The sequence below is a fragment of the Ovis canadensis genome, chromosome 3 (genome assembly GCF_042477335.2).
Source record: "Ovis canadensis isolate MfBH-ARS-UI-01 breed Bighorn chromosome 3, ARS-UI_OviCan_v2, whole genome shotgun sequence".
In the NCBI taxonomy this organism is placed as follows: Eukaryota; Metazoa; Chordata; class Mammalia; order Artiodactyla; family Bovidae; genus Ovis; species Ovis canadensis.
Genome location: NC_091247.1, coordinates 230,935,212 through 230,996,159, shown reverse-complemented (window position 1 = coordinate 230,996,159; position 60,948 = coordinate 230,935,212). Strand labels below are relative to the sequence as shown.

The 60,948-nt window shown below is 59.9% G+C and overlaps 1 protein-coding gene across 7 annotated transcripts; it reads left to right on the top strand.

Moving 5' to 3' along the window:
- Positions 1 to 3,256: 3,256 nt before the first annotated feature.
- BRD1 (bromodomain containing 1) lies at positions 3,257 to 37,850 on the top strand. Of its 7 annotated transcripts, XR_011255369.1 has the most exons (14): positions 3,505 to 3,587; positions 6,471 to 7,848; positions 17,598 to 17,754; positions 22,041 to 22,172; positions 22,842 to 22,970; positions 23,206 to 23,518; positions 24,917 to 25,177; positions 29,311 to 29,603; positions 29,686 to 29,790; positions 34,504 to 34,639; positions 34,986 to 35,113; positions 35,325 to 35,434; positions 35,827 to 35,981; positions 36,453 to 37,850. XR_011255369.1 is itself a non-coding variant. In XM_069581782.1 (13 exons), exons 2-13 carry the CDS (start codon positions 6,485 to 6,487, stop codon positions 36,634 to 36,636), a joined length of 3,549 nt encoding a protein of 1,182 aa, XP_069437883.1. In that variant the 5' UTR covers positions 3,475 to 3,587; positions 6,471 to 6,484; the 3' UTR covers positions 36,637 to 37,850. The 7 variants fall into 7 exon arrangements, 6 of the variants coding, with proteins under 6 accessions (XP_069437884.1, XP_069437883.1, XP_069437882.1 ...); XM_069581782.1 differs by having other exon boundaries at positions 3,475 to 3,587; positions 29,311 to 29,790; XM_069581781.1 differs by lacking the exon at positions 29,311 to 29,603.
- Positions 37,851 to 60,948: the final 23,098 nt, after the last annotated feature.

The following is a 60,948-nucleotide window of genomic DNA, read 5'->3' as shown; positions in this document are numbered from 1 at the left end:
GGAGCAGACCAGCCATGCCGCTGAATCTCTCCCAAGTAGCAGATTCCTGAGTGAAAGGAGTGATCGCTGTGGTTTGAAGCTGCCCAGTTTGGGGGTGGTTTGTTATGTGGCAATGGCTAACTGCTGCACACACCCGGTTTCTTTGAAGAATGCCACATTGTTTACAAGATAATTGTACCACCTGGAGCTCTGGCCAGCAGGGTTTGTGCTCATTCGGTGTGGTTCTAGTTTGTATTTCCAAAATCGCCAGTGAGGTTACTGGCTTCTTCCACGTTCTTCTCTGAAAGAAGACTGATGGCAGACGTGCCCATCATTCTTTCGGCTTGTCTTTCTCTAATGGGTTTGGACAGCTCTTTGTTGTGGATACGAATCAGTTGCAAGGTGTTTGTGTTGCAAATATCTTCTAGTTTTCAGTTCTTCATTCTCCTTATGGGTCTTCTGAGGAACAAAAGTCGCATGATACATGCTTTCCACCTTTTTATTTTCAATCTTGGTGATGTTTTTGGGGTGTGTTTCCCATAAGTAGTATTTAAGTGTGTCAACATTCTAATTAGAGAGTCTCTGTGTTTTAACAGATGATTTTAATTCCATCGTGTCTCTGATTACTCAGGTGTTTGAATTCATTCCTGTCGTCCAATTTTGTGTTCATTTATCATGTATTTATCTTTTTTCTCTTTTCTGCTTTTTGTTGGCACAATTTTTTTCACTTCAGTTTTCTCCTGGCTGTTTTGAAATCTACAAGTCCTATTTCCATTTTTCTCATGGAAACTTTGGAAATTTTAGGCTTTTCTTCTTTTGATTCTAAAATTTTCTTCTTGTTGCTCAGTTGCTAAGTCATGTCCAACTCTTTGTGGTCCCATGGACTGCAGCACACCAGGCTTCCCTGTCCTTCACTGTCTCCTGGAGTTTGCTTAAACTCATGTCCATGGAGTCAGTGATGCCATCCAACCATCTCATCCTCTGTCATCCCCTTCTCCTCCTGCCCTCAATCTTTCCCAGCATCAGGGTCTTTTCCAATGAGTTGCCTCTTTGAATCAGGTGGCCGAAGTACTGGAGCTTCAGCTTCAGCATCAGCATCAGTCCTTCCAGCGAGCACTCAGCGTTTGTGATACAAGAGCTGTTGGGTGCTCCTCCTTCCTGCTCCTCCCTCCTCTTTCCATAGGCCGTGTTCATCTAATGTGGGACTTTCTCTCAAGTTGTTGGATTCTCCCTGAACAGTCTAAGCTAGTTTCTTTGTGGCATCAAGGTCTCATACTTGGATTCATTTTCTAGGGCCTGTCTTTCAGTCCTTTTTGAGAGACTTGGTGTACGGATGAAGACACCTTTGTTTTGCCGTTTCACTTGAATGCTGGTTCCACTGTGCACGGAATTTTAGGTTCGGTTCTCTGAGAATGTTGACAGGTTCACCCCTTTGCCAACTGACAATCAGGTTCCATCTGATTAAAGAAAACCCTTCCCGACTGAAGGCCTCTGAGCTATTCTCTTCATCCCTGGAATTCCGGAAGGCCACTAGGACACGCCTTCCCTCCTCCTGGCATCCCCCTGGTGGTGGAGAAGCCATCCTCCTAGGCTGTCTCCAGCTTCCTGCTGGTACCCGGCTTGCCTGAGGTGGACAAGGGTGCTCATCCTCCACTGCTGCCCCCACACATCTGGACCCAGGCAGTGACATTTGCGAGAGAGGGGCCATGCGCGCGGCTCCTGCATCTGGTGTCCACTGCTGCTCCCACACATCTGGACCCAGGCAGCGACATTTGCGAGAGAGGGGCCATGCGTGCGGCTCCTGCATCTGGTGCAAATGTGGTCGGGCCCACTGCTGGGTCTGCCTCACCTCGGCCCAAGGATAAGTCTGGAGGTTGGACTTTGCTCAGGAACTCGATCTCTGGGTGGCCTTGCCTGCAGCCCTTAACCGCCCGCCAAGCCTTCGCTTTTCAACCTGAGCAGTGGCTGCACAAATTCTGGTCAGCAAAAGGCCCGGCCAGCACCCCTGTGTGGACAGGGCCAGCCTGCTGCCAATAAGGTGTTTGCCTGAAGAGCCTAAGCGTTGGCCCTGCCCTGCCTGCCCACATGGAGGAAGGTCTCCCGGGACTCCGAAGAACCCAGGCTCTGCCCTGGGAGCGTGTTTCTTCTCCTACACTGGGGCCTCCCTGGCTGCCACAGACTGGGGGCCATCTGCCGCTTGTCCCCAGGCAGGGCTGGGCTCCCTCATGGCCAAATCCTCAGGGAAACAGCCAAGCCTCTCCCTCCTCCCAAAACACTTGGGGACTCAATCTCGAGAGGAAAACTATCATGAAACCACTGAATTTTGGAGTTCAAGCCAAGGCCACAGTGGAAGCTGCCAGTGGAGACTGCGGCTAACAACCCTCAGGCCTCTGAACTAGTGCTGCTCAGGCCCCTTGTGTTCTACCTGGATCCTACAGAGGCCGTTCCCACCGCAGGCCCCCCACTCTCGGTTCCTCAGGGCTCCCGGGCTGCTTGCCCCTGTCAGTACTGGCACGCCCTGGTCTCCAGCGAGGCCTGGCCAGCCAGCGCAGGGCCCTCCAGGCTGCCGGCGGCTGTCTGCCTGGCCCAGCCCGTGTCCATCTGGCGCTCACTCTGGGCTCCCCCCGTCCTGCGGCCCCCCTCTAGATTCCCCCCAACACTCAGCGGGGCCTGCTCCATCCAGTGCTTCTGACTCCTGGACCGGCCCCCTTCATCCCCTTCCCACTCCCCTCCCAGGCTCCCCTCCAGCACCCTCTCAGATGCCCCCAGTCCTGTGTCCGCGACTCCCTCGCCCGCCCAGCGCCCCCCTCTCCTGAAGCCCGCGCCCCTTAGATGCCCCCGGCCGGTGTCCGGTGCCCCGTCGCCCGCCCGGCGCCCCCTCTCCTGAAGCCCGCGCCACTCAGATGGCCCCGGCCCGTGTGCGGTGCCCCGTCGCCCGCCCGGCGCCCCCTCAGATGCCCCCGGCCCGTGTGCGGCCCCCGTCGCCCGCCCGGCGCCCCCTCAGATGCCCCCGGCCCGTGTGCGGCCCCCGTCGCCCGCCCGGCGCCCCCTCAGATGCCCCCGGCCCGTGTGCGGTGCCCCGTCGCCCGCCCGGCGCCCCCTCTCCTGAAGCCCGCGCCCCTCGGGCGCCCCCGGCCCCAGCGCCGGCGCGCGGCCCTGCCCTCCGTCCCCTCCCCCGGCGGCGGCCGCGCGTCATGGCGGCGGCGGGCGGGGCGCGTCTCGCACGCAGCGCGCCGGGCGGAGCGCTCGCCGCATTGTTTGCTTCGCTGGGGAGCGAGCGGGCGAGCGAGCCGGCCCTGGCGTCCGAGCAGCCCCGCGCCAGCGCCCCGCCGCCCCGCCGCCGCCGCCGCCGCCGCCCGCCGCCCGCCGGCCGGGCTCCCGCGCCGGGCCTCCGCTCGGCCCCGCCGCCCGCGCGAGCCGCCGCCCGCGAGCCCGCGGCCGCCGCGCCGAGCCGGGCCGGGCCGCCGCCGCCAGGAGCCCGCGCCCAGAGCGGCGGCGGGCCGGGCCTGCGCGGCCGTTGGCGGAGGAGCCGCGGGCGCCATTAGCGCCGCCTCGGCCGCGCCGGCCCCCGCGCCCGCCGCCCGGCTCCCGCGGCCGCGGCCCCGAAGGTGAGTGCGCCGGGCGGGCCGGGGCCGCCGCCTCGCCCGCGGGCCACCGCCGCCGCCGGCCTCTCGGTGCTGGGGCCGCCGCCATGTTTGGGGCCGCCGCGGCGACGCATTGTCCGCGGGCGGCGGGGCCGGGGGAGGCCGCGGTGTGGGGGCGGCGGCGGCGGCGGGGCGGCCGGGGCCGGCGGGCGGGAGGCCGGCCTGGAGAGGCGGGGAGGGAGGGCGGCCCGGAGGCCCGGTCGGGAAGCCGGGGGGCCGGGGAGGGAGGCCGGGAGGCTTGGGAGCTCGACAGGGAGGGAGGCGAGGCCGGCGGGCGGGAGGCTGGACGGGGAGGGAGGCCGGCCGGGTTGAGAGGCCGGGGGGCCGGCGGGGAGGTCGGCCTGGCGAGGCGGGGAGGCCTGGGGGGCCGGTCTGGAGGCTGCAAGGCCAGGGAGGGAGGGCGGGCCGGGTTGAGAGGCTGAGCGGCCGGCAGGGAGGGAGGCCGGCCGACGGGGAGGCCCGGGGGTCCGGTCGGGAGGCTGCAAGGCCTGGTCGGGAGGCCGGGGGGCCGGGGAGGGAGGCCGGGCGGCTTGGGAGCTCGACAGGGAGGGAGGCGAGGCCGGCGGGCAGGAGGCTGGACGGGGAGGGAGGCCGGGCTGTGGAGGTGCCGAGGCCGCCCTGCCCGCCGCGCCTCCCGCCCGGCGAGGTGGGGGCGGCCCGGGGTCTCGGCTTCCCCGGCCGAGCGTTTGCCCGAGGGTCGCGTTATGTAACGGACGCCCTGGGCTTGTTGAGCCCGGACGGCAAACTTCCTGTTCCCGGGCCGCGCGGACCCGCGCGGCCGCCCCCTCCCGCGCCCGCGGCGGGCGGCCTCCGGGCCCCCAGGAAGAAGTGACCTGGTTGTAATTTACGGGGCACGCGCTACAGGCGGGCCCCGCTGGAGGAGCCGCCCACCGCCCGAGAAGGGTCGCGGGGGCGGCGCTGCATGCCGCCCCTGCGCGAGGGTGTTCGTGGCTTTCCTAGGGCCAGGCGGGAAAGGCGGTGTTGGAAGCTGAACCGGCCTTGGGTGCCGCGTTCCTCTCTTGTGGCCACAGGGCTTTTCAGGGGGCATTTATCAGAAGGGTCTGGAGGGTCTGTGAATGGCGTCCACGTGGGAACCTTTGTCCTGCACGGAAGCTCCAGCTGGACGGAGGTTGGAGGTTTGGAGCCTGGGGTGTAGGGGAATGGTGGCCTGGTGAGGTGGTTTGCAGAGTGACCAGCGCCTTCTTGTCCCTGTCACCATCGAGCTTTCAGATTGCAGAGCTGCAATCACCAGTAAGTGCTGTCCTTCTTGTAGCAAGTGGCCAGATACAAAGTCTCGGTCACTTCAGGAGCATGTGGGTTTTGAAGAGCCGGTTATGGTTAGTGCTGTTGGTACTGTGCTCTGGAGGAGAAAATTACACGTTTGCCTTTCCTCTGCTGAGTAACCAGCTGTGGCTTCTGCCCCACCCCAAAGGACCCCTGAGGCTGCACGGGGGGCCCTCCTGCAGGCTGGGGTGTGGACAGCAGGGGGACTTGCTCCTCTCCCCCGGAAGGGCTGGCAGGGCCAGGGCCAGTTGGGGGGCAGCTTGGCTGACTGCACCCCAGGAGTGCAGGGCTGTGGGCCCCTGGGATGTGGAGATGCAGGTGGGTTAGGGTTGGTTTGCCCACGGGCTCTCAGGCTTCCCTTTGTAGGGCATTCTTGTCAGATTTCACAGAAACATTTCTGTTTCACAAAAGAGAAGGAAAACCACAGTCGGAAGGCTCTGTCTCAAGGAATGCATCTCAGGTCGGCTGCGATTTCCTTTCAGGTGTGACAGCGCAGGCCGCTGTGTGGCACCTTTTCCTGGCCGACTCCCCAGGGCCTTGTCCGGCGGGGGGCCTTGGGCTCCACTGGGCACGAGTGTCAGCCAGTCTCGTCAGCATCACTCTGCTTCCTGTCAGTGGCGAGTGGTGGTTTGGAGTGGGGAGAGGGCACTGTCATCAGTTCCTAAGGTGTTACCCTGCTTGGCGGGTGCTGGACCAGAGTCCGGGATCGTCAGGAGAGGGAGACTGGAAGTAGAACTTGCTGGTGGCTGATGGCGGATGTCTGACAAGAGCAAGTGCTCGAAAGTCTCCATGGCCAAGGCTTTAGGCGCTTGAGCCTGTGCTGCACCCGGTAGAGAGGAGGAGCACTCTGTGGATGGCGAGGGGGTCTCTGGGTTGCCCTCACTGTGACAGGATGATGGCCCAGCACTGTGGTCAAGCCAGCAGCGAGAGGGTCCCTGAGGGGCAGGCAGGTGGCTGGAATGCGGTGGCCACTTCCGAGGCCCTGCAGGGGCTGGGTGGGGTCTCCTGGGGTGGAGCCTGCCCAGGCCAGTATGGGGCTGCCCTCATGGGTCCTGGCGCGGGCGGTGGCCTGTGCCTCAGCATGGCTGTGCAGGGTGCGTTCGTGGCGACAGTGGCGGGCTGAGGGCTCTCTCCTGAGCAGCAGCGGGGGTCAGGCAGTGGCCAGAGCCTGCAGGAGTGCAGCTCTGTGCATGTACTGTCTTGGGCTCGGGACTGTGACCCGAACTCGCGAGGGGTGTGGATCCAAGACGACCAGTGAGCTGTGGGCGTCGGCATTCTGGAGGGACTTGTCCCCGTGTGTGCCTCTGGGGGCCCTCCTGACTGCCTGCCTTCTGCTCTGGTCCTGGGAGCCCTTGGGGGGCAGTGGCCTGGTGGCAGTGGCTGGTGGCGGTTGTTGAGGTGCCTGCATGAGTCCAGGATGAGTGATTTTGGGAGCCTCGGGCAGGTTACCTGGGAGTTGTGTTTGGATTTAGTGCCAGTTGGTTCGCTCTGCGCACATGTGCTGGGTGGTTTTCACCTCTCCTGTCTTCTGCATGGCGCTCACGTGTTGTCTGTCTGTTTCAGGGAGTCAGTGCCAAATGAGGAGGAAAGGCCGAGGTCATCGCGCTGCAGCGAGGCACCCTTCCTCCCCCGGCAGCACCAAGCACTCCCCCACACGAGAGACCCTGACCTACGCTCAAGCCCAGAGGATGGTGGAGATCGAGATCGAGGGGCGCCTGCACAGGATCAGCATCTTCGACCCCCTGGAGATCATCCTGGAAGATGACCTCACCGCCCAGGAAATGAGCGAGTGCAACAGCAACAAGGAGAACAGCGAGCGGCCGCCCGTGTGCTTGAGAACTAAGCGGCACAAGAACAACCGGGTCAAGAAGAAAGGCGACGCCCCGCCTGGCGCCCACGGCGCGCCCGCCTCCGCCAGCGCCCTCCCTGAGCCCAAGGTGCGGGTGGTGGAGTACAGCCCCCCGTCGGCGCCGCGGCGGCCCCCCGTGTACTACAAGTTCGTGGAGAAGTCAGCTGAGGAGCTGGACAACGAGGTGGAGTACGACATGGACGAGGAGGACTACGCCTGGCTGGAGATCGTCAACGAGAAGCGCAGGGGCGACTGCGTGTCGGCCGTGTCGCAGAGCGTGTTCGAGTTCCTCATGGACCGCTTCGAGAAGGCCTCGCACTGCGAGAAGCAGAAGCAGGGGGAGCAGCAGTGCCTGATCGACGAGGACGCGGTGTGCTGCGTCTGCATGGACGGCGAGTGTCAGAACAGCAACGCGATCCTCTTCTGCGACATGTGCAACCTGGCGGTGCACCAGGAGTGCTACGGCGTGCCCTACATCCCCGAGGGCCAGTGGCTCTGCCGCCACTGCCTGCAGTCCCGCGCCCGGCCGGCCGACTGCGTGCTCTGCCCCAACAAGGGCGGCGCCTTCAAGAAGACGGACGACGACCGCTGGGGCCACGTGGTGTGCGCCCTGTGGATCCCCGAGGTGGGCTTCGCCAACACTGTCTTCATCGAGCCCATCGACGGCGTGCGGAACATCCCCCCCGCGCGCTGGAAGCTGACCTGCTACCTCTGCAAGCAGAAGGGCGTGGGCGCCTGCATCCAGTGCCACAAAGCCAACTGCTACACCGCCTTCCACGTGACGTGCGCCCAGCGGGCCGGCCTCTACATGAAGATGGAGCCCGTGAAGGAGCTGGCCGGCGGCGCCGCCACCTTCTCCGTCAGGAAGACCGCTTACTGTGACGTCCACACGCCCCCCGGCTGCACCCGCAGGCCTCTGAACATTTACGGGGACGTGGAGATGAAAAACGGTGTCTGTCGGAAGGAGAGCTCGGTCAAAGCGGTCAGGTCCACGTCCAAGGTCAGGAAGAAAGCCAAGAAGGCCAAGAAGACGGCCCGGGAGCCCTGCACGGCCCTGCCGCCCGTGTGTGCGCCCTACATCCCCCCGCAGAGGTGAGCGCTGCAAGGGGGCGCAGGGTCTGTGCGGGCCCGCCACGTGCCGTCTGCCCGGCCCTGACGGCCCCTCTGACGGGGGGCCTTGTTCCCGCTGCCCTTGGCGGGAGCGTGGCTGTTGTCAGAGACTCGGGTCTGAGGTGGGGCCGTGTGTGTGTGTCTGGTCTCCTCGAGGACCGGGGCCGTGTGTGTGTGTCTGGTCTCCTCGAGGCCCGGGGCCGAGCTCGCTCGGCCGCAGCCCTGCCTCGGGTGCCCAGGGGTCACTGCCCTCTCTGCCTTCCTCTCTGTGCTCACGGCAGCGTTTGGGGATCTTGTGTGGACTGAAAAAACGCACGCATTTATTTATCTGGCTGCCTCAGGTCTTAACCGCAGTGCATAGGATCCTCTGTGCTGTGTGGCCCCGAGCACGCGGGCTCCGTTGCCCTGCAGCATGTGGGGGCCCAGGTCCCCAGCCAGCGACTGTTCCTTGCACGGGGAGGCGGACTCTCGCCCGCTGGATCACCAGGGAGTCCCCTGGTGGGATGTTTGATTTGCTGAACTTGGGCAGTGTGGCCGGGTGGGGCAGACACGGTGGAGACGAGAGTGGGGCTGACGGGGACCCTGGCGGGAGACTCTGCCTGCCTTCCTGTCGGGGCACGGGCTGTCTGGTTTCCCAACCGTTTCTCTCAGATGAGCGTCGCCTGGTCAGCATGGGATTCTCTTTCTCGAGTGGTCCTGGTGGTGGGTCAGGATCCTGCCGGCCACCCCCATCTCTAGACTTGCCCCCTTCTGCTTGTCTCTCTGGCTACTGACTTGTTTTTATTTCACTGGATTTAAAAATGCTCTTGTTGGGAACACCAGGTAAGTGGCTTGGGGAATTTCTCAGCAGACCTGTGAGCACTGTGGTTTGGGAAAGCCTTAAACACAGGCTCCAGTGTTGAGGGCCCGGGGCCCTGGGACCTCCCATCAGCGGCAGAGGCAGGGAGAGCGGTTCAGGGGGCTGCGCAGGGCGGCCCATGCGGTAGGCGCAGCCAGGGACGTCCTGGCTTGTGCTAGAGGAGCAGGCACTTCCTGGGTGTTTGTTACAAGTTAGAAGTGTCCTAGGGGAGAGAAGTACGTAGATAACAGAGTCAGTAAATTCAGACAGTGAATAGAAAGCACTTACCATCCCTCTTATCTGGAGAAGACTTCTGGTAAAACCAAGTGTTTCTTTGCAAATAAGTCGGTCTGACTTTTTAAGACAGTTTCACTTGCATTTGGAGAAGGAAATGGCAACCCACTCCAGTACCCTTACCTGGAAAATCCCATGGATGGAGGAGCTTGGTATGCAAGAGTCCACGGGGTCGCAGAAAGTCGGACACGACTGAGCGAATTCACTTTGACTTCACTTGCATTTCTACGCGCGGGTTGGAAAGTATAGGATTTATATCAAGAGGTTTTGTTTAAGACCCCAAAGTTTTCAGGTTTACTAAAATCAAAGTAAATAAAAAGTTCGACTTTATAAATCGAGAAGCCAAGAGTCCAAGGTGCTGCCCTCTGTCCAGTCCCATGTGGTGCCCACTGCCCATCTGTCCTCCAGAGGGTCAGGTGCACGGCTGGGAAGCATGGGCTCCTGGGGTCGGAGGTGCTGCCTCATGGGGGCCAAGCGGAGGAGCGGCAGGCCCTTGCCCTGCCCTCCCTGGCTCAGAGCGGAGGTTAGCGATGCACCTGGGTGAGTGTGCGTGGCTGTGGGCCTTGCCGTAGTTGTCGCCCAGAGTCTGCAGAGACCCTGACGTCAGACCAGCGTGTAGGGTGTTGGGGCGGCTGGGAGGCCCAAGCTCACGACCACTGCTCTGGCCCCAGAGGGGGTCACTGGGGGCGAAACCCTGCGCTCTCCACAGCCACAGGACAGAGCTGCTGCCAGGACGGCTCAGGGGCCAGCTGCGGAGGTCTCAGAAGAGGAGGCCCCTCCCTCGGCTGAGGGGAGGGTCGGCTGAGAAGGCTGGGGGTGGTGGCGGGGACTGTGAGTGCTTCGTAGTTTGCGTGGTTTAAAAAGTTGTTTGCAAGTGAAAAAGATAGTTCAGACACACTGATTCTGAGACCGTCCTCTGCTCTCAGCAAGAGGCAGGCAGTCGGCTTAGTTTTCTCATCTTGCAGCATGTTCACACTACAAAGGCCACTTTCTTGGTGTCTAGTAACAGACCCCAGGGCAGAGGTGTGGGTGCCCTGAGCGAGCGCTCCCTCCGCGGGTAGGCCGGCTGGCTGTGTGGCTCAGCCCTGCAGCTGCTCCGCGCGCCTGGCCGCGCGGCATTGGCTCTTTGGGGAGCGCCGAGCGCGGCCCTGGCTGGGGCCCTCCTGGCCTCCCGGGCCTGCTGCTGTGAGGGCCCAGCCTGCAGCGAGCTCGGGAGCTGTGCCCGTCTGCCTGCCTGCCCCCTCTCTCCTGTTCTTCAGCTAGAGGGACTTTCTCCCCGACGTAGAAGCGGCACGTTTGAAGTTGGGGAAGACCCGAGAGGTCAGATCAGAAGGAGAGCGCGCGGGCGCTCGCCCTCTCTGCTGCCTGAGCTGGGGCCGCCGTCTGGTGAAGGGGGCCTTGTCATCGGGTGGTGCTGTCCTCCTCGGAGCCTCTGCTTCCTCACCCGCTTTCTCTGCCTTGTGCGTGAGGGCAGAGGGTGGGAGAGGCAGCCACAGGAGGACTGTCACAGGCCCGGAGAAGGGGCGTGTGGAGTTGGAGCCTCTGGGTCTCTGGGGCCATTGGGTGAGTAAAGCTCCTGCGGAGCTGCCGGTCATCTGCACTCTGGGTGCTGTGGGTGCTGCTCTGGGCATGCGGAGGGGCCGCGGCAGGTTCACGCGCTGCTGCTCGCTGTGGATGCTGCCTCACGAGCCCAGACGGGGCCCTCGCCAGGGTGGGGGCTCGGCGTCTCATCCCTAGAGGACGCGACTGAAACCCCAGGGGGGCTGGCTGGACGGCGGGGGCTCAGGGGTTGCTGGGCTCACGTGCTTAATGCTTGTTGAATGTAGCAGCGAGGAGTCTGGGCCTGAGTCTTGTTTGCCCTCTTTTCTGACAGCTAGTTCTGTCACGATCTCTAAAGTTCTGACGGGCTGTGGCCTGGGGAGACGGGGGAGCTTCGTGGCCCCACAGGTGGGAGCACTGCTCTGGGTGCCCTGTGTGTGTGGGTGCCGCCAGGCAGCCCCTAGCCGGGTCCTTGGGGAGGGGCTGTTGACAGAGCCCAGGTCGGGAGTGCGGGCTGGACCGTGGCCATGGTGCGGGGAGCCAGCTGCGAGTCTGCCCCTGCCCCACTGGGCGAGCACACAGCTGGGGGACCGTGCCGTGTGGGTGCCACGTGTCTGTGCTGACCTTCCCGTGACTTCGCTGGTTTCCCTGTACTTGAATTTGGGGTGGGGGTGTGGGGGCTGGCGGCCAGCTCCAGGCTCTGCCCCTGAGGGCCTTTGGGGGTGGGGTGGGGCCTGGGCACACGCCAGCCTATGGGTACTGAGAGTCAGTGAAGCCCAGTGTGGGGAGCCTGGCGCTTCATGGTGGCTGTGCCGCGTCTTGGGCATTTCTGAGCGCCTCTCTCGGGCTCCCGTGTGTCTGGGGCTGAAGCCAGCGCCGAGCGGGGTGCGTCCCGTGTCCCTCAGGTGTGTGGACCCCTGGCGGGCCAGGCATCCTGGGGGCGCAGAGTGGGCCCGGCGCCTAGGGTGTCTGCTGAGGACTGGGGTCTGGCAGTGCCTGCTCACGGTCCCCGTGTCTGCTTCTGCAGAGGGGGGCAGACACACGTGGACGCTTTGCTTCGCCCTGCGCTTGGGGCCTCTGCCAGGAGTGGGCCGTGGGACGGGCCCAATGCCCGTGGGGACTGGCCTCGGCATCCTGTCCCGCCTTGTTCTTTTATTAGTTTCAAGTGTTTGTTCTGAAATAACTTCGGGTTTATAAAAGGTTGCAGAAGTAGGGGGAGAGAAATCTCCCCGTCACCTCCCTTAGCCAGAGGCCCCTCTTGCTAATGGCTCACCCGTGTGCTGTCCTGAGGGCAGACCACGTGCCCCTGTGCACCTCCCAGGCGGGGGCCAGCCTCCCCAGGCGCCTTCTTGCCTGCGGCTGGGAGTCCTGCTTGGCCTCCTTGGATCAGGGTCGCCCTTAGACTGCCTGTGCCTCCCTGTGAGGACTGAAGGGCGTGCCCACCCCGTGGGGTTCTCCTCTCAGCGCTGTGGAGGGAGGTGCAGTTTTCAGAGGGTCTGCCCAGCAGGCCTGGGTGCTGAGGCGGGCATCTGCAGGCGTCAGCGTTGGTGGGGTTTCTCAGGAGAGGGGTCTCTGACCAGCTGGCTGTCACTCGCCTGCTCGGGCTCTGAGGGGCGGCGCCCGGTGCAGGCAGCTGCCTGGCTGGGGGTGGGGGGCTTCCCGCCGGGAGGCACGCACAGGCCCCCGGGGCTCCCGGCTCTGATCTGTGCAGTCGGGCAGGGGGCGCCCCAGGAACCAGCAAGGCCCAGAACTGCGCCCCTCCAGAGGCTGACTCTGGGCTTTTGGGGGCTGGCAGGGGGGCTTCTCTCATGTCCCCTGACCTCCATATCAGCTGTTCTGAAAGGGCAGGGACTGTCGTGGAGTTATAGCCAGCTGGGAAGGGAAGGTGGCTCCGCTCCCTGAGACGCCGGTGGGGCGGCCCGGGCCCTGCTCCCCCGTCTGTGGGTGTGAGGAGGGATGGGGTTTTTAAAAAACCAAGTAACGAATCCGGCTGCGCGGGCTCTGCAGTTGTGGCATCTGGGCTCGTGGCTGTGGCCTGAGGGGTCCCTGACCTTGGCCTCTGCGTGTGGAGTCTCAGCCACAGGACCGCCGGGAAGTCCCAGGGGATGGTTTTTAATGCTGTTTTCTCCCTGCTTTTCATGACTTTAATATAGAAAGTTTAACAGAAAGACACTGACAGGGATTTATCAAATGCAGCAAAAAACGTCGGCTGACACTCGTTCCTGAGAGCCCTCAGGCCCGTCAGCCCGGCCGTGGTGACACAGGCCGCTTGCCGCGCATGCGGCTGGGTCCGTCCCAGGCCTGCTTTCCCGTCCTTCGTGCCGGGGTGGCTGCTCTCCTGCCGTGGGCGTGGGCAGGCCTTGAGTGCAGCCTGTGGCCGCAGGCCCTGGCCGGCAGGGTCGGTCTCCGTGCCCTGGTTCCCCGGGCCTCCCCCTGGTTCCCTGGGGCCCTGGTCTGGCCTGTGGGAGGCTGGCCATTTGCTGTGCTCACTGCACGTCTTCCCCGCGGCGTCCCTGCTCTTGACGTCTTTAGAAGCCCTTGTCAAAGCTGGACGTTTGTGAGGCCGGAAGCGCTACCCCCGCACCCCAGCTTCGGGAGCGCTGGGCCAGCCCCCTCACCCGCCTCGTCCTTTGGGTCACTCGGAAGCACACCCCAGTCCCGTGACGTCCCCCGGGGCCTTGGCAGCGCAGCTAACAGCTCGCTTCAGAGCCCGGCCGTGCCCTGCGGCCCTGGAGTGGGTGTGTCTGGACGGCGTGTGTCTGTCTGCTCTGAAGACGCGGCGTCTGACCCTGTGGTCCTCAGCCCACACACCTGTCTTTCCTGCTGGCGGGCAGGGCCGCCACTGACTGTTCCTGCACCCCTGACCCGGAGACCGCTCTGTGGACCCCCCCGTCCCCGAGATGTCCGTCTCCTCCTGGAAGTCCGGCTCCACGCCAGCCTTCACCCTGGCCTGGGCAAGGCCCACCTTTTGCTCACTATCACCTCTCCAGTGTTTGCTGAAAGTGCACGGTTTTCTCCATAAAAATGTCCATGGAAAACTTAGTATGAGAAATAGCGTTCTCTCAAATGGGCGCGTTTGGGCGCCGTGTGGACGCAGGGTCTCTACGCTGGTGCCGCGCGTGGCAGGCTCCCTTAGGTTCTCTGTGGACGTCACGTGTGCAGTGACGGTTTGGGCGGACGTTCCCTCCGTGGGTTTCCTGTGCTTTCCCGCCGGCCTGAGTGGGTTTGGCGGGCGGGAGTGCGCAGCCCCGCCTCGGCCCCCTTCCCGGGGATCGCCTCCTGCTTCCAGGGCGCGTTTTTGCTCTGTTTCATGGCTTGTGTTTGTCACGTCTCACTTGAGTGTTCATTCCCTGAGGGCCTCGAGGTTTTCTTCTGAAAGCTTTGCAGCTATCCCTCCACCCCTGCCCCCGGCCCCGCGGCCTTGGCACTGACGGGACCTCTGGGGCGCAGACTGCTGGCCTCCCGGGTCAGGATGGCCCCGAGGCGAGGCTTCGCAGCCATGCCGTCCCTCACGTGCTGGTGTCCGAGCAGCCATTTGCCCGCTTCGTCCACGGAGCACCTCCTCCCCCAGAGACCCACAGCCACCCAGCCCCGGGGGCGTCTGTGCGGCCAGCCTGCGCGCTGTGCCTGCCTGCCTCCTATGCGCCCCCGGTCGTCCGTCAGGTTCTTGGACTTTGGAGTCGGTTTGGAGGTGGCCTGCGTGCCCCTTTCTGCCCTCCTCACTGGCATCGTCACGGGGCGCTTCCTGCCACTCGAGCGTGTCTTGTGGCCGTCTCCCTTCGCGGTTGGTGTACCCACCTGTGTGGTGAGCGCAGGCCTGGCGGGGGTCCTGGGGGGGCTGCTCGCGAGGGGCACCTCCCAGTGAGCCAGGAGTGAGTTCCAGGGCGCCAGGGCCCCGTTTCTCGTCTTTTGTCGGGGGGGCCGCAGTCTGGTCTCCGGGTGTGAGTGCTCCTTCTGGGACTTCGCTCTCTAGACCACTGGCCTCCTGCGCTCGGCCATGGACCCCGGGCCCTGGGGTGTGTCTGTGCGCGTGGCGTCTGGCCTGGCCCCACTCTCCCGCCTGGTCGGGACTCACCCAGAGGGCTGGATGCGTGTCCTCGCCTCGCCATAGTCAGCGCAGGGCTGGGTTGGCTTGATTTCCTTTTCTGATAGTGAACCTCCTCTGAAAAATGGGTTCCTTTTATTTCTTTTGGGGGTGGTAAGGAAACTTTTAAACGGCCCGTTCAGTTTCTAGGGTGATGGTTAAAGGAATGTACTTCAGCTTCTTTCTTTTCGTAATTCGGATTTGGCCAGGTACATTTTTCTACAGGCTTGTTGGGCATCTCGGTCTTCATGATACTCTTCTTTTTTTTGAATTGAGAGTTGGTTGATTGCTTTAGAAAGTGTTAGTTTCTGCTTCATTGGAAGGACTCGTGCTGAAACTCCAGTACTTTGGCCGCCTGATGCGAAGAGCTGACTCTTGGAAAAGACCCTGATGCTGGGAAAGATTGGGGGCAGGAGGAGAAGGGGGCGACAGAGGACGAGATGGTTGGATGGCATCACCGACTCAGTGGACGTGAGTTTGAGCAAACGCCGGGAGACAGTGAAGGACAGGGAAGCCTGGCTTGCTACAGCCAGTCCATGGGGTTGCAGAGAGTTGGACGTGACTTAGCAACAGAACAGTGGCAAGTTTCTGATGCGCTGCAGAGTGAGTGACATACAGTTACGCTGGTTTCACATTCTCTCCCGTTATGGTTTATTATGGGGCACTGAGTACGATTCCCTGTGCTGCACAGCAGCCACTCGTTATTTATCTGCTTTACGTCCAGTCCTCTACACGTTAACCCCAAACTCCTAGCTCATCTCTCCCCACCCCTGCCCCCTCTGGTCACTCTAAGTCTGGTCCCTGAGCCAAGCCTGCCAGTCTCTCTGTTTTGTGGATGAGTTGGTCTGTGTCGTTCAGACTGCACACGAGTGACGCAGTGTTCATCTTTGATTCAGCTCGCTCAGCGCGGCAGCCTCCAGGCCCCGTGCTGCTGCTGTGCCGCCATTTCCTGCTGATGGCTGCGTAGTATTCCCTCCCTCCCTCCCCCCTCCCTCCCTCCCCCCCTCCCCCCTCCCTCCCTCCCCCCCTCCCATCCCCCCTCCCTCCCCCCTCCCTCCCATCCCCCCTCCCTCCCCCCTCTCTCCCTCCCCCTCTCCCTCCCTCCCTCCCCCCTCTCCCTCCCCCCTCCCTCCCTCCCTCCCTCCCCCCTCCCTCCCTCCCTCCCTCCCCCCTCCCTCCCTCCCTCCCTCCCTCCTCTCCCTCCCTCCCTCCCTCCCTCCCTCCCCCTCTCCCCCTCACACACACACACACACACACACACACAGCCCATCGCTGTTGCTACTGCGCCATCCTTCCCTTTCTCGTGGCTGAGCAGCGCTGTCTCTCTCAACACCCCGCGTCCTCTCTGCCGTTCCCGGCGGCGGGCGTTTAGGTTGTCTCTCTGTCTTGGCTGCTGTGAATGGTGCTGCTTTAAAGGCACGAGGCTCACTGTCCGTTGCTCCCTGCTCCCATTCGTCTCTTCCCTGCTCTTCACAGCGAGCACGGCGCTGGGCTTGCTGAGCTTTTTGTGTGCTGCCTGGTGTCCTTCCTGGCGGCTCAGCCAGTGTCGCACGCCGAGTCCACCTTCTACCGGTGCCGCCCTTCACTGTTGCCGGAACTGCGCGTGTGTGAGAGCGCATGTCTGCGTGCGCTCCGTGTGTTAAGCTGCCTGCTCTTTGCTGGCCCTGAGTCAGGTGGCAGTCGCGGGGTGAGGGCAGACCTCAGCAGAAGGGCGCCGGCTAGGTGCCCAGGACAGACACAGCCCCTCTGCAGAGGGGGGTCTGGGGTCCCCAGCGCCTTCCGCTGGAGCCAGCACCGTGTGACTGGGCGGGCCTGTGGACGCGCTGGGTGGGGCTCGCTGTCTGCCCGGGCTGCGTGCCTGGGTGGAGCTGCCCCTCGCTGGGTTCCTCGGCCGCCAGAAGAGGCCCTGGGCAGGGCTACCCTGAGCAGCACGTGGCCTTTGGCCCCGAGGCTCGAGCTGTAGCAACTGCCTTAATGAGAAGGAGCATTGTGGGTTTGGACACAGCGGAGCCGAGGATGTCAGTACAGTTACGTATGATTTAGGAATCACACTCCTTGGAAGATGTCCTTTTAAAATTCCTTAATTTCCGCCCTGAAATGTTGATGTCCGGTGTTCTGAAAGGAAGCCGCCTGTTCCATTGGGGTTTGGTCCGCAGCCTGCATTTGTTGTCTTCAGGAGGCGTGGTTCCCAGGAGGGGCGAAGGCAGGGGCCAGAGGCCGGCCTGGGGGGTGTGAAGCCCTTTGCGTCCCCTTGTGCGTTCTTAGAATCTGTCGAGTTTTACAGTCTCTGAAACGATGGCCTTGCCACGAGGCCTGGGGGCGCTTGTGCGCACTTTTGTGGCGCGCTGACCCCGCCCTCAGCAGCTTCTGCCTCCAGTTGTCCCATTGCTTTTTGTCTTGTGGGCTCTGGGGCCCCTTGAGAGGGGCCATCCTGCAGGCCTGCTCTCACCTGGGGGAGGCTGGTGTGAGCCTGCGCAGCTCGGGGCGGGGGACACCCGGGGTCCCTGGACGCGTGACCTGAGGGCTCGGGGGGGGGGGACACCTGGAGTCCTTGGACGCGTGAGCTGAGGGCTCGGAGCGGGGGACACCCAGGGTCCCTGGACGCGTGAGCTGAGGGCTCGGAGCGGGGGACACCCAGGGTCCCTGGACGCGTGAGCTGAGGGCTCGGAGCAGGGGACACCCAGGGTCCCTGGACGCGTGAGCTGAGGGCTCGGAGCGGGGGACACCCAGGGTCCCTGGATGCGTGAGCTGAGGGCTCAGAGCAGGTGACATCTGGGGTCCCTGGACGCGTGACCTGAGTGGTGGTGGCGGGAATGCGGCCCGCGGGCAGGCGGAGCCGGGAGGCAGGTGGTGGTGGTGAGGGGGCGGGGTGTAGCCAGGGGGACGCATATGGTCTGTTGACTTCATTTCTAGTTTCCGTGATAAAGTGTCTATGTCCTGCTTCATAGCTAAACCCTGAGCTTTTCCGTGTTCTAGATTAAATAGGATTGCGAATCAGGTGGCCATTCAGCGGAAGAAGCAGTTTGTCGAGCGCGCCCACAGCTACTGGCTCCTCAAGAGGCTGTCCAGGAACGGAGCCCCGCTGCTGCGCAGACTCCAGTCCAGCCTGCAGTCCCACAGAAGCTCGCAGCAGGTACGTGGCCCGCCGGGGCGGCAGGCGGCGTTTGGCCGGGGCGGCAGGCGGAGCCTCCGTCTGAGGTGCCCCTCGGCCCCGTGGTGTGCTGTCGTTTGCTGGCCCTGCCCGCTGGGGGGTGCACGGGGGAGCCTCTGCCAGCTGAGCAGGGGGTGGGTGTGCCGGGGCCTCAGGTCAGGGACCCGTGCGCAGGAAGGGCGGCCGGGAGGGACGCGTGCCTTCCTCTCAGTAGCTGATGCAGGTTCACAGGCTGGCTGACGTTCAGAGTGCTTTTCTGAAAGGTGGGTTTAGGAAGGGAGAAGCCGTCTTTGTGAGCTGTCACAGACAAACGGGGCTTGGCCACTGCTGGAGCTGAGGGCGGGCTTCAGGGCTGAGTGGAGTCTGCTCTTCCCGTCGCCCGCGTGCAGCAGGGCTGCCTCTGCCGGTTCCCGTCGCCATTTGTGGGCCGCCCAGCCCGTTGTCCGGAAGGCTCCATGAGCCATGATGCCCAAGGGGTGCAGGGGACGCGGTGCCCCTGGGCTGGCAGGGGCTTCCCTGGCGTGGGGAACCCCCTGCTGCGTTCTGGTCGGGGCAGGCCTGCCTGGCTGGAGGCTCGGGTCCCTGGTCCCACGGCGGGCGATGGCGGCCGCCCGTTCCATCGCGTTGTCCTGAGAGCCGCTGCTTCCCCGCTCTGCGCCTTCTTCCCGCGGTTCCTGTGCGAGTCCGGGCTGTCTGCTGCCCGGCCTGGACGGAGCTCTGCCTCTTCGCCGCCTCAGGCTTGCGGTGCTGACGGCAGGTCATTCAGCATCGCGCACACGTGAATGTGCGTTTAAATAGAGAAGCTTAGATGTCTGAAGCTTGGATATCTTTCTAATGCTTTTTGAAATCCAGAGGAGTGTGACGTTTCTGGGTGACTGTGGGGTGGGCCGTGCCCCTGACCCTCCTCTGTCTCCAGGGAAGGAGGCAGCACATGGCTGTGGGGCCGCTCCTGGGATGCCGGGCGGGTCAGGTCCCCCGCCCGGCGGTCCTGGTGCCTGCAGGCACAGCTGTGCAGGCTCACCAACCCCGCCCCGCTGGGGAGGCCGAGCCCCACGCGCTAGGCCGGAGCCACCTCGGGCATGTACAGAGGGGCTGACGGGGCCGGGTGCCTGGCTCCCTGCCTCCTGCCCGCTCCGTGCAGCGTCAGGGCTGCTGGCGGCCAAGTCCAGTCTTGCTGCCCACCCTGGGGCGGGGATGCTCGTCCTGAACCTTCCGCCCCTCCTGGGCCTTTCTTGGGGAGGCCCTGTACTCCCTCTCCTCCCCGCTGGATACGGGGTTCTGTCTCCGTCAGGGCTGTGTCAGGACCTGGGCCTGTGGGCTGCAGGGCTGGCTGTGGGCTGGGGGAGTGTCCACGGGGCTGCAGGGTTGGAACCGTGGGAACTGAGGCTGGCTGGCTGGCTTAGTGCTGCCTCAGGAGCTCCAGGAAGGGGGGCAGGGCAGAGCCCGCAGGGCCTTTGGGTGCTCGGAGAGGGTGTTGGGCCTTGGGGGTAGCGAGTTAGGCAGAGGATATCTCGAGATGGGAGCAGGGAGGCCAGCTGGGGGCCTTTGTCCTCAGCCTGGTGACGGCGGAGCAGTGGGAGGTGCAGAGTGCAGAGCTGGGAGTGTGTTCTGGGGCTGGGCTGGCGGGGGGAGTTGCGTGGGGAGCAAGACCTGGGCTGAGGTTGGGGTGCGTGAGGGGCCTGCCCGCACCTCGGGAGCACACGCTCCCAGCAGTGGGTTTGAGAGCAGTCGTGTTCTCACGTCCTGCCACACATGAGGGAAATTTGTAATGATAGGAGAATTCACGCACAGGAAACAGAAGGGTCAGTTTTCTCTTGGCTGAAGGAACTGGGAGGAACCACAGAGATTCAGACTGAGGTGCAGCTGGGCTTGACCAGGGGCCAGTCCTGACTTGATGGTAGTGGGCTCAGCGGTGCAGCCCGTGTGGGCAGGGCCACGGGTGGGGGTCTGCCTGCCCCCGCCAGCCTGGAATGGCTGGGAGCGCCCCATCGCAGGGTAGGTGGGAGGGCTGCACTACCTCTTGCTTCCCACCCTGTCCTAGCGGAGGTTGGCTTTGGGGGCAACCCGTTCATGTTCCACATGGACTGTTGAAGACTTGGTGTGATTCTGATGATTTTTGAAACTTTAAAAATGCTTGATTTTAGTGTTTAACCTGACGCACTAGTCTGTGTGTCTGGGCGTCTGCCCTGAGCTGGGCCCTGGGAGAGGCTAGGTGCAGCCCTTCTCTCACAGCAGACCTTCCAGTCAGGGACGGACAGACAGACGGGATGAGCTGGGCTGGATGGGATGAGGCGCTTCGGTTGCTGGGTACTCCTGTCCCCTGCCTCCTCAGTGGTCTGGCCCCTCCGTGGTCTGTGCTGGGCCCGTGGAGCCCTGGCCTCTGTTGGTGCCCATGGTGGTTCCATCCTGCAGAGCAGGCTGGGGGCCTGCGGGCATGTGCTGGGCTGGGGGGTTGTGGCTTCTGTCCCACCCACCCTTGAGTGCTCACGTCCGCCAGCTCCCCTTGACGCGCCCTGTGGTGGGAGGGCATCCCCTGTCGCTTTCCAGGGGCTTTCGGACAGCTGGTTGTCCTGCTGAGCTGGGGCAGGGCCTCTTGCTGTCTACACCACTGCTGCTGGCGGCTTGGCAGGGTGAGATGGCTGTTCCTCAGGGTCTCCCACCCTTGCTCGTGCCCTGGGAGTAGGCCTGGTGTGTGGGGTCCTCACGCTGCAGAGCTGGCCTGCTCTGTCCCCAGCTGGGGTGCTGGTCTGGCCCAGTTGGTGTTGACCTTGTGGGGTGGGGGGGTTCTGTCTGCCTCGCTTCTAGGCACTGGGTGTGCTCCCCTCCTTCCACGGGGGAACGATGGCTGGGTTGCAGACAGTGTCCTCAGAGCTCTCTTGATAGCTGACTGAAACCGGAAATGACTGCAGCACTCCCCCAGTGTATGGAGCCTTCCCGGATTGGTTTCACGTAGGAATTAGACTGCTCTTGTAGAGTCAGAAAGGCAGGCCCTTCTGTACACAAAAGGTGTGGGGCTTGGCCAGGTCCTCCCCGCAGGTTCCTGCTTGGTGGGGGCACTGTGTCGGAGGCAGGGCCTGTGCTCCTGCAGCCAGCGGCAGGCACAGCAGGAGGGCGCCAGCGGTTTCTGGGGCTTAACTGCTCTCCTGTGTCTCATGGGCCACCAGCTGAACGTCCTTCGAGCTGGTATTTTCAGTGTCTGTTTCAAACTGACGGAAGAGATGATTTCAGATGCTCTCGGGAAATTTGGTTTTCTGAGCCCACTGTTTAATGTATTTACTGGCCTTGTTTATACAGCTGATGTTACTGTTAACTCCTGTTTGATGTCTGAGAATTTTAAATAACGTAAAAACAAGCCGGTGATTGGAATCCGGTAGAGCTGGAGGATGCTGGTGGAGGGGAGACTCAGGCCTGGCTCCTTCCCTGCGTCCAGCCTCCTGGGTGGGCCCATCTGCTGCCTTCCCCAGTAGAGCGAGAGGGGCCTTGCAACTCTGGCCACGGGATTTTTGCCTTCAGACCCTGAGGTCCTGGAACGCAGCGCCAGCCTTAGTCAGGGTCGATCCTCTCAGAGCAGAGTGCTCCTTGCTGCCAGGGTTCGGGGTTTGCACTGGGATAGGGGTTGGGGGCCGCGGACGCAGCCAGATGGCTGCCCTGTTACAGCTCGCTCTGGATGGAGGTGGGCCTCAAGGGGCAGAGGAGGCTGAGTGCGGAGCGTTCTGGAAAGCGGTGCCTGCGCTGCCGCAGCCGGAGCAGGCCCATGGCGGTGGCGGCCGCGGCGGCGGGGCGGCAGGGAAGGGGAGCCTCATGCGTGAGGTTGGACTCGGCTTCCAAGTGGCCTTGACCGAGAGGGCCCCAGACTCCCCAGACTCCCGACAGGAGCCGTAGTGGGGGGTGTGGGAGGAGCTGTGGTGGGACAGCCTTCAGGTGCACTGAGAGGCCCGCACGTGCAGCGGTGGGAGGGTAGGCCCCTGGGGCTGGGGGCGGGCAGCCCTGAGCCCTTCCAGGAGGCTCTGAGGACCCCAGGTCCTGGGCAGAGCTCGGGGAGGGACGGGAGTGAGGCCGGGGGTGCAGGCATTGGCGGTGGGGTGCCGGCGGAAGCGCTCTGCGCCCTGGCCCCACCCCCGCCACAGCGCTGGCCTGGAGATGAACCAGCGACGGGCGAGCTTGTCCTGGGAGGAGGCTTCCCGGGGAGGAGGCGAGGGGCTGAGCCGCGGAGCCTTACCCGTGTGTGTCTGTGTGGGGGAAAAGGCCGACTCCATTCTTTTTCTCAGAGAGAGAACGATGAGGAGATTCAAGCTGCCAAAGAGAAGCTCAAGTACTGGCAGCGGCTTCGGCACGACTTGGAGCGCGCCCGCCTGCTCATCGAGCTTCTGCGCAAGCGCGAGAAGCTCAAGCGGGAGCAGGTGAGGCTGCGGGGGCGGGGCGTCCTGGGGAAGGGGCGGGGCGTCCTGGGGAAGGGGCGGGGCGTCCTGGGGAAGGGGCGGGGCGTCCTGGGGAAGGGGCGGGGCGTCCTGGGGAAGGGGCGGGGCGTCCTGGGGAAGGGGCGGGGCGTCCTGGGGAAGGGGCGGGGCGTCCTGGGGAAGGGGCGGGGCGTCCTGGGGAAGGGGCGGGGCGTCCTGGGGAAGGGGCGGGGCGTCCTGGGGAAGGGGCGGGGCGTCCTGGGGAAGGGGCGGGGCGTCCTGGGGAAGGGGCGGGGCGTCCTGGGGAAGGGGCGGGGCGTCCCGGGGAAGGGGCGGGGCGTCCCGGGGAAGGGGCGGGGCGTCCCGGGGAAGGGGCAGCTTGTGCTAGGCCCACAGTCCTTGCCCTGGCTTCCTCTGAGTGGTCCTCTCTGGTGAGGGGTGCTGGTGGCTTTAGGGGCTGACACCGATCTCTGCCGTGAAGTAGACTGGCTGGGGTGGGGTGTGGTGTTCAGTGGGTCCCAGGAGGTGTGAGCAGGAGGGTGATACTGTATGCTTGTGCCTTTAATGTGGACCTCCATGGGCCCCTGGATGGTGCCGCACCCTCGAGGTGGGAGGTGGCTCCTCAGAGGGCGCATCCCCTCGGGCGCTGAGCCCTGGTGCACTGGCCCCCAGGTGAAGGTGGAGCAGATGGCCTTGGAGCTGCGCCTGACCCCGCTCACCGTGCTGCTGCGCTCGGTGCTGGACCAGCTGCAGGAGAAGGACCCGGCCCGCATATTTGCCCAGCCAGTGAGCCTCAAGGAGGTAGGTGTCCTCGCCTCCTGTGCCGGCCTCCCTCGGGTCTGCAGTGGCCCAGGGGATGTGGAGGACCCCTCCCAGTGTGTGCGTGTCCGGCCAGAGGAGCTGGGCTGCCCTGCGGTACTGCGTGAGCATGGAGTGTGCCTGCGTGTGTATGTATGTACACGACAGGTGTCCTGGTTGCGTGGAGTGTGTGACTCTGGTTGTGTCTGTAAACGGTTGCTTTGTTCCCTGAACCCAGGTCCCGGATTATCTGGATCACATCAAACGCCCCATGGACTTTGCCACAATGCGGAAGCGGCTAGAAGCACAGGGGTACCGGACTCTCAGGGAGCTGGAAGAGGACTTTGACCTCATCGTGGACAACTGCATGAAGTACAACGCGAAGGACACAGTGTTCTACCGGGCCGCTGTGCGGCTGCGTGACCAGGGCGGCGTGGTGCTCAGGCAGGCCCGGCGCCAGGCGGACAGCGTCGGCTTCGACGAGGCCTCGGGGATGCACCTGCCCGAGCGGCCGCCCCCGGCCCCTCGGCGGCCTTTCTCCTGGGACGAGGGTGAGCACGGCCGTCCAGGAGCAGGTGCTGGGGCACTTTCCCTGATGCTGAAGTGCAGGCTCAGGAGGCGGGATGCGAGCTGCATGCTGGCTTGAGGTTTCCTAGGAGCCCCGTGAGGACTTGTGTTCGCATCCTATCTTTAACCTGGTACACCTGATTATTGTGGTTTTAATGTGAAAGTGACCCAGGAACGGCAGGGTTGCTCTCAATGGCTTCTCCTCTGTGTGCCATGTAGCGTGGATCTTACCCTCAGCGCATCTTTGCTGAGAGCATCCACGTTTCAGGTGCCCACTTGAGAGGCACGTGAGCCGTGGGCCCGAGTGGGACAGCAGGCCGCCCTGATACAGACCAGGGAGCAGTGTCACTCGGGCTGTGTGTGCAGGAGGGCCTGGGGGCCTGTGAGGACGTCCTGTGGCAGAGGAAGCCCCTCACGAGGGATCAGGGAACAGGTGCAGGCCCTCCGTGCTGGTCCCCCCGCCCCACCTCACGAGGCGGCCTCGGGAGGGGCGCCGTGTCTGCTGGCTCTCCCAGGCCCCCGGAAGCAGGCCTGCCTCCTCCCCACCCGAGCGCTCTGGGTCGGGAAGGGGTGCCAGCCTCGCGGGAAGTGGCCAGGCGGGGCACCGTGAGTCCATTTCTGCGCCCAGGTTTTCACGAAGGATGGACTGGGGCGAGAAGTACGCCCCCTCTGTGTCCCCTCTGTGCTTGGGCAGCCCCAGGCCCCTCCCTGTAGTGTCTTCTGCCTGAGGGGCTTTCGGATGAGATGGGATTTCTTGCTGTGGACCCTCCTGTCTGTGGCATTCTGTTAGGACGCATTTTTACTTGGTTCCCTGTACTGGCGTCTTGCTCTTCTCATGATGAGGCGGGTGCTCTAGGGAGAGGTTTGCCTGTGGGGCCAGAGGCTTCTCCGTGTCTGATGGCCGCGCTGCCGTGGCTTTTGTCCCGGTTCTGTTTGCAGGAGACTGTAGACTCGCTTAGTCTCTTAGCCGCTTCTCACTGATTCACGGTAGTTTACTTCATACGTGTTGGTGTTTGGCTGAAATTTATTTTGTTGAGGATTTTTCTTATAAATATATCCCAGACTCCAAATTACCTGTGAACTTTGCAGCCCAGTTTAAAAAAAGCCACATAACAACCTGGCACTGAGACTCAGGCTCAGACGCACGTGGCCCCGAGCTGGTGCCCCTGGCGAGTCTGGACCTCTTTCCGGCCTTTCTTCGCCTGGGCGCCTGGTCTTGGTGGGAGGGCTCAGCGGCCCTGGGCGCGGCCCCGGCCCCTGTGTCTGCCAGTGGTGCCCAGCCGGTAGGCGCCATGAGAGGGTAGGGCCCTGGGGTCCCTGGGGAGGTGGTCTCAGGTTGGCGGCGCCCATGTGGCGACTGATGGCCGTGTCTCTGCCTCCAGTGGACAGGTTGCTGAACCCGGCCAACAGGGCCCACATGGTCCTGGAGGAGCAGCTGAGGGAGCTACTGGACATGCTGGACCTCACGTGTGCCATGAAGTCCAGTGGGTCACGGAGCAAACGGGCCAAGCTGCTGAAGAAGGAGATTGCCATCCTGCGGAGCAAGCTGAGCCAGCAGCACAGCCAGCCCCCGGCCGCGGAGTCAGGTACTGCAGGCTCGGAAGAGGACGGTGCTCCGCGGGGGCAGGAGGCCGCGGAGGAAGGTAAGCGCTCGGAGACGCTCCGGGCTGAGGCTGGGGTAGTCCTGTCTGCGCCGCATTTGGCCGCTTAAAAACGTTGGGGGTGAAATGAGGTTTGTTTCTCGAGCACGGTTCAGGTTGTCCACAGCCTTGCAGAGCGGTCAGAGAGTGAGGGGCTGGTGTGCCAGGAGGCGTGGCCGTGTGCTGGGGCGGGAACGTGGAGCAGTCTCCCAGCAGGTGCCCAGTAACCCGGCGAGGCTGCGCGTGGGGAGGACCGTCTCAGCTCCTCTCCCAGGGCAGCAGGGCCCTCCAGTGGCCCCGTGCCCCTGTGGGTGGGACGCGCGTGGGGGCCGCTTCCTGGGGACAGCCCAGGCTCAGCCTGGGCTCCTGGAGGTGCCCTTCAGGTGCCCTTTGGGCGGGTGGAGCGTTGCCCCCTCCTGCCCTCCTCTCCTCACTTGAGAGTTGGGCGTTTCAGGCAGCAGCACAGGCGGTGGGGTCAGGCTCCCTCCCTGCACGGCTCTTAGCAGCTGTGTGTGGTCTTTCTGAATTTTTACGACTTTGTCCAAATAAGAACAACAAAGTGGTTAACGAAAGGACATAGAAAGCTGCTCTACTGCTCACCCTTTGAAAAGGACCGAGGTCTCTGCAGGTGTGTGCTGGCCTTGGGGCCCTGCCGTGTCCTGGCAGTGATGCTACGTCTCTCTCTGTGGTGCCCGTGAGCGGGTGGACTGCTCTGGTCCGGTGGTGTCCTGCAGTCCAGCTGCCTGAGGAGCAGCGGGTAGGACCTGGATCCCCAAGCTTTCTCTGCTCGGAGAGGGTGGCCGTGCGGTGGGGCGGGGCCCCTCGTGGTGCCCTCTGCCTGGGTGGCTGTGTGCCAGCTGCAGGCTCTGGAGCGTCCCTGCTCGGGGGCGGGACTCGCGCTTGGACTGTAGAGTCCGGGGCCTCCCTGCCATCAGCGCAGTGGCCCTGCCTGTGGGTTTGGTTCCAAGCAGCCCTTCTCCCAGGGGCCTTCGGCAGCCAGGTCTCGCTGGGCTCCCCGACGGTGCCCCCCTGTGCCCTCGGGGTTCTCAGGGTATAGGACGGCCCCTCCTGCCAGCCACCCCTGCTGCCCCCACTGCCCCTCGGGGTGAGGGCGTGCATGTCCCTTCTTGGGGGAGAACGGGCCACCAGGTTGGTGTTACCATCGCCCCAGCAGTGGGGCGGCTTCTCTGAGCTCTCCCGCTATGCGGGTGTCCCGTGGGCCCCTCATGCTGCTTTTGGGGTTGGGCGCACGTTAGAGGAAGCCAGCGTAGTGGTCTGAGCGGGGCCAGCTGGAAGGGGCGTGTGGGAGGAGCGATGTGGTGGAGGTGGCTGGCCAGCGGCACGGGCGGGGGTGCCCCCAGTGAGGCGACAGACATCAGCGTTGGGGGGGTGTCTGTGAACAGTGGCTGGTGCAGACCGTGGAGACGGCCGCGTGTGAGGGAGTGCAGGAGTGTGCTTGGGAACACGGTCCTGGGGCAGAAGTCACTCAGCATCGCCCACCACACCTGAGAGGGCAGTGGCTTCTCGACGACTTAGTTGTGATTTGATGCTCGCGGGGTCTCTGCTGGAAACCCTGACAAGGAGCCTCGGGGCAGGCCGGAGGGGTGGCAGCATGACCTTCCCATGGTCAGTGGGGAGCCTTGCGGGCAGGTCTTCAGTGTCCAGGTTGGTTTCCTTGAGCAGTGGGGGCCCGAACGGCGTGGCCGTGGGCCTTGGAGGGGAGTCTGCCGCCCGCTGCCGCCCTCTCGGGCTAGTCTCAGGTTGGGGCTCTGTCTTCACCACTCAGGACTGGGTCCTCTCCTTCCCCAGAGGGGTAGGGGCCGCGGGAACCAGCGCAGCTGAGGCTGGATGAAGAGGTCACGCTCGAGTCAGGCGGGGGGGCCGCCCCGACTCGGGAGAGATGGTGGCACGGTGTCCAGTGAAGCTCCCAGGCTGGGTCCCTGGTCCACGTGTAGCTTTGGTTCGGAAGCACCTCATGGGCGGGCAGTGCCCGGGGTGTGGATGGTCGGGTGGGGTGCCCTGGGCGGGGCCCATGCTGATCTGTGCGTCGTGAGTTCCCTCGCCTGGGACTCCAGATGCCAGGTTTCACGCCGATGCGTCCTGAGGCTCTGCGTTCGTTGGTGCGGCGAACACGTCGTTTATTCCAGACGTTCCCGGAACGTTTCTCCCGAGCAGCTGAGTGGTGTGTTAGCAACCAGTGGCTGCGGGGATGTGGGCCTAGCGTGTGGTCCCCGAGGACAGACCCCAGCAGCCCTGGCCAGCACCTGCTCTGCGGGCCGCCGGGTGGCGGGCACCGCCCTGTCTGTTCCCGTCTGACGAATGAGAACACCGAGGCTTAGAGTCCGCGGCCCACGGGAGGCCTGCAGCTGGTCGGGGGGTGGTTTGCACTGGGTCACCTGAGTACCTTCTGCCGTGACCCCCGCCGTCCATGAGGCTGTGGACGTCCGGGACACATCTGTGAGCCGCCCTGGCAGCCTCAGAGCCCTGAGCCATAGCGTCGTCTTCGAGGGGAGGAGTGAGGCGCCCCTCTGACGAGCCCCACTCGTGGCTGGTGTAGGCAGAGTGTGGGCACAGTGGGGGCCGCGGGCTGCGGGGTTCAGGGCCTGTGTGCTGGGGGCAGCTGCCCTGGCAGGAACGCCCAGGCCTGGGGTGGGGCGGCCGTTGTCTTGGCCCGCTGCTGAGTGGGGGCCCTGGGAGGGGCGTCCTCCATGGAGGGCGGGGCAGCTCCGGGGCAGTGCAGGTCCCCTGCCGAGGCAGAGGCAGAGGCAGAGGCAGAGGCGGATGCCGGCAGCTTGGGTATCAGGTCAGCATGAGAGCCCCTGTGGGGCCCCGGGTTGTGGGGAGAGGAGGCCTCTCCAGGGAAGGAGGAGGGGCCGGCTCCCAGGGAGGGTCCAGCACTCACCCTGCCCGCCTGCAGCTCCCCCACGGGTCAGTGTCCTGCACGGCCGCGGGCAGCGGGTGGGAGCTTCGTCAGCAGGATTCGAGCCTTGCCAGCTGCACACGTGTTTCCAGTTTGCACGTGTGTTTGCACTGACGTTTCTAACAGTTTTGGTCAAGGAAAGGCTGTCTTCTCGTTTTCCAAGCCATGTCACGGAGGCTCGTCTGAAAGCTCTGGGCGGAGCCTGACCGCGGCCGCCCTCCTAGGTGCCAAGCCTGGCCGGCCCATCTCACTGTCAGTGGGGAGAATTCACAAAACGTGCTCCGAGACCTAAGTGAACCTTTGAAGTTGTGTAGCTTTTCACTTTCAAAATGACTTTGAGTTGAAACCTGTAACCTTGTGTTATTTCCGATAGACCTGGGGGGATTTGCAGGTTTCCTCCAGTAGAGACGACTTTGTAATCGTACGTGCTGCTTACACTTGTTCTGTGTTGCACGTCTTGATGCCAGCCTCAACCTTGATTGGAGGGAAACCTCAGGGGCTCATCCCAGAGGACATGCCCACCCCGTTCTCCAAGGACAGGTCTCTCCAGCTACCCAGGGCCCGGGGCTAATGCACTGGTTCTCAAGTATCTTGTTTTTTTTTGTAATTTCTAAAAGCTTTTCTAAAGAGGCTAAGATTAAGGTAGTCTTTGTCCAAAGATTGTGTTTTTATCTTTCAAGTCAGATTTAAAATAACGAGCTTGGATTGTAACGTTTCTGAAGGCGGCACGGTCTGAGAGCCGATGGGGGGCGTTCCTGGCGCGTTTGCAGCCGCTCACCGCTCCCTGTTCTTTGCCATCGACTTAGAATGCCCTGGTCAGAAATCAGATTTACATGCTTGTTTCCTTCTGTTTGCTAACCTTGTGGACCAGGTCAGGACTGTGGGAATGCCCGCTTAGACCCCCTTAGTTACGTGACATATTTTTCTTCCTCAAGGTAAGTGGCTGTCGATTGCAGCGACTGTCATGAGTTCGAATGATGTCTTGGGCTGGCGCATGTGCGGTGGGCTCAGGGAGCCTCTGGACCCTGGGTGCAGGCGCCGGCCGGGCGTCAGGGACGCGCACACAGTAACCGCGGCTGCTTGCAGACAGTTATGTGTGATGCTGTGTTTCCTTGATTGAATTAGTATTTTGGTGGACTTCACAATTATAGTAAGTTTTATGATAGCTTTGATAATTATCAGCTTTCAAAAATCACTTTATTTATAATTTTTTCAGGAGATAAATCTCCCCCTAAACTTGAACCATCAGATGCATTACCTCTTCCTTCAAACTCGGAGCCTAACTCAGAACCACCAACCCTCAACCCAGTAGAACTCCACCCAGAGCAGAGTAAACTGCCCAAAAGAGTCACATTTGGTAATGAGTCACATAGCACTTGCACTCAGAGCGCGCTGCTAAGCGGACACTCTCCAGAGCCCACCCTCGCCCGTAGTGGCGCTGCGCCGGGGGCGGAGCCATCGAGCGATGTGAACAGACGCACCTCTGTTCTCTTCTGCAAACCGAAAAGTGTAAGCCCCCCAAAGTCTGCCGAGAACACTGAAACCCAGCCAACTTCTCCTCAGCTAGGGACCAAAACCTTTTTGTCTGTAGTCCTTCCGAGGTTGGAGACTCTTCTGCAGCCAAGAAAAAGGTCGCGAAGCACCTGCGGCGACTCTGAGGTGGAGGAGGGGTCCCCGGGAAAGCGCCTGGACACAGGTAAACAGCGCCCCCCGTGTGCTCCCAGTCTCGGGCAGTCGGGGTGGGGGTGGGGCCTCCAGGGCTGGTGTTTGCCCTTTGCTGTCCACGGGAGGAGACAGACATGGTTTCTTTCTGAAAAGCGCCCCGTCGCAGGCCTGAGGTGGCAGCACCTCAGGGTGGCCGAGGGCCCGAGTCCGCTTGGCCTGGGGGCCCTGCTGGTCCCCTCCTGGGAGTCTGGCCCCAGAGGCTCCGACTGTGGCGGGTGCGTGGGTGCCGGGCGGCGGGCCCCTCTTCTGAAGCCTGCGGGCCCGGTGGACACGGCATGCCGTCCGCCTGCCCTCTTGCTGTCCTGTGTGGCTTGGTTGGTTCACGTGCACTGAGCTGTCTGCTGCTAAGGCAGTGTGAATGTGGTTCTGGTTTATCACAGAGCGCTCATGGCTGAGGTCTGTCTGATGAGCTCACGTCCGCATGCCTGCGCTCCTCAGGAGTCCCCTGGGTTGTTTACACACCGGGCGTCTTTGCTCCCCTGTTTTCAGCCTGTACTGAACCCCAGCCCTTCTGGCGGATGCTCGGGGTTTCCGTGCTGGTGAACTAGCGGTGGGTCACCCTCACGTCCCCTCCGGGGTGGCTGTGCTGTGGTTGTCTCTGGAGGCGTGCTGGCCGCAGACTGGAGCCATGGCGTGAGTTGTCGGTGCGTCGGTCACAGCCACACAGAGAAGTGCGTCCTCCCCTCTGTTGCTTGGATTTGAGCCACGGGTCCGCGGGGTGGGCAGGTCCCAGCTTTCACGGAGGTGTGTCTCCCGCACCTTGACTGACAGACCGGTGGTCTTGTTGCCAGAGTAAACGTGTGCCCGTTAACTAGCTTTATTAGACAGTACACTTTGCAGTAGGTAGAGTGCTTTTGATGAGCTGATGCCAAGTTGGCCGTTTTGGTGCGTTCAGAGCGCGGAGCTCTTTGGGCTGTGTGAGTGTCCGGGATCCAGGTTCACATGGGCCCCTTTGTGGCGGCCCTTTCTCGGCCGGGCTTAGTGGGAGACGCTTGGCTTGGCTTTCTGTTGCTAGGATTCTCCTAGCAGCGTCCCCGATGCCGGGAGGCGAGGCAGACGCCACTCTGTGGTCAGGGCCCTGGCGAAGCCGGTGTGCCGGGACTGCCAGGCCCTGAGTGCCCTCTCTAAGTGGCTGAGCTTCGGACCTCTGGCCCCGTGGGTCTCCGGCTGCTGGGCTTTCGGGGCCTCTGGGCTCCCTCCTGAGATGTCTCTGTAGGAACCACATCCCTCCTTTGCCGCCACCCCTGAGACAAGGGTGCTGCAGGTTCTCAGGGATGGTGGCTGCTCTGGAAGGCAGTTCTGGAGGCCTTGCGAGTGGGCTGGGCACGTTGGAGTTGCCAGCCCTGCGGCCCGGCTCAGGCAGCGCCCTTTCTTCCTCTCTGGATGGCGGCGTCTTCCGTCTTCCATGCGCAGTTCGTCCTGGGGGTCTGCTCGGCACCGACTGGGCTGGCCCCAGCTCCTGGGGTGGCCTCACCCGGGCGTCTGACGGGCTCCGTGGCTCCAAGCCACAGACTTTGCGGTCTCGGGATGTGGGCATTTGCAGCCTTCCGCTTTTCGCAGAGAGCTGTTTTTGTGCCTCGTAGGAAGTCCTCGGTGTCCACTGCGTGTGGCAAGGCCTCCCTTCTTCCGGGCATGTGGGCCTCTCGTTGCAGACACCACTGGGGGTCATCGCGCTGGCTGTCGCTCCCGGAGCCGCGTCTCTGGGGCCCGCACTGTCTGCCCGCCTCCTCCGTGCCCACCGACTGTTGGCCTGGGCCCTCCTGTCGCGACACCTGCCGCGTGGCTCCTTCCTCCTGGCATGCGTGCTGTTCAGGGAGTGTCTGGCCTGCAGGCTTTCAGACTAAACGGCTGTTTCGCTGTTTTCCAGGTCCTCGTTTTAGCTACTAACATGCGGGGTAACTCACTCTTTGGACCCTAACTGTTCTCTCTCTCACCTTGGACGGGAGAAGTGGAAGGATCCCGCATCCTTGCGTGTCACCCAGTCCTTGTGGATGGCATTGGAAGCGCCACACAAAACACACACACAGCACCTGGAGGAGCCAGGCCGCCTCACCCTGCCCGCCCCGTCTGGCGGCCGGCCGCCCGCAGGTGCTCAAGCTGGCTGGGACGTCGCGTGGCCTCCCTGCGCCCAGGGCGACCGTGCAGAGGGATGCCTTGGGCTGAGGCCCCCGCGGAGCCGCTGCCTCCACAGACGACTGACGTGGACAGACCTGGCCTGCCCTCGCCGGCACTGGACTGGCTCTAGAGGACCCGGGGTGGAGCTGGGGCCGGTGCAGGAAGGACCGCGCGGCCCGGCCCGCGTGGCGTCGGCGCTGTCCACCCTCGCTGTCGCTGTTGGCGCTGGCCTTCCGGCTCCTGCTGCCCCCTGCTTGTCCTCCTGCGCCTCGGTCGCCCCCGGGTCTCCGGGGGGCACAGCTCTGTTACTGTCACCACGCCGAGTGCCTGCTGCCGGGAGCGGACGTCCTGTCCCGGGCGTGGGCCTCCCCTGACAGGGGACCTGCCGGCCTTCCTGCTGCTGCGTCTTCTTGGAGCCGCCCTGGGCACAAGCAGGGCGTTGGGATCCTGCCTGCTGTGCATCTATGCTTTCATGGAAAGGTGGAGAGACATCCCAAGATGCAGTTCCATTGCCGACAGTGAAAATAAAACCTTGTAACTAAGACAGCCGGCACTTGACGCCGCTGCTCCGAGAGGCTGGCTGCGGTCCAGTGCCCGGGGCACCCCGCGCGAGCCTGGCGGGCTGTGGCCTGCAGGAGCCCCTGGGGGCCTCCTGTCCCCGCGCCGTGAGGGTTCAGGACGCTCACTGTGGCCCCGCCGACCGGCATCTCGAGTTGGGCCAGGGCTCCCCACTTGGCGTGTCAGTCTCTGGGATGGAGAAGGGGGTTTGAGACCCTGGGTGCCTCTTGTCATCCGAGGCATTGGCTCTGATTCCCAGGGACCCTGGGGCCTTTGGCCTGTCCCCAAAGCCACTTTTGACTGGGCCCTGACCTGACTCCTGGTGTTTCAAAGGGACCCTGTGCGAGCTCCTGCCCAGTGTCACTTGAGGCCCCGTGAGGTGCTCCAGCCACGGGCCTCGTGCCCTTGGGCTTGTCTGCCACTCAGCGGGTAGCGTGTGGAAGACTCTGCTTGACTCACTCGTCACCCTGGGTAGGGGTGTCCCCTGAGTCCTGGGGAGGCACGCGTGTCCTCGTGTTCCCCCGCTGCCCCCCGGGTCCTCTCCCCCCGGTGTTGCTCGTCACCGAGTGTGTGCACGGGCAGGGCTGTCGGCGCCGTCTCCCCGGGATGCGCTCGGGGTCCTGGGGCTGGCCCATCCCCCCTTTCCCCACCGTCCATCGGGCCTTGGGTGGGCGGCTCCCGCCTCCCGCCGTGTGCCGGGGCCGCAGACGGCAGGCCCCGTTCACCCCTCGCCGAGCCCTTCCCAGGCGCCGGGTGCCTGTCAGGTGGTGAGGCTGCCCGTCACCCTCTTGGGGTCCTCTTCTCTGCCAGGAAAGGCAGCTGAGCGGCTCGAGGGGCGGGGGAGGCGGCCCCCCAGCTCTGGTTCTGCGGCTCCGCGGCTGAGCACCCTTGGCCCTGCTGTCCCTGAGGGTGTGTCTGGGCCTGGCCCTGCGTCAGAGGCTATCTGGGGGCCTCCTGGGGTGTGGGTGGGGTCTCGGAGCCGATCTGGCCCCTGGGCTGAGACGAGACGCTTGCTTTCTCGGTGGTTTGGTCCAGGTTCCCAAAATGAGTGTAACACTCCTGACTACCTGTGGTTGCTGCTTATAAATAAATAAGACCTGGGTAGAAGAGAGAACGTGCCAGGCTTGGGGTGCGTCCGGCAAGGGGCAGCCATCTGACCAGCTCACTGAGGGCGGGGCAGCAGAAAGCGTGTTGTCTTCCTGCGTCTTTGCTGCTGTCTGGTAAAGGGTCTCCCCGTCTCCTTTTATTTACAGAGAAATATGTACAGCAAATGAGAAAACCGGTAATCAGCTAGTCCTTCAAAACATTTTTAAAGAAATGGATTTTTAGGTTTTTGAAGCATGAGGAATGGGATTCTTTTTGAAGGAAAAGTCACGTTCCCCCCTGCAGCCGTCGCCCAGAGGGTCTGGGCTGGGCTGGGTGGCGCTGGACACGCCTCAGGCTCCCGGCGCGTCCGTGACCTGGGGGATGGGGCGCTTGGTCTCCTCACTGCCTCCTGCTGGTGTGGACTTCTGGGGCAGGACCTGAGGTTGGCTCTGAGGCCCTCCTTGACCTGCGGCGTGATGCTGTGGGTTTGTGGGTCGCTTGCTGTTTGGGCCTCCTGGCCTCCCGTGTGCTGTGGCAGGGTTGGTGTGAGTGGCTTCCGGACATAAGGGTCCCACGCGGACCGGACGCTTGTCTTGGGTCTCAGGCTCTGGAGGGCTGGGGACCCCGCTCGTGCTTTGTTTTGGAAGAAGGTTTTCCTTCGCTGGGGACGTGCAGATCCCCTAGAAGCCCCCCCGCCCCCTCGCAGGCTCAGGGCCTCGGCTGGTGGGGCTGGAGCGTCCAGGAAGGAGTAGCCGGTGTCTGTTCGCCGTCGTGGGACCTGTGTTTCCACTCGGTTCCCCTCTTCTGTGCGTCTGTCTGTCTCCATGTGCCGGGCGCGTGGGTGTGGGTTGCAGGTACGTCTGTCTGTGTTGTCCCGATTTAGAGAGCTGGCGAGCTCAGGGCTGCATGCACACCTGTTTTCCAGGTCTCACCAATGGTTTTGGGGCCGCGCGGGGCGAGCAGGAGCTGGGCGGCGCCCCGGGGAGGACCGCCGCGCCGCGCCGCCGCTGCGCATCCGAGTCCAGCATCTCCTCCAGCAGCAGCCCGCTCTGCGACGCCAGGTAGGCCCTGGGTGTGCCTGCTCCCCGCCGCCCACTCTGTGAGGCTCACAGTGGGGATGACAGCACTCGAGAGTTGAGCACAACTTGCGAGCGTCTAGGTCACGTCCACACGGGCCTTCCCCCAGCCCTGGTTTATCACGGAGACGGCTGGGAGTCCCTGGGGGTCCTGTGGTTAGGACCTGCCGCTCTCATTGCCTGGCCCAGGCTGGTCCTTGGTTGGGAAACTGAGATCCCACGTGGTGGAGCCAAAAAAAAGTGGCTGTAGCCCACATTGCGTCCCCTGAACCCCCCACGCCCGGCACCTGTGTGCTCTGGGTGCTGACGGTCTGTCCGCTTTCCCCTGAAGCTTCAGTGCACCGAAGTGCGGCCGCGGCAAGCCAGCCCTGGTCCGCAGGCACACGCTGGAGGGCCGCAGCGAGCTGATATCCTGCATCGAGAATGGGAACTATGCCAAGGCGGCGCGCATTGCCGCTGGTGAGTCCGCGCTCACCAGCCCTGCACGGAGTTGGGGGTGCCGGAACCCGGAGGCCCGGGGCTGTGGAGCGGGGCAGGGGCACAGCTGCAGGACCCCGACACAGCGCGGGGCCACTCGCGCCCCCGGTCCTGGTGCCCAGGTGACCTCGGGCGCGCGGCCCAGCGGGTCCTGAGGGCCCCTGACTCCCCTCTCCCCCACCCTTCTCCCCAGAGGTCGGTCAGAACAGCATGTGGATATCCACCGACGCGGCCGCCTCCGTTCTCGAGCCCCTGAAGGTCGTGTGGGCCAAGTGCAGTGGCTACCCCTCGTACCCAGCCCTGGTGAGTGCGGGTGGGCGGGTCAGGCATACAGGCGCCGAGCCTCGGGGCCGTGTCCCCCGCTCCTGGGCCTGGGGCCACCCCGCACTGCCGGGACAGCTGTCCCTGGAGACCCCATGCAGAGTCGGGGTCTCAGGGTGTTAGGCAGGCAGGGAATCAGGGAGTTGGGGTGTGGGGGTCTCAGGGTGTTGGGGAGTCAGGGTGTGGGGGTCTCAGAGTTGGGGTCTCGGAGTCATGGGGTGGGGCTCTTGGAGTCATGGTGTGGGGGTCTCGGAGCCAGGGCCTCACGGTGTCGGGGTGTCAGGGTCTCGGCGTTGTGGTGTGGCTGGGTCCCTCCTCGCCCACCGCCCGTCTGGCCGCTGCCTGTGCTGTGACCTCGCGCCCTCCCTGTGCAGATCATCGACCCTAAGATGCCGCGCGTGCCTGGCCACCACAACGGGGTCACCATCCCGGCCCCGCCGCTGGACGTGCTGAAGATCGGCGAGCACATGCAGACCAAGGCCGACGAGAAGCTCTTCCTCGTGCTCTTCTTCGACAACAAGAGGAGCTGGTGAGCTCGGCCCCGCTGAGCGGGAGCGGGCGCTCGGCCAGCCCCGGGACGGGCGGGGGACCGCGAGCGCTGGGCCCCCCGGGTCCTCGTGCATTCTGTGGGCTCTCTGCAAGGGCCGCTCCCGCTGTGGCTGCACGGCTTCCAGCTCCAGGCTCCTCCGCAGCCCCTGCCCTGAGGCCCGTCTGAGGCCCCGCCCTGGGGCCCTGCAGTGTCCCCAGGTCATGGGGTGGGACGTCTTGCTGACCCTGCCTCCTCCAGCCGGCTGCCCTGCTGGGTTCTGCTGGGCAGCCCTGTGCCCCGCCGGCTGGGTAGCGGTGTGCCTGGCAGTCAGGTGGGGGGTGGCGGGCGTGCCCGCAGGGCTTGCGCTCTGGGGTTCCAAGGAGCTGCCTGGGGTGTGGAGGCCGGGCATGTGTAGGGTCGCCATGGGCAGGTGGTGTGCTCGGGCCTCACAGTCTGTTTTCTTCCTCAAAGGCAGTGGCTTCCGAAGTCCAAGATGGTCCCTCTGGGCATTGACGAGACGATAGACAAGCTGAAGATGATGGAGGGCAGGAACTCGAGCATCCGCAAGGCCGTGAGGGTCGCCTTCGACCGTGCCATGAGCCACCTGAGCCGCGTGCACGGGGAGCCGGCCAGCGACCTCAGCGACATCGACTGAGCGGCAGCTGGCCCGGCGTGCATAGCTGTACATGCTGTACATTGCCCCCCACTTAACTTATTCTCAGCTCCGCTCAGTCGGGTTCTTTCTCCCGGGGAGGGGGAGGGGTTCTTTCCCGGTTTCCTGTGGCCCATCCCCATCTGGGCGCCCAGGACGGCGTGGGCTCACCCTGGGCGCCGCTCCATGCCCCTCACAGGGCACCGGCGGGGGCGCTGCTGGCGTCGTTTCCTCAATCTGTAGCTCGCTCTCTCTCTCTTTTTTTTTTTTAAAGACTTTTGAATGTTTAATAATTTTGTAAATCATACTCTTTACACAGAGTACCACTATTTAATAGACGGGATGTACATTTACAATGACAAATGTGTATTTTAAGAAAGAAAATGACATTATTTTGAATGGTACTTTGTGGAAAGAGGTGGAGAATAAATTTATGCCGCGTGCATCACTTGCAAATCACCAAAAACACTCCGCCGCCTCCGTGAGGGCCGGGGCAGGCCTCCTGGGCCTCCCCTGCCGCCTTGCCCACCTGCCAGCCTCCCACGGTGTGCCTCCCAGCGGATTATTTATTGTAGAAAGTGTATTCATTTGCTTTATAATGAAAAATAAATTTGCAGAAGTATATTGATATGCATTTTTATACAGGCACATAAAAATTCAACTTGCTTTGGGAGCAGGATGTTGGTTGTTGTATAAATGACTCTGGCTGTGTGTGCTTTGATTTTGTAACTTGTAATCTTTTGTTTACAATGAGGGGCTTTCTGTAACTTGTTTTAATTTAGAACACTTTGGTAGCAATAGAAACTTTGGATACATTTTTGTATGGTACATGTGATGTATATAGAATTAGTACTTTATTTTTATTTTTAAGAGGTAAAAGCATTATGTTAGGGGAAAAGGAAGGGTGGGTTTCCAAAATTGCATTTTTTATATAAAAAAAATAAAGTCAAGATTTGGACGATGTGGCCCTTTCATTCCCGCCTCCCTAGCACGCCGAGCGGCCGGCAGCCGGGCTGGGGAGGGTGCCCCGGCCTGGCCCGGCCCTGGCCCGCGCCCCGCCTTCATCTCAGTGTTCTGGGGTGTCGTTATTTATTACTTCACCTGATCATATTTTTATTTTAAAATGGTAGCTTGAAACTTTACATGTTTTTTTCTTTTCAGTTTCCATTGTTTGTAACATTTCCATAGAAACTTGAAAATAAAACATCTTCCTTGGATAGCTCTGTCCCGTGTCTGACGGCCGCCTTCTCTCTGCTGGGATCCCGGGTCCTCGTGGACGGCCTGCTGGGCTGCCTTGCCGCGGTGCGGCCTTGGCCGTGGTCCGAGGGGGGTGAGAGGGACAGAGGCCTCCCGCCCGGGGCCTGTGCTCGTGGTGGGGTGGGCGCTCCTGCACCTCCGCTCCCCCAACCCCTCTGGGGCTGCCCCGCCTCTCTGGGCCACCCGCTTGGCCCTGCCCGCGTGCAGCCTGCCCGTCTGCCAAGGTTCCGTGGTGTCGGCAAGGACGTTAGCATCGCCGTTCCTCACCCCGCCATGAGGCTTCAGAGGCGCACCCAGCCTGGCACTGGCTCCTCTGACGGAGGACAGCCCCAGGGAGGCCCCATCTCGGAAGCTCCCTCGGCCCAGTGCTGACGGCCTGGGCCCCGACCCTGGGCAGGGCTGTAGGGGGTGGGGCTGCTGGCGGACCCCTTCCCCGGGCCCGAGGGCACCCTGTGTCCTTAGCTTGGGTCACGCCCCAATGGCCCTGGGGCTCCAGGATGTAGATGTTTCACAGTTGAGAGGATTTGTCTAAAGTCCAGTCTCCTGGGGCCCGACTCTAGCCTATCCCCCTCTTGTTGCTTCCAGATCATCTTTCGTCCCCATCTCTGTTTCAGACGTGAGTGCAGAGCGGGCTGCTGAGAGCTTGGTGGGGGTGCGGGGTGGTGTGTGCCCGCTGGGGGTGTTAGCCAGCTTGGGCACCTGCTCCCTGGGTCTTGCTCCTCGGTCTCTGGCCAGGGTGGAGCATCTCGTTGATAGTCTGAATTCTGTCCCTCGCAGGGCGGTTTAAAGTGGGGGCATCTGTGTTTGGGGGTCTCTTGGCCCTGGGTCATGTGGAGGTGTCCTGGGCCTGGTGGAGACAACACCTTGGGTGGGCAGTGTGGGGGCTGGTGGAGGGGAGTAGGTTTTCCCAGGGGCTGTGTGGGGAGGGGCTGGGTCCTGGGGGACCAGTGGGCGGGGGGCAGCTTCAGCATGTGGGGGTCTGCACGGGCGGCTGGGGCCCTCGGGCTGGTCTCTTAGCTCCTGCAGCTAACCCTGTGTGTTCTCTACTCGGGGCCCTGGCCCTACTGACTTGAGGCCACAGGGCCAGAGACTAGACAGCAGGGTCTCCTGGTCCAGGCAGAGTATGCGGCCCCCGCAAGTGTGGCCCTGGCGTCCAGCTCCCAGCCTGTCCTAGGGCATTCTGTGTTCAAGGCAGTGTAGAGGGTGCTTGTTACAGGGCTGGGACTCCCGACCTGTCCTCTCACACAGGGTCCCCCAGCGGTGCGGCTCCTCGCCAGTCCTGTGGGCAGCACTGAGTGGGGCAGGGATCCTTGCGTGCCCCTGCACGCCCTCTGTGGGGCCCTCCATCCCAGATGTGTCTTCCTGGCCCCCTTCCAGGCCTGCTCTGTGAGTATGATGGACTCGCCGCTCCTGGACCAGGTACGTCTGGCTTCTCGGGGGAGGAGGGATCAGCGGTCCCCCAAATCCTTCCCCACAAACCAGGGCCTGACCCCAGGCTGGGGAGACTGTTCACACCCCCCATACCCCAAGAACTGGTGGGGTCAGGTCTTGCCACCGTCACTCAGACCCCAGCCCCTCCTGGGACCCCCCCCCCCAAAGGGAACACCATCCGTGGGCAGCTGAGGCCCCCAGACTCATCCTTGAGCCCCAGGCTTTCAGAGCCGAGTTCTGCTGGGGGGTGGGCATGGCCTCTCCTATAGCGCCTGCTGCTGAGATGCTGGCTGGCTGCCCCCACTGCACTCTGCTTGTGTGTTGTGATGAAGCCTCTTGAAATAAAGGCCACACTTCCAGGCTCCTTTGCAGCTCGGTGAGGCCTGGGGACCAGATAGATGCTAAGTAACTGGAAGCACCACTTCCAGGAAATGTCCTCCAGGTGGGAGGAGTTTCCTCTTGCTGGCTGGAATGTGGATGGGGCGGTTGGAGCCAGAGCAGCCATTCTGGGTCATGTGGAGAGTGGCAGGACCACAAGATGGATGGAGCCTGGATCTTGGATGCAAGCACAGAGTTTTCCTGTTGTGAAATGCAATTCATATTTTACGGCAAGACAAAAGTTTGTACAAAAAATGTTCTCTACCCTTTGGACCACTCTCTCCCCCTACTTCACCTCTGCATGGCGAATCAGCAGTATGTATCAACCAAACTTTCCCCATTGGCAGGAATACCTGCTCAACCATGAAAACCAATACTCTCCCAGCATCAGCAAGACAACTCCTTAAAGATAAATTCCTTCTTAATCTCCTGAGGGGCCATGATGACACTTAGATCTGGGTTGTGTAAATTGTCAATAATAAGTCATTTGATGTCCAACCCTCAAGGTTGAGATACAAGGTCTCAGAAACCTTGTATCACTGTGCCTTGACATAAAATGGGCAAAACAGCTCTCAGAGCTTACTGATATGCCCTTCCCAGGTTATAATCCTCAAATTTGGCTCAGATAAAATGTTTCATTTCTTATGTAGCTTGGCTGATTAATTTTTCATCAACAGCATGAATCCTGAAGACTATGTACTGTGTGTGTGTGGCAAGTCACTTCAGTTCTGTCTGATTCTTTGAGACCCCATCCACTGTAGCCCGCCAGACTTCTCTGTCCATGGGATTCTCCCGGCAAGAATACTGGAGTGGGTTGACATTTTCTCCTCCAGGGGATCTTCCTGACCCAGGGATCGAACCCAGGTCTCCCGCATTGCATGCGGAATCTTTACAAGTGCCACCTGGGAAGCCCGATAGTTCACCAATAGGACAGAAAAAAACGGGCAAACAGTGGACTCGTTTCACAGAAAAGTAAATACAATTGGCTCCCACATGGTGAAAAAAATGCTGAATTTCACGCATAGTAATAGAGATGCAAATTACAGTGGCGCCATAAAGGCCATTTTAAACCTTCGGGAGGGCAGAGAAGCAAGACGGGGTGCGGCCTGGCGGCCGGAGGACGCGGCGCAGCCAGTCGGGCCCCAAGCCGGTCATCTGGCCGGAGCCCTTCCGGCCCGAGGCACTGCCTGGGCGACCAGCCGTGAGCCGTGCCCGCTGCGAGAAGTGATCTCTCAGGCGGCAGAATCTAGGAAGAGCCACGGTTGGCAGCGCCCTCGACGTCCACAGGCAGGGAGGCCGGGCCCGTCGGAGACTCAGTGCCCGGGGCTCCTCACGGCCTCGCCCCCTGACGGGGGAGGGTGGACACCGTGTGCCCTGCTGGGTCAGAGGGGGCGCCCGCTTGCATACGTGCAGAGACCTGATCCCCGATCCCCGATCCCTGGAGCGGGCCTGGAGCCCGGCAGCCCAGGGGCTCCCTCCAGATGAGGCTGGGTGGGCGGGGGTCCAGCCTGGGGTCCGACTAGGACCAACCAGCATCCAGCCGCTCCTGGTTCCCGTATTAAAGGTCAGGGACACAGAGCCGACGGTCGGTCTCGGCTCCATTGCCAGGCAGCTGGGGCTGTGGGAACCGGCCTCGGGTTGGGGGACACTGGCTGGCTGGGGGGCTCCGCGGGGCTCCGTGTGCCTCCTCCCCGTTGGGGGCCCCGCCGTTTATAACCGACTCTCACTTTACAATGCCTCGCCACTGTTCCGCTGGCTTCTGCCATAAACGACATGAATGAGTGACAAGAACACATGTCCCTCCCTCCCGAACCTACCCCTCTCCACGTCCCGCTCTTTAGTTTGTCACAGAGCGCCCCTCTGGTAGCTTCCACCGGCTGGCTGTTTACACACATCCTCCAATTAACACACACACACGAAAGCAAGACTAAATCTGTAAAAAAAAAAAGCACGTCAATAAAAGCACAGAACCGGCGTGTGGTCACAGCATGTGCTGACTGCTGAGCGGAGGCTCGGCCTGGGTCCAGTCCCATGGTTATCACCCCACTTGACACACAAGACTTGTGTTTAAAAATAAATACTTACCTGTCCTGGAGGACTTATTTTATTTGGTCTTAAAAAGCGATATACACAAAGATATTGAAAATTAAAAATTCATCAGTGCTCCAAGACCATCAGGCTCACCGAGACACAAGGGGGTGATTTGTCAAGGTGGCTGGGAGCAGGGGGCCTGAGCTCTTTGCTGCAGATTTGGGGAGACACCGTGGAGGGCAGAGGCTCCTTGGGAAATCCGTTTGATGGTGTTTTATCGCCTTATCTCATTAACGTGCTTCTTCTGTTGCAAATGAAAAGTGTCTCTGTGCTACCAACTCCCATCCTGGAGCCTAGACCCTCTAGGCCCCCACGCCTCCTTCCGCCTGCCCGACCAGAAGAGGCCCCCGGGGTAGAGGTACCCAGAGGTCTGAGAGCTGTGGTTGTGTCTGGGGTGGTGGGCGGCCCTGTGCACAGGACTTGGGCTGGGTGGGGGTAGGGGGTGGGCAGGAGCCCCAGGCCCTCCTGCTGTTATTAACCAGTTCAGCTCAGTCTGTCCGACTCTTTTCGATCCCATGGACTGCAGCCCACCAGGCCTCCCTGTCCTTTACCAACTCCGGCAGTTTGCTCAAACTCATGTCCATCAAGTCAGATAAAACAGCCATAGCTGGAAAGTGTTCCCTTGGTATCTCTAATTTTCTTGAAGAGATCTCTCATCTTTCCCATTCTGTTGTTTTCCTCTATTTCTTTGCATTGATCGCTGAAGAAGGCTTTCTTATCTCTTCTTGATATTCTTTGGAACTCTGCATTCAGATGCTTATATCTTTCCTTTTCTCCTTTGCTTTTCACTTCTCTTCTTTTCACAGCTATTTGTAAGGCCTCTTCAGACAGCCATTTTGCTTTTTTACATTTCTTTTCCATGGGGATGGTCTTGATCCCTGTCTCCTGCACAATGTCATGAACCTCCGTCCATAGTTCATCAGGCACTCTGTCTATCAGATCTAGACCCTTAAATCTATTTCTCACTTCCACTGTATAATCATAAGGGATTTGATTTAGGTCATACCTGAATGGTCTAGTGGTTTTCCCTACTTTCTTCAATTTAAGTCTATATTTGGCAATAAGGAGTTCATGATCTGAGCCACAGTCAGCTCCCGGTCTGGTTTTTGCTGACTGTATAGAGCTTCTCCATCTTTGGCTGCAAAGAATATAGTCAGTCTGATTTCGGTGTTGACCATCTGGTGATGTCCATGTGTAGAGTCTTCTCTTGTGTTGTTGGAAGAGGGTGTTTGCTATAATCAGTGCATTCTCTTGGCAAAACTCTATTAGTCTTTGCCCTGCTTCATTCCACATTCCAAGGCCAAATTTGCTTGTTACTCCAGGTGTTTCTTGACTTCCTACTTTTGCATTCCAGTCCCCTATAATGAAAAGGACATCTTTTTTGGGTGTTAGTTCTAAAAGGTCTTGTAGATCTTCATAGAACCGTTCAACTTCAGCTTTTTCAGCATTACTGGTCAGGGCATAGACTTAGATTACTGTGATATTGAATGGTTTGCCTTAGAAATGAACATAGATCATTCTGTTGTTTTTGAGATTGCATCCAAGTACTGCATTTCGGACTCTTTTGTTGACTATGAGGGCTACTTCATTTCTTCTAAGGGATTCCTGCCCGCAGTAGTAGATACAATGGTCATCTGAGTTAAATTCACCCATTCCAGTTCCTTTTAGTTCGCTGATTCCTAGAATGTCGACATTCACCCTTGCCATCTCCTGTTTGACCACTTCCAATTTGCCTTGATTCATGGACCTGACATTCCAGGTTCCTATGCAATATTGCTCTTTACAGCATCGGACCTTGCTTCTATCACCAGTCACATCCACAGCTGGGTATTGTTTTTGCTTTGGCTCCATCATTTCATTCTTTCTGGAGTTGTTTCTCCACTGATCTCCAATAGCATATTGGGTACCTACCGGCCCGGGGAGTTCATCTTTCAGTGTCCTATCTTTTTGCCTTTTCATACTGTTCATGGGGTTCTCAAGGCAAGAATACTGAAGTGGTTTGCCATTCCCTTCTCCAGTGGACCACATTTTGTCAGACCTCTCCACCATGACCCGCCCGTCTTGGGTTGCCCCGCGGGCATGGCTTGGTTTCATTGAGTTAGACAAGGCTGTGGTCCTCGTGTGATTAGATTGGTTTGTTTTCTGTGATTGTGGTTTCCGTCTGTCTGCCCTCTAATGCCCTTTCTCAGCACCTACTGTCTTACTTGGGTTTCTCTTACCTTGGATGTGGGGTCTCTCTTCATGGCCGCTTCAGTGCCACGGAGCCAGGAGAAGATATTAAGAAGAGGTGGCAAGAATACACAGAAGAACTGTACAAAAAAGATCTTCACGACCCAGATAATCACGATGGTGTGATCACTCACCTAGAGCCAGACATCCTGGAATGTGAAGTCAAGGGGGCTTTAGGAAGCATCATGACAAACAAAGCTAGTGGGGGTGATGGAATTCCACTCAAGCTCTTTCAAATCCTAAAAGATGATGCTGTGAAAGTGCTGCACTCAACATGTCAGCAAATTTGGAAAACTCAGCAGTGGCCACAGGACTGGAAAAGGTCAGTTTTTGTTCCAATCCCAAAGAAAGGCTATGCCAAAGAATGCTCAAACTACCACACAATTGCACTCATCTCACACGCTAGTAAAGTAATGCTCAAAATTCTCCAAGCCAGGCTTCAACAGTATGTGAACTGTGAAAGAAAACTCAACACTGGGGGAGTAACCAAAATTACTCCGGGGGGAGCCACAGAGAGTGCTCTGGGGGGAGCCACACAGAGTGCTCCGGGGGAAGCCTTTGCTCCGAAGAACTCAACACTGGGGGAGTAACCAAAATTACTCCGGGGGGAGTGATTGAACACTCCGGGGGGAGCCACAGAGTGCTCCGGGGGGAGCCTTTGCTCCGAAGAACTTACCTTCGAATAGCCTGTTCCAGGCGCCACTTGCTGGGGTCCAGCCCCGGTGGATCCAGGGTGATTCGAAGGTGGGGGGACGGAGTCGGCGTCTTTGGAAAAATACATATTTAATCACAGATAGAGAGAGATTAGAAACGGATAGTGTAGTAGGAAGATTAGTGGAGAAAAGGAGGCTGAATAACTTGGACTACGTGGAATAGCATCCATGCTCCAGATGGGAATTCAGCCAGAAAAACGGGAGCAAGAAAGAAGCGACATGGGGGAATCAGTCTTTCCGGAAACTGATCCGATTTCTTTATTTTTGGGTTTGCTTATATACCTTTTGTTACACATAGGGATGAATACAGAGTCACGCGGGGGTCAGCAGTCCTGACCTTTATCAAAATCAGGTGCTTCACATAAATGTATATATAAAAAAAAAGGTCTTAGGGATATTACATCATCTTCTGGCCATGAGTGAGACCTGCTGACATTTTATGATCCTTTCTTTCTGATAACCAAAAAACTTATTTCTTCCAAGGGTGTTTTTTCTTAAACCAGGCACCATCCTCCAAATAAAGCTGCATTCCTATAGGGTGAGGGTGTAGTGAGTTACAATCAGGAAAGGAATTTATTTAACCCAAGGTTAACATGATTAGCCTTAAAGGTTAATACTTATTTCTCCTATATGCTTAAAGGTTAATACTTATTTCTTCCTATATGCTAGTTATATTCATTATAAGGGTAGGGAACATGGAGATTGAGCAGCAAACATCAGCTCAACAAATGAAAATCCTTTCACCAATGCTCCTCTTAAGATCTATTTAGTCTTAAGATATGATAAAGTTACATTTTTACATAGCAAGGACACAGTGATATATAACAAAGTACAGTGATCTATTACAAAAGAGAAAATCCATTAACTCAAAAAGTCTAGTATTGCTAACATCAAAAACTACTATATTTCCTTTGCTATACTCCAAATACATTGATTAATATATTCCCAGGTACCTAAGGATATGAAGGCCTGGCGGCAATCATTGACTCAACAAGAAGAAAAAGTCCTATGCTAATTAAGACTCTCAAAATACTCCAAAACTCTCTGTGCTGTTTATGGTTGAGAGGTAGTAAACAATCATGTGGCAGGAGTATGGATAATCCTGCCACACAAGCTAGTCTGTCAGCAGAGAGGTTTGACCTGAGACATCCTTGTCCCACCCAGGGCAGGGAATCAGCAGCAATTATTGACACAACAAATGAAGAGACCCTTCACCAATATAATTCCTAACCAACTATACTAATAATTTCCAACTCCCCAAAAGAATTTGCCTTTAATAAGTCTAAAACATCTTGTGCCTCTCAGATTGGGAGGCTGTAAACAATCACCTGTGGCCGGACGAACCTATACAGGCGGGCCAGATAACCTTCAGAGGAGTCGGTAAGCTGAAACACTCTTGTCACGCCCAAGAATTTTTATTGCCTTGGAGCTGCACGTTTACTCCTTCTCCGAGAGAAACGGTTATGGGGGAGAGCCCCCCGTAAAGTCAGAGGTGTAGGTGAGAGCATAAAACAGACTCTGGTTTTGGGGTTAGATGCTCGGGAACAGGGGGTTTCCTGAGGCTTGATCACGCCTTTGCGTATGCCAAGCCTCCTTCCTCATGACCTTTGCCATGGGCGGAATTCCTCACGCTGGCCCCCGGCAACTCAAGCTCTTTCAAATCCTAAAAGATGATGCTGTGAAAGTGCTGCACTCAACATGTCAGCAAATTTGGAAAACTCAGCAGTGGCCACAGGACTGGAAAAGGTCAGTTTTTGTTCCAATCCCAAAGAAAGGCTATGCCAAAGAATGCTCAAACTACCACACAATTGCACTCATCTCACACGCTAGTAAAGTAATGCTCAAAATTCTCCAAGCCAGGCTTCAACAGTATGTGAACTGTGAAATTCCAGGTGTTCAAGCTTGATTTAGAAAAGGCAGAGGAACCAGAGATCAAATTGCCAACATCTGCTGGATCATCAAAAAAGCAAGAGAGTTCCAGAAAAACATCTATTTCTGCTTTATTGACTATGCCAAAACCTTTGTGTGGATCACAACAATCTGTGGAAAACTCTGAAAGAGATGGGAATACCAGACCACCTGACCTGCCTCATGAGAAATCTGTATGCAGGTCAGGAAGCAACAGTTAGAACTGAACATGGAACAACAGACTGGTTCCAAATAGGAAAAGGAATACGTCAAGTCTGTATATTGTCACCCTGCTTATTTAACTTCTATGCAGAGTACATCATGAGAAACGCGGGGCTGGAAGAAGCACAAGCTGGAATCAAGACTGCCAGGAGAAATATCAATAACCTCAGTTATGCAGATGATACCACCCTTCTGGGAGAAAGTGAAGAGGAGCTAAAGAACCTCTTGATGAAAGTGAAAGAACTAAGATCATGGCATCTTGTCCCATCACTTTATGGCAAATAGATGGGGAAACAGTGGCTGACTTTATTTTATTGGGGCTCCAAAATCACTGCAGATGGTGACTGGAGCCATGAAGTTAAAAGATGCTTGCTCCTTGGACAGAAAGCTATGACCAACCTAGACAGCATATTAAAAAGCAGAGGCATTACTCTGCCAGCAAAGGTCCGTCTAGTCAAAGCTATGCTTTTTCCAGTGGTCACGTATGGATGTGAGAGTTGGACTATAAAGAAAGCTGAGCGCCGAAGAATTGATGCTTTGAACTGTGGTGTTGGGGAAGACTCTTGAGAGTCCCTTGGACTGCAAGGAGATCCAACCAGTTCATCCTAAAGGAAATCAGTCCTGAATATTCATTGGAAAGACTCATGCTGAAGCTGAAACTCCAATACTTTGGCCACCTGATGCGAAGAGCTGACTCATTTGTAAAGACCCTGATGCTAGAAAACATTGAGGGCGAGAGAAGGGGATGACAGAGGATGAGACGGTTGGATGGCATCACTGATTTGATGAACATGGGTTTGAGTAAGCTCCAGGAGTTGGTGGTGGACAGGGAGGCCTTGCGTGCTGCAGTCCCTGGGATCGCAGAGTCGCACACTGCTGAGCGACTGAACTGTGTTGAACTGAGTTGGAAAGTGATGCCCTCCATTCCTCTTCCCTCTGCCCCCGTGTCCTCCGTGAGCCTGGCTTCTGTGACCTGTCCCGGTGGACGTGGGCCTCAGTGGGTGACCGCCAAGTTCTGAGGACAGGCCGATCCTGCTCTGCTCTGCCGAGGGTGAAGCTAGAGGTCCTGGGGTGGGGGCTACAGGTCGGGGGCAGTCTGGCCAGTGGCCCCCGGAGCAGCAGCTTCCTGGCTCTGTTGGTGATTCTGCACTTTCTGCACATAAATCACCGTGTGCCATGTGCTGGTCGTGCTTGTGGCGGCTGCATGTCCTTAGAGAGACGGCGGATTTGTTTTAATTTATCCGTAGCAGATGCTGCGACTTTGCTGGTGCACCCAGTGGATTGTGGCCTGTGCTTGCTGACCTCTGTGAATATTAAGCAATCCGGAGCCCAGAAGGTGCTCAGCTCAGGGCTGGGGGCTGGTGTGAACCTGGGAACTTGGCTCCCCACCCTCAGCCGCCCACCCTGGCCTGGGAGCCCCACATGCCCCTGGCCCACGCACGGTGGCCCCCGAGCAAGTCCTCCCCATGCCTCTGTGAGTGCCCAGCCAGCAGGGTGCCTGGGCAGGAGGCTCGCTCCACAGGGCACGATGACCGGCCCCCACGGCCAGTGCTGCTGAGGGGGCCCTGGGGAGCTGATGGCCTCCGGGAGGGAGGGGCCTCCGGTTTGGAGGTGCTGGGGCCCCTCCATGGCTCCCCCAGGACTACGACCAGACCCGGGCCTTCTCTGTTCCCTGCACAGAGACAGCCCTCATGGCACACCTGGGCCTGGGGGCAGCCCTGCTGGGCGCGCACCAGCTCCCCGTCCACCCCTGCCAGCCACCCCCGTCCCCCGCACTGCTTTCCAGACCCCAGGCCTTTATCTCCTGGGCTGCAAGCCTGGCAGGGCCCTCCTCGGGCAGTGCCCCCCAGCTCGGCCTCCTTGGCCTCCTCCTCTGGTTCTTCCTCGAGCCCCCTGGTTACCGAGCCTCCTTCCTCTAGCCCATCTGTTCTCCCCCACCTTTCTGCATGTATCCACTTGGGTCCACAGCTGTTTTCTGGGAACTACTGTGTGCCGGGTTCTGTGTCAGAACAAGAGATGGGTGAGGGCCTGGTGCCCCCTCCCAGGCAGGAGCTGGGCAGCGCCCAAAATGACAGTGTGGAGTCACAGGTATGCCAGGCAGGCTGCCTGGAAGAGGTGTCTCACAGCATTGCCCAGGGTGGGGTGCTCCTGCGTGCACGGCAGGAAGGCATCAGTTCAAGGGAGGTGGGGAGGAGTGTTTGAATGGAGGAGCCCCTGAGAGGCCCCTGGAGGGGCGTAAGACCACCACCTGGACGGGGGTACCAGGTTAGCTAGCTAGGGGTGCCACTGCGCTAGCCGGATGGTTGTGCATGTTGAAGGGTGAGGTGGAGGCCGTGACATGGCTGGACTGAACTGTGGAGGAGGCAGGTCTGAGGCTGTGGACAGAGTCGTGCCCACGGGGGTTTCCGGGCAGAGGGGCTCTGAGGACACAGCACGGAAGCGCGTGGTGTCAGGAGGGGCGGGCGCCTCGACTCCCAGTTCTTTCTGAGCCGGCTTTGCACTCTGCTCATTGTTACGTGGCGGGTCCTGGGTGGAGGGCAAGGCAAGGGCAGAGACCTGGCACCCAGGCAGGGGCCATAAGGCCAGAGCAAATGAGGAGGGGGAGATGCTGGGGGCTGTGTTCCAAGGCCTGGGGGTCGACGGTGGGTGACGCAATCCGAGCTACGAGGGCCCTTGAAGCTGTGGCTTTGAATGCAGGGCCTGGGGCCGCCCAGGGCGGCTCACCTGCGGGGAGGTGACGGAGGCCCGGTGCGCAGGTGGGCCTGCAGGTCAGCAACAGGTGTGCTGATGGTGGGACCTGCGGGCAGGGGAACCGTGGGACGCCTGAGCGTGCTGACCACTGAGGTGGGGGTCCCGGGGAGTCCTTGGGGGCTGGAGAAGGCGGGGCAGGAATTCTTCAGAAAGAGGGAGGGTCCCCAGAGAGTGTGTGTGTTCAGAGCAGAGTGGTCTGGAGGGGGAGGGGCGAAAGGAGGGTCCAGGGAGGGAGGCGTCCTGGACACCAAGTGGAGAAGCTTCTGGTGGGGGTAGTGGGGTGACCGAGGGGGTCGGAGGGGAGCTGGAGACCCCTGGGGCCCTGGCGAGGTCGTCTCGATGCAGGGGGGCGGTGGAGCTGCCGAGGAGCTGGGTCCGGCCGGGGCGGGTTGCCTGCTCTCAGGCCCATAGTCTGATCCCACCTCTGCGGCTGGGACGCGGTCCCGCCAGGCCAGGATAGCGCAGTCTGTGGACACGGGGGCCTTGGAGGGCCACGAGGCTTCTGTGGCCTTGAGACGCACAGGTGCCCGGTCGGAGGGGAGCTGGGACGCAGGCGAGGTCATGTCCAGAGAGACGGGAGGACAGGCCACCCGGGGAGATAGCCCACCCGCAGGCCCCACCAGATGCCCCTGGGATGTGGGATGGGAAGCCTCGGGGCCACTTTGCTTCCAGTCTTGCTGGGGGGCGGGGCTGGGGGTTCAGACCCCTGCTGGCAGCTCCCTGGGGGTCTGGGAGCCGCCCTCCCGGTGGGTGGCCAGGGCCCGAGTTCTGCCAGTGAGGTCCACCGGCGCCCTGAGGGGCTGCGGGCACAGCTGGTGATGGAGGCCTGGCCCCCCTCTTCGGGGCATGCTGCACCCCCGACCCAGACTGGGGGGTGGACACGCCCCCCAGGCCCACCCTGCCTCACCCTTCCCAGCTCCTGGCAGTTTGAGAAACTGGATTGTGAATGATGAGGTTTGGCTGAATCACTCCTGATGGATTCCTGCAACTTAATTGAAAATAAAATGCATGATCTTTTCTTGTGATGAGAAAAGGCAGATTTAGCTGGAACTAATCAGCAATGGGGCTGGAGAAACTTGGGGACCATGGAAGGAAAATAAGTTTGAAGGCATTTGAAAAATATGGTAATTCTCCCCAAACTGTGTGAATTATGATACATTACACTGGGCCGCCAGGCGCCGCCCCGCCCCCGACACAGCCCCAGGTCCGCCACCACACTTCATCACAGCTGGTTATTGATGCCGTCCACTTCCTCACGTCCGCTGACCGTCGCCAGGGAACTGACTGGCAGCCAGGAGCTGGAGCTGGGGGCTGGCTGGGGTGGGGGGCCATGCACCCCAGCCTCGCGGGACCCCCTGCCCACCCGTGCCTGCTGCTCCCCACTTTCTGCCCTTCTTCCTTCCTGAGCTCGGCTCTCAGCACTGTGGGCGTGGGACTGCTGGTGACGTCCCCCGGGCTCCTGGGCCCGGCCTGGGGACCAGCTATGATGGCCCCCGCGCTGCTGAGCTCTGCCAGGAGCCTCCCCTGCGGTTTCTGTGGGCTGGCTGGTGCCACCGGGCCCTCCGCTACGGCCTCGCGTGCCCGCGGTGCACGTGACCGCGGTGCTTCGCGCTCAGTCAAGCGGTCGGCCCTGACCAGCTTCCTTTGGTCGTAGGACTGTGGCTTCCCTCTCTGCTGGCTGTTTGTTGGCCAGAGGCCACCCTCCTTCCTGGTGTGTGTCTGTCCTGACGTGGCTGCTTTGCCCCGGTCCACAGAGACGGTTCCCACGTGAGGAGGGCATGGGTACCTTCACTGGTTTCCTTGTTCAGAAGTGAGTCACGGGTCCTGCCCCCACTCACGGGGGCCACACACAGGGTGGACAGCAGGACGTGGGTGGCCCGGGACTGCCCCGTGTCTGCCTGCTGTGTTAACACGCAGGGGTCTGAGCCCCCAGTACCCAATGCACACGCTTCCTGGGGAAGGTGAGTCTAGGCTCCCCTCGCCGGGTTCGACGAACTGGCCTGGACCTGGCTCCCTCCCCTTGGTGTGACCCCCCTCGCTGCCCAGACAAGCCCCCAGGGCCTTCGTCCGCCCCCTCAGCGCCCCCTGACTGCCTGGCAGAGGTAGCCATGTCTGCTCTGACAACAGAGCGTCCGAATAGCGGGCAAAGATCGCTAGACCTACGAGGACAGATGGCCAAATCCGCCGGCAGAGGCCCTGGGCTCCTCTCAGTAAGGGGCAGAGAGACGACCGCAAAGATGGAGCTGAGCCCACAGCGCCGTCCACCGACTGCCTGCGGCCGACGCCTGCGGATGGCTGCCCCCAGCGCAGCAGCGCGCACTCTTCCCCGGCGCACAGCATTCTGGCCCACAAAAGGCGCCTTCACAGGTTCAGAAGCCTTGTAATCTTACAGAACACGCACTCAGACCACAGCGGAATTAAACGGGAAATGCGTAAGAGAGAGACAGCTGGAAAACCTCCGATCATCTGCAGAAGAGACAGCACGAGGGTCAGCGGAAAGGCTCAGGAGAAGCTGAAACGTATTGTGAAGTAAATGAAAATGAAAGCGTGTCATCAAAACGGGTAGAATGCAGCAGAAGCAGCGCTTACGGAGGAATTTAAAGAAAAGCGAGGGTGTCGGAAAAGAAGAAAGATCTGGAGCCCATCGTTAAGCTGTTACTTAGGAGCCTAGGCACAGAAGGACAAGTTGAATCCAAAGAAAGAAGAAGCAAAAGAGGGATGGGAACGGCAGGCGCTGACGAGGCGGGGGACCGGGGAACAACACGGATGGCGTAGACGCTGACAGCTGGCTCACTGCAGAGAGCAATGGGAGCGACAAGCCTCTACCGAGGCCCAGAAAACAGAGAGACAGGACGCAGCAGTTAATGGCAGCAGAAAGGCGGGCCACCACTTCAGATCCTGCGGATGCTGAAAGGGCAAGAAGGGCACACCGTGAGCAACTCTATGCCACCGATTCTAGAATCTAGGTGAGATGGACCAGTTCCTTCAAGGACACGATCTGCCAAAGCTCATGCAAGAGACAGACAGTCTGAATAGGCCCGTACCTATTAAATAAGTTGAATTAACTACTCGTAACCTTCCCAAACGGGGCTTCCCAGATGGCACTGGTGGCAAAGAACCTGCCTACCAATGCAAGGGATGGAGGACACATGGGTTCAAACCATGGGTCGGGAAGATCCCCTGGAAGAGGAAGTGGACGCCCACTCCAGTATTCTTGCCTGAAAAGTCCTATGGACAGAGGAGACTGGCGGGCTGCAGCCCACGGGATCGCCAAGAGTCGGGCACGACTGACAGATTGAGCACACACACACCAACCCTCCTAAACAGAGGGCACCAGGCCCGGACGGCGTCTCCAGTGAATTCTGCCAAACGTTTGAGGGAGAGATTGTACCAGTTCGCTACAAGCTGTTCCAGAAAACAGCGGAGGGACTATCTTGTAACTCATTCGGTGAAGCTCTGTCGCTCAAGGGCCAAGACAAAGATTGATTAATTAATTACAAGAAAAGGGAACTACAGGCTAGTATTTCTCATGAATGTAGGGTGCAAAAGCTCTCAACAACGTATTAGCAAATCGGATCCGACAGTGTATAAAAACAATGAACTGTGACTACAAACAACTGGGATATGTTTTAGGTATGCAAGGTTGGTTCAGCATTTAAAAATCCATTAATATAATTCGTCAACAGGCTAGAGACAAAGTTCTGCAGAATTATATCAATAGATACAAAGAAAGCCTTTGGTGAAATACGATACTCCTTCCTGATAACAATTCTTAGCAAAATAGGGATTGAGTGGAACTTCTTCAGCTTCTACATCCACAAAAACCTACAGGGGGCATCATACTCAGTGATGGGAAGTTAGATGGGAGCAGAGGCACCGCCTCCAGGCGGCCTTCTGGATGCCCCCCTCCCTCTCCCGAGTGAGGGACCTCCTCTCTGGGGTCCCAGGTCCTTGTGCGGTCTCAGCTTGCCATCCGTGCATCCGCTGCTCGTCTGCCTGGGCGGAGGAGCTGCATACAGCAGACGACGAAACACCCCAAGACAGGATGGCTAAGTTTTGCAGTGAGGACATCCCTCAAGGGGCTTTTGGAGCAAGGGGGCCGCGTTCAGAATGTGGCCCACGGGTGTGGGCGGTGGTTGAGCGGGGCAGTGACGAGGCACGTGCAGAATCCGGGCCAGTGACTGGCCGCCGGGCCTCAGGGCTGTTGCCTCCACTCTGTGGGCAGCTGTGTGTGACGGCTGGGGGTGGGACCGCACCTAGGGAGCTGGTGATCTTGTGCAGTGAGTCTTCAAAGGTGGCTGATCAGCTGCCAGGTGAGAGGAGGCTCAGGACTGAGCAGGGTCATGAACTCTGGGCACGCTCTGGTGATGTTGAGGGTCATCCATCTCTCCCTCTGTTTGTCTATCCACTTACCCATCCACCCAATGATCCATCCATCATCCATCTAGCCACCCATCCACCCACATATCTAAGAAGCTTGATAAACTCCAAGCACACGAGGAAAAGGACACAGGTACATTGCTTGAAACGAGTGCTAAGAGCACCTCAGATATGCAGATGACACCACCCTTATGGCAGAAAGTGAAGAGGAGCTAAAGAGCCTCTTGATGAAAGTGAAAGAGGAGAGCAAAAAAGTTGGCTTAAAGCTCAACATTCAGAAAACGAAGATCATGGCATCCGGTCCCATCACTTCATGGGAAATAGATGGGGAAACAGTGGAAACAGTGCCAGACTTTATTTTTTGGGCTCCAAAATCACTGCAGATGGTGACTGCAGCCATGAAATTAAAAGACGCTTACTCCTTGGAAGGAAAGTTGCGACCAACCTAGACACAGAATATTAAAAAGCAGTAACATTACCTTGTCAACAAAGGTCCGTCTCATCAAGGTTATGGTTTTTCCAGTGGTCATGTATGGATGTGAGAGTTGGACTATAAAGAAAGCTGAGTGCCAAAGAATTGATGCTTCTGAACTGTGGTGCTGGGGAAGACTCTTAGGAGTCCCTTGGACTGCAAGGATATCCAACCTGTCCATCCTAAAGGAGATCAGTCCTGGGTGTTCATTGGAAGGACTGATGTTGAAGCTGAAACTCCAAAACTTTGGCCACCTGATGTGAAGAACTGACTCGTTGGAAAAGACCCTGATGCTGGGAGGGATTGGGGGCAGGAGGAGAAGGGGACGACAGAGGATGAGATGGCTGGATGGCATCACCAACTCATTGGACATGAGTTTGGGTGAACTCCGGGAGTTGGTGATGGACAGGGAGGCTTTGCATGCTTTGGTTCTTGGGGTCGCAAAGACTCAGACACGACTGAGCGACTGGACTGAACTGAAAGAGAACATCCCACACGCAGGGAGAACAAAGATAAAAATGACAGCTAAGTTCTGCTTAGAAATAAGCAAGCAGGACTCGGTGGGTCAACATTACGAAAGTATTGCAGTAAGGTACTGGAACCAAGAGCTCTTCACATTAAAATATCTTTCAAAATTGAAGACAGAATAAATACTCCCAGATGCACGAACCTGAGAGAGCTTGTCCCCAGGAGACGCAAAGCAGCCGTGAGGTCTGCTCTGCCTGCTTCTCCTGCAGCTTAGAGCGGAGTCTTGGCACCCAGCCGGGGGCGGGTGGAGACAGGGCCAGGCTGCCATGTGGCTGTACTCCTGGGCATGGAGACCCTCCTGAGCCACCCAGCGCCTGGCTGATCAGAAGGAGGCCCCCTTCTTGGGGGAGCCAAGCTGGGCAGGGAGGATCCTGAGAGGGTCTGCTCTGGGACCCCACCCCACCCTGACACTGGCGGATCTCGAGGTGTGAGCTATGTCGATCTACGTTCTGCCTCCAGGGGCCCCAGGACCATGGGCCGCGGCATCCTGGTCGTGTCCCGGGGGTCCTCCTGAACACCCAGCCGTCCACCTGAATATCTAGCCTTCCTGATTGTATCCTGGGGGTCCCCCTGAACACCCAGCCGTCCACCTGAATATCTAGCCTTCCTGATTGTATCCTGGGGGTCCCCCTGAACACCCAGCCGTCCACCTGAATATCTAGCCTTCCTGATTGTATCCTGGGGGTCCCCCTGAACACCCAGCCGTCCACCTGAATATCTAGCCTTCCTGATTGTATCCTGGGGGTCCCCCTGAACACCCAGCCGTCCACCTGAATATCTAGCCTTCCTGATTGTATCCTGGGGGTCCCCCTGAACACCCAGCCGCCCACCTGAATATCTAGGCTTTCTGGTCCTGTCCTGGGGATTCCCCTGAATACCCAGCCGTCCACCTGAATATCTAGGGATCCTGGTCCTGTCCCGGGGGTCCCCCTGAACATCCAGCTGTCCCTCTGAATATCTAGCCTTCCTGATTGTATCCCGGGGGTCCCCCTGAACACCCAGCCGCCCACCTGAATATCTAGGCTTCCTGATTGTATCCTGGGGGTCCCCCCAAATACCCAGCCATCCACCTGAATATCTAGGGACCCTGGTCATGTCCCGGGTGTCCCCCTGAACACCACCAGCCGTCCACCTGAATATCTAGGGATACTGGTCATGTCCCGGGGGTCCCCCTGAACATCCAGCTGTCCCTCTGAATATCTAGCCTTCCTGATTGTATCCCGGGGGTCCCCCTGAACACCCAGCCGCCCACCTGAATATCTAGGCTTCCTGATTGTATCCTGGGGGTCCCCCCAAATACCCAGCCATCCACCTGAATATCTAGGGACCCTGGTCATGTCCCGGGTGTCCCCCTGAACACCACCAGCCGTCCACCTGAATATCTAGGGATACCGGTCATGTCCCAGGGGTCCCCCTGAACACCCAGCTGTCCACCTGAATATCTAGCCTTCCTGATTGTATCCTGGGGGTCCCCCTGAACACCCAGCCACCCACCTGAATATCTAGGCTTTCTGGTCCTGTCCTGGGGATTCCCCTGAATACCTAGCCGTCCACCTGAATATCTGGGGATCCTGGTCGTGTCCTGGGGGGTCCCCCTGAACACCACCAGCCGTCCACCTGAATATCTAGCAATCCTGGTCGTGTCCCGGGGGGTCCCCCTGAACACCCAGCAGTCCACCTGAATATCTAGTGATCCTGGTCATGTCCTGGGTGTCCCCCTGAACACCCAGCCATCCACCTGAATATCTAGGCATCCTGGTCATGTCCTGGGTGTCCCCCTGAATACCCAGCCATCCACCTGAATATCTAGGGATCCTGGTCGTGTCCCAGGGGGTCCCCCTGAACACCCAGCCGTCCAGCCAGGATCCAGCGATACAGCTGGTCCTTACCTGTGTCCAGCATCTTAGCTGACTTCACTGTGGATGCATGCTCCATGCCCATGCTCCCTGGATTCTGGGAATGAACTGGGGGGCCAGCCAGCCCCTCTGAGGAGGTGGGTGCTGTGTCAAGCCCCTCTCCATCCCGGGGCAGCCCTCACAGGTCCCAAGGCCACAGCTTCATATGAGGGGTTATCTCCATTCTTGCTCTTGGTGTGAAACCCACTGCTCAACCTGAGGGGTGTTTGAGTCTTGTCCGCTTCTCCAAGGAGCTCCTGCCAGCTCATCTACAGGCCCCGCGCTTGAGCTCCGTCCACGTGGGGCATGCACGGCCTGGAGGGGCAAGATAGGAGGAGGCCCAGCACGGCTTCCTGGGCACCAGCTTATTTGGGCAACTTCCTCCTGGAGCCCTGATCACCACCCAGCTGTCAGCATTGCTCCTCGGAAGCCAGCTACCTGTCAGGCTAAAAGCCCAGATGCGCAACCTCCACATGTATCAAAAATCGCTCATTTATTCCTGGCTGTTCTGCGTCTCGGTTGCTGTGCGGCTCTCCTCTAGTTGTGGAGCGTGGGGGCCGCTCTCCTGCTGTGATGGGAGGCAGAGCGTGGGGCCCGGGGCCCAGGGCCCAGGGTCAGCAGCTGCAGCGCGTGGCCTTCGTTGCTCCCCATCATGTGAAATCTTCCCAGACCAGGGGTCGAACCCGTGTCCCTGCGTTGGCAGGCAGACTCCACCACTGAGCCACCGGGCAAGCCCCAACACTCACCTTTAAAACTGTCAGAAGAGCTCGGCTCGGGGGTCTTTCCAGATTCATATTTCACCTACAGATATTAACCTCTGAGGAGGTGGAGAAATTTGCTTCCCTTCGAGTCCACACTCGTCACCCTGATCCATCCCTAGGGGTGGCCTCAGCAGGGGCCCCTCGATCATCCCAAGAAAACACTCGGAAGGGACTTAAAAGAAGCTGTCTGACTCCATCGTGAACGAGAGCCCAGTAAGTGGTCCTGGTCCAGCTTTATAGACAAGCCGCTGTCTCGGTCTCTCAGCCCCTGTGCAGTGGCCGCAGGTACACGGTGGCGCTCACGTGTCCTTGTCTGAAGCACACCGCCATTCTAAGTGACCCCGCGGCGACAGTGGGGTCCAAGGGTAGCGGGGCGCTCTGCCACGGCGACAGTGGGGTCCAAGGGTAGCGGGGCGCTCTGCGCTGTGCTTGTAGTTCAGCAGGGCTTGGGGGGCTCCTCAGATCCCCTCAGGATGCCACGGGACCCTGAATCGTGCGGCTGGGCCGTGGGGCAGGTGTCCTCTTGGACCTGGACGTGAGGGGCCTTTGCAGCCCGCCCCTCCATCCTCCCGGCCCCTCGGGGGCCCCTCAGGTATGTGCAGCCCTCAGAAGCTGCCCCCACCGAGGTCTCACTGTCCAGGTGCTCCTGGGGCCCAGGTCAGCCCGGGGATCCGTGAGGACCGGCCCTCTGAGGACACTCCTGCCCTCTTAAGCCTGCCTCCCACGGCACACATTAGTCACCTACTGCATACGTGCATGCAGGCGGGGTGTCAAGAGGGCAGGGCTTCTCTGAGCTCTGGGTGGGACCCCCTGGGCCATTTACTATCAGAGGTGGGTTTCCGAGAACAACCTGTAAAATTGCTCAGGCTCTGTTTATAAGGAGGGTTTTCTTAACTGCAGTGCATATGCAGTGACTTTTATTAATACAAGTAAATTTTGCTTAAAAGCAAGAAAATGCATTATATGATATTTAGGACTAGGATCTCGAATTTACGCGAAGTGGCTGATCTAAGAATAAAGGAGAAAAGCAACTCAGGGTGAGCCCTGCAGGGAGGGCAGCTTTCCCGAGTGGAGGGCCTGGGCCCCTCTCCTCCTGCCCCGGCCCCTCCTGCTCCATCTGACCTGGTGCCCTGACCCGGCGCCATGTGCCCCGCTCTCCAGCGCGGCCTCCGGGCTGGGCTCTGGCCTCAGGCCCGGGGAGAGGTGCTGTCTGCGGGCACTGCTCTCACCCTCGCTCATCCTCGCTGGGACCTGGGGCCTTCAGGGGAGGCTGGAAGCGGAGGTGGGTGCTGACGGAGGCCCTGCCCACGGAGGAGCCGAGCCCGCTCCCTTCCAGCCCTTTGCCCTGGTGGTCTCGGGCGGCCCAGGCTCCTCCCTGTCCACCCAGTGCTGGGCCCGGGGGCCCGTTCTCCGGGATCTGTTCCGTGCCTGCCGGGCTCAGGGGGACAGCAGGGAGGCTGAGAGGGGACCGGCTGCAGACTGTCAGCTCCAGCCCCAGGAGAGCGTGGCCGCCAGCAGGTGTTTCCTGCAGCGTCTAAGGCGTCCTGCTCTCGGCCGCTGCCATGCGGGGCGGGGACTCCTGTCTTCCGGTTCCCCCGGCTGGGCTTTCCCGCGGGTGGTGTCATCCCCGGCACGGCCACCAGGTGGCAGACGTGCTCTTTGCTGGCCCGGCTGCTCGCGGCTGTCACCAACCCCAGCTCGTTTCTTTTCTTTTCTTTCTTTTCTTTTCTTTTTTTTTTTAGATTTTATGTATTTACTATTTTGTGTTCTCTGGGCCATGCCACTGCACGAGCAGGTGCGGTGAGCAGGCTTGCGGCTCCTGGGCTTCAGCAGTTGTGGCACACGGGCGTCGGTGCCCCTTGGCACGTGGGATCTTCCGAGGGTCAAACTCCTGCCCCCTGCGCTGGCAGGCGGATTTTTACCCACCGAGCCGCCAGGGCAGTGCCCGTGACCCACTCCTGTGAACTCGAAGGCTGGGGGCGAACGTGAGATATACAACAGGGAAAGTTTAAATAGTAGCTTTGGGCAGAATTGGGACGTTCTGCTCGATTTTGTAGTGGTTCAGTTCAGTCCAGTCGCTCAGTCGTGTCCGACTCTGCGACCCCACGGACCACAGCACGCCAGGCCTCCCTGTCCATCACCAGCTCCCGGAGCTCACCCAAACCCATGTCCATTGAGTTGGTGATGCCATCCAACCATCTCATCCTCTGTCATCCCCTTCTCCTCCTGCCATCAATCTTTCCCAGCATCAGGGTCTTTTCAAATGAGTCAGCTCTCCACATCAGGTGGCCGAAGTATTGGAGTTTCAGCTTCAACATCAGTCCTTCCTATGAACACTCAGGACTGATCTCCTTTAGGATGGACTGGTTGGATCTCCTTGCAGTCCAAGGGACTCTCAGGAGTCTTCTCCAACACCACAGTTCAAAAGCATCAATTCTTTGGCACTCAGCTTTCTTTATAGTCCAACTCTCACATCCATACATGACTACTGGAGAAACCACAGCCTTGATGAGATGGACCTTTGTTGGCTGAGTAATGTCTCTGCTTTTGAATATGCTATCTAGGTTGGTCATAACTTTTCTTCCAAGGAGTAAGTGTCTTTTAATTTCATGGCTGCAGTCACCATCGGCAGTGATTTTGGAGCCCCAAAAAATAAAGTCTGACACTGTTTCCACTGTTTCCCCATCTATTTCCCATGAAGTGATGGGACCAGATGCCATGGTCTTAGTTTTCTGAATGTTGAGCTTTAAGCCAACTTTTTCACTCTCCTCTTTCACTTTCATCAAGAGGCTCTTTAGTTCCTCTTCACTTTCTGCCATAAGGGTGGTGTCATCTGCATATCTGAGGTTATTGATATTTCTCCCAGCAATCTTGATTCCAGCTTGTGTTTCTTCCAGTCCAGTGTTTCTCATGATGTACTCTGCATATAAGTTAAATGAGCAGGGTGACAATATACAGCCTTGACATACTCCTTTTCTTATTTGGAACCAGTCTGTTGTTCCATGTCCAGTTCTAACTGTTGCTTCCTGACCTGCATACAGATTTCTCAAGAGGCAGGTCAGGTGGTCTGGTATTCCCATCTCTTTAAGAATTGTCCAGTTTATTGTGATCCACACAGTCAAAGGCTTTGGCATAGTCAATAAAGCAGAAATAGATGTTTTCCTGGAACTCTCTTGCTTTTTCAATGATCCAACAGATGTTGGCAATTTGATCTCTGGTTCCTCTGCCTTTTCTGAAACCAGCTTGAACATCTGAAAGTCACGGTTCACATATTGCTGAAGCCTGGCTTGGAGAATTTC

Bases quoted from the DNA above. Each gene is read 5' to 3' on its own strand.
- BRD1 (XM_069581782.1), top strand. From the start codon at position 6,485: ATGAGGAGGAAAGGCCGAGGTCATCGCGCTGCAGCGAGGCACCCTTCC. The intron at 22,971-23,205 runs GTAGGTGTCCTC...CCCTGAACCCAG, and splicing joins AGCCAGTGAGCCTCAAGGAG to GTCCCGGATTATCTGGATCA. The intron at 29,791-34,503 runs GTAAACAGCGCC...CCTGTTTTCCAG, and splicing joins GGGAAAGCGCCTGGACACAG to GTCTCACCAATGGTTTTGGG.